Source organism: Oculina patagonica, chromosome 2 (assembly GCF_052425735.1).
Source record: "Oculina patagonica isolate OP01 chromosome 2, crgOcupat, whole genome shotgun sequence".
Classification (NCBI taxonomy): domain Eukaryota; kingdom Metazoa; phylum Cnidaria; class Anthozoa; order Scleractinia; family Oculinidae; genus Oculina; species Oculina patagonica.
This window is the reverse complement of record NC_135759.1, coordinates 8,937,698-9,009,786: the sequence shown is the minus strand read 5'-3', so window position 1 is coordinate 9,009,786 and position 72,089 is coordinate 8,937,698. Positions and strand designations below refer to the sequence as shown.

The following is a 72,089-nucleotide window of genomic DNA, read 5'->3' as shown; positions in this document are numbered from 1 at the left end:
CGAAGATAACACGAAGAAGAATCGCAAACAACACCATATTTGCCTGCAAAAAAAAAAATGTTACATGTTTTCACTTTGTTTTGTTTCTACACATTTGGTAGCTTAAGGTTATCTACTATAGAAATAATGGTTTCGAGACATCTTAAGGCCAGCATATGGTGGAAGGGTTTCAATGCATCAATCACCCGCTCTTGTACTGTCGTGATGGTATTACGTAATTGATGTAACTGTTCTAACCACATACCACAAGTATGACTAAGATAAGTCCCTTGTAAATCCACAAACTTCCGTTAATCCAGCATCTGTTAACGAGTAATAAGACCAATATGTTGCAGAATGCGGTTGTAATTATTATGATTATTATTATTATTATTATTATTATTATTATTAAAAAAAAAAAAAAAAAAAAAAAATTTTTTTTTTTTTTTTTCTCTATTTTAAATTTAAATTTAAAAAAAAATAAAAAAAAAAAAAAAAAAAAAAAAATTTTTATTTTATTTTAAAAATTATTATTATTATTATTATTATTATTATTATTATTATTATTATTATTATTATTATTATTACTTCAATAACACCATTAGTTGCAGTGTACACTAATTTAGACTTGCCCACCAGAAAAAAAAAAAAAGCTTAAGGTAAATGTCGTAATTCAATTTATGTTTCCTTGGGATTTCCAAGTGACATTAGTATCCCACTATTTTGTCTTTAGGGAAATTAAACACAACATGAATAAAATATTATATTAAAGTGCTACTACGATCAAATTTTGGGATACCTGTTTTTTTTTTCGTCCGATCGGTGGTTAACCTTATATGGAACATAAGTTTCAAAGCATATTCTCTTACGATGAAGAAAAGTGTACTTCTTCGACCTAGAAAGTCAATAAATTTTCGTCCGCCATTGAACGCTAATGGCTTTCTACACAGTGCAAAATTATTTCGCTATGTCTTAATAGAACGAAGGTAGGGGTTTGAGTTTTGCTTGTACGTCCGAATGTTTAAGTGGTCGTTGGTCCCTTTACCGACGGAGGTAATTGGATGCCGTAAGAGGTTTTGAGCTACGGATTTGCGTCAACTTGTATTCAGGCATTTAGTGGCCTAAGTAACGAGATGATTATAACATGTTGGTCGTAAGGGATGGTTTTCATGTACAGTGATAACTGCACCACTGATATTAAAAACTTTTTTCGTTTATGCTCTGAATCTATTGGGTCACCAATGACCATAGGGCGAAAGAAATCGCCAAAAAATGCCATAATTCTGATTTCCTCTAAATATGGAGCACAGTATGCTTATATGTTAACCCAAACACTGAGCGATTTTCAATTAAAACACCTGAATTTGGTCTATATGACGATTTTTAATTTTAACTTGAATCAAATTGAATGCAAGTAAAATTTGTTGATGGAGAAGAGGTTCCTAACATGATTTCAGGTGGCAAATAAAGGCCTGGTGGTATTCCAAGCGATGAAGTAAGCAAGTTTGTACTGCAGCTGGACAATTAGAGCGAAGAATCTTTAAACTTTCCAACATGAGTTTTTGCAACAGATCATGCAGTTGAGGACGTGTTCTTGAAATGCAAGGATTTGCACTTCAGGTTACCTTTGTAGGTCTGCATTCTGACTTATTTTTATTAAATATATATTTGAATGGAAGTGCACAGCTCAATGATTGAAGAGAAAAGATTATTTTTGAGCGATTTTAATTCGAGCCTGTACCGAACTGATGTTATGTTGCCATGGTGTAATGGGCAAACATGCTTGCATATAAAAAAATCATAATTAATTCTAGATTTGTTCATTTTCCTCCAAAGTTTCAGGAAAGTTGGCTGATATAATAAAAAAAATTTCTTTACAACGTTTATGTACAATAACAAAGCATTTTAGTAGAATTTACTTTTTACCACAAAGTACATGAATAAGTAATGCAAATTTATGCTAATTAACAATTTTTCACCGAAATATCATGGGATGCCATGATAAAATATATTTATTTCTGCAAAGCCCATTTTGTCTTCTTTCATTTGAGATATTTTAATCTATAGTCCTGTAAATATCTATCGAGATATTAAATAAAATGTCCATTGATGTCAATTTTGCATTTTTTGTTGCTGACAGGAAAGAGAATTTCATAAAACACGTGACGTTGATTAAACTGCTTAATAAAACCTGCGAATGAAAAGATAAAAGATTAATGACAGTCATACCTGTTTTGCTGTACTACAGCTGTGAGTTTTAATGAGCCACATGTGATGTCTTTATACTGAGTTTTTCCCATATCAAAGGTAGCCGGCTTTATAGCTGCTATTAAACCCAGAATGACTGTTGGAATCCCTGGATAAAATAACAATAACAATAAAAATAAAATAAAATAAAAAAGGAATAAAAAGAGCTTCCCCTAAGAGCTTACAATATTTTCAGCGATGCATATTTTGCTTGTCATTTTGGTTACCTAGTCTTCAAGCAGAGATTAATCTTATCGTCTTCCCAGATACTTTTTAACAAGGAAATTTTGATATGTCAACCATGTGACCATGATATTTGACGTTGCCATGGTAGCGTCACAATTACAAGCCGGTATGGCGAGAAATATTCATTTTAAACATTGTTCTTTTTTTATCCAGTTTTTTAAAGGAATTGTACGATTTGTTTATTTTTACATTCCATAAGCATTCTAGCATGAATATCCATCAATTTTCGTTATTTTCTGACTTTCTAAAAAGATGGTGAAATCCAAGATGGCGGATCCAAGATGGCGGCCCCTAATGACGTCATGTGACGTCATATGACGCCACAGCCAAAAACATTATGTTACCTTGTAGAGTACACTAAGGGCTTTCTACTCAGTCCAAATAAATTGGCTGTGCCTTAATAGAACGAAAACTCTAGGCATGGGTTCCATTTCCTCCCCCCACCCCCTTGTACGACGGTGGGGTTTGAGTTTGCTTGTACGTCCGAGGGTTTTCCAATGTTTATATCCCTGTTATATCAGTTGTTGAAGTCGTCGTCGAGGAATCGCGCATTCGCAATCAGCGACCCGATGTACGTACTTTTACTGCAACAAGGACTGAGATGTTATATGCTTGCAAAACTGTCCACGCTGAATTGCTATCTCTTTATTGCTGTAGTATAATCGCTGCCAAGTACGCGAGTGCAGAGAAACCCTCTAAAGTTGTGAAATATACTTACCCCATCCTAACGCTACGTATGTCCCATATAGCTTTTCCATTGAAAAAACTTTTACCAACTTGATATAGAGATTTATTCCTTCGACAAGCATCCACGTGAACAACGCCGTGTGGAAGAAAAATTGAATGACTGTCACTGCGGAGCAGAGGACCTGAAAACCCAAACACATAATTCGAATAAGTCAATATGGGAATATTTACACTTGAATTCGAAGGCTCTAAAAGAAATTTTGTGAAAGTAGCCTTTCTTCTGTGGATTAGAGCTCTAGTTTGCTATCGGAGAAGGAAAGACTGTTTTGGAAAATCCTTCGTTTAAGCATCCGTTGTGTTTTCCATTTTTTATTTTTATTTTTAACTTATCAAAGGTTATGACTTCAAGATGAAAAAAAAATACGGATTAAGGACTCGATGTAGTTTTCTTTTAACCCTAGGGTGGTCGTTTTGAAAATGAAAATCTAGGAAGCCAATGTTCGATTTTGTCAAAATACACATAATGATCAAACATGACCAAAGTTTATTTTTTACTGGTCACTTTGTCACAAAGGTTACCATAGCGACGATTGTCATTTTCTTTTGTTTTCAGACAAACTTGATTTTCTCGAAATCTAGATTGACTCTTGGTATTAATTTTTGGATATGTTAAAGAATACTGGACTGACTACCTGTAAAAAAAAAATAGAAAAATCTGTAAGAGCGGTTTAGAGTAAATCAAGAATCGGCAGTCGATATATTTTAACAAATAAAAGCAAAAACTGTCTCGCTTTTAGTTAATGGTCTTTGATGGCTTGAGTATTTATATTTCATTTTGAAAAACCTCGCCCAAAATACTACGAAAGAATTTGAAAGAGATTTCAAATTAAAACGTGATTTTAGACGCTCTTACAGATTTGCCTAAAATTTCTACTAGCCTTTAACCCTATTCAGACAGGGGGGGGAGGCTTTTGAGGCCCGCGCTGACTTTGAACTTTTATAAGTTTTTTTTTAAGATTTAACCAAACGCTGCCAAACTTTCGGAGTTTTCCTAAAATTTATCTGGAAACAATTTGGTAGGGTTGGATGATGCGTCAGGAACTTGACATCACCATGGCAACGGCATTTTGACATGCATGTTTTCCCAAATTTGTAATTTTGCATGTTTCTGTTAATAACAATCAACTTAAATGGAATTATTTTTACATTTTTACGGGTTTAAAGCACATTTTTATTTATTTTGAGTACTTTGCAGTGATTTTGGGTGGTTTTCTTTCATTTTGGAAAAATTTTGAAATCCAAGATGGCGGATCCAAGATGGCGGCTGTTTTGACATCATGATGTAACTGTCACGTGATGTGACCTCACCATCCCACGTGACGTATACCAAAAGAAAGAGTTTCGGACATATAAAACATCCTATTAGTTTCATGGTGATCGCTTAAATATCCTGGAAGTTACATGGGGGGGGGGGGGGGGGGTCGGGCGGTCTGAGAAGGTCCAAAAAAGCCCGGTCTGAATAGGGTTAATATAAAAAAATGAATACCAAGAGTCAATCTAGATTTTGAGAAAATTAGGCTTGTTTGAAAGCAAAAGAAAACGACAATTGTTGCTATGGTAACCTTTGTGACAAAGCGACCAGTAGAAAATTAAACTTTGGTCATTATTTATTTGATCATTATGGTGTGTTTTGGAAAAAATGGGACATTGCCTCACTTGATAATTTTCATTTTCAAAACAACCAGCCAAGGGATAAAGAAGTAACATCGAGCCTCCTTAAGTCCTGTCTCCGAGATTCTTTGATTACTTGCAGACTGGAGGCCAGAATTTCCTAACCTTAGGGGTAAAAAGTACATCTGTTCTTTTATCAGTGGAGAATGTTTGACATTCGCTCGGCTTTTTTCTTATAAAAATCTCAGTACGCTGTTCGTCTTCCTATAAAACTGAACACACCACCATTTTACACTGATATGCGCAATCTATTTTTTATCAAAAGTACCAACAGTGTTTTCTCTCTCTTTTTTCTTTTACTTTCACAAAACATAGTTCCAACTTTTGTACTCACCAGATGATTCTGCCTTGAGGCAAACGAGTTTTTGTCCAGAACATATACAAGATTTCCAAGACCAAGGGACAAGAGGAGATTCTTGTGTATGAAAAGCCTATTTGACCTTTTCAGCCTGTAGATAAAATCAAACACATTCTTACTTTGTGACACAATTTAAGGTACGGGATATGACAGTAAAAGGCAAATAAAGCTTTTGTTTTTTGTTTTTTTTTTAATTTTTACCTCAATGCTGTCAGTAGTATGAAAGTCAGAGTAACAGCAAAGATAGAAATACATATCAGCACAAGCTCCACATTGCTCTGAATTTTTTCGTGTTGTAGAAATTTCTTTGACACGTCCTGATTATAAAAGACAACTCCCTTTTCCTAAAAATAGAAGAAAAAATGTACAGAAGCATGCCATAAAATGCATTTAAAATTTGAATATCGTTAGCAACGAGAAAGAAAGTTTTTAAATTTTATGGCAAAATTATAAAGGAAAAGACGATAATAATTGTGAAGATGATGATGATGATTATGATGATGATGATGATGATGATGATTATGATGACGATAAGCCCTAAAGGGGCGCGGAAAATACGACCAATAAGAACAAATTCCGCTCGTATTATATGATAAACCACAGGAAAAGGGATCAATTATTCATCCATCATTATTTTCATTTCCTAGTGTAATTGGCTAATCGGTTTTGAGATACATCTTGCATCATATGAAATAGTATTTATCGCAGCATACCTGTGCGAATGACTACAACACAAACGAAACCTTAAGATGTTCTTTATTTGAACGTTACTACACATCAAAACCTCTAATAAAGTGTTAACCCTATCCAGACCCGGGGGAGGGGGGGGGGGGGTGGAAAGTGCTCGCTCTGACTTCAAACACTTATAACTTTTTCAAAATTCAACTAAACGCTGCCAAACTTTGCGAGTTTATCTAAAATTTATCTGAAAATAATTTGGTAGGATAGGTTGTTGTGTCAGGAACTTGACGTCGCCATGGTAGAAGCATTTTGACAGGCGTGTTTCCCAAATTTGTAATTTTCGTGTGTCAATTCACCTTTTTACAGTTTTTAAGCACATTTTTATTGATTTTGAGTAGTTTGCAGTAATTTTGGGCGGTGTTTCTGACGTTTTGGAAAAAAAAATGAAATTCAAGATGCAAATGTCACGTGTATTGACGTCATAGACGGAGAGAATAATCCCCCCCCCCCTCCCCCGCTCTGAAAAGATCCTAAAAGCCCGGTCTGATTGACAAATAGATTTAATTTTGCCCTGCGTCTGCTCAGTTATAGGTCACAAATGAAGTCAAAATGTGGTAAGAACAAACAAAGTGGCTAAGAATTAACCCTCGGACGTATATACAAGGAGGGATGCCACACCCCAAAAAGTTTTTTTTTCGTAATTTTGAAAAAAGGATTTACTTTACAATGCTGAAGCTTTCAATAGCTGTTCATTCGTCCCTTGCGAAATGATATGCCAATCATGTGTATATCACATTTGAATTTGCCATGGCAACGTCATAAATATAAACAGAATTGTAAGATTTGTTTATGTTTACATTCCATAAGCATTCTGGCATGATTTTACATCAAATTTTGTTATTTTCTGACTTTCCAAGATAGTGGATCCAAGATGGCAGCTTTAATGACGTCACGTGACGTCATATGACATCTTAGCCAACAATAAATTATGTCATCCTGTAGAGTAAGCTACCCTTTCCCCCTACCCCCTACCCCCTTGATACGATGGTAGGGGTTTAAGTTTGCTTGTACGTCCGAGGGAAAACAAGTTTGAAAACCCGTTACCTTATCAAACTTCACATCTGTGCAATTATTCGACGTCAGTGTGTCCTCTATTTGCTGATTGGTCAACTCGATGGTCTTGAAGAAAATGATATATGACGACAAATAAAAAAAATAATTATTTAATCGCTAGTTTGCCTTACACATTACTGCATCTGATAGACTGGTAAGGATGAGCAATTTTGTGAATTGGCGGTATACAATGATATGGATTATGTAGTCGACAGCTTTTTTTGGATGTGGTACGTATTGCATTTAGGCTTGATCCTAAAAACGTCCTTGCCAGAACTGATAAGGTACTGACGTGAGTTACGGTTAAACCTGTTTTGGAATGGGTTACTGTTAAATTGTCTAAGGGCTGCTGAAATTAAGTCATTCCTTAAGGAGGCATTAAAAATTTGATATTTTATAGACCGCATGCATACTGCCAATACTTTTATGCATCTGCCTGACTAACCTCGGTTTTGAGTTGATATTCGAAAGAATTTTGCTCTAGAGCGGGTAGTGGCTATTGCATACAAAAGAATTAAAGGCAGCCATTTAGCATTCGGTCTATATTTCAGCGAGCATGTTTGTTTTGTTTTGTTTTGTTTTGTTTTGTTTGGCCATGAACAAGGTTAAATGATGCAGGGCATTAGAACTGCTCTCGACTTACCTCGTTTCTACTTCTAGTTTCATTTTTGTTTGGGCTTGTTTCATTTTTTGTATTCTTGTTATTTCTGTTGGTAATAATTGGCGTCCGTTCATCTGCATTTGGCCATGGCGGTAGACGAAGAGCAGTATTTACTTGAAGAATCAGTTCCTTCCTTGCTATTGTGAATCGGTAGTGTATTGTTCTGATGTTTTCTACCAATACATCCGTCCTGTGTTATTCAAGAACATTATCCGTGTTACTGGTGATGTACATGTTCTTGTCTTTTTACTGTTGTAACTGTGTATACACTTTTATAAGTGAAAAGATGTATTACGATTTCTTACTCACGTCGGTTCTTCGCCGCGGTACAATAGTAGAGTGGGCCCAATATTGTACGCTGTGGTATTGTTTGGAGCCTGACGTAGAAATTCCAATGCTTTATCCAACAGGAAATTTCGGTCACTTTCCTAAGGAGGAAAGAATGCATTCATTTGAAGGTAGCCCTTACGATCGATACCAAAAGTGAAAATACTTACACGACATACGTAAATGGAGTACGGAACTACAAAGGTAAATGTCAAACGATTCGAAAATAGTGAAGAATATTATTCTACATGACACGAGCGTGGGACAAGAAATCTGGTCCCCGACGGGTCGCCCTGGCCTCCCAGTCCGGTTGGGCGCTCTAACCAACTGAGCTCTGGCTCGCGTGGCTGGCCATTCTGGGATAGTGCGCGTCCTGCATACTGCTGGATCAGCATGTCGAATCATCAATTTGTAGTTTGATGGTGATTTGCTCGGTGATAATAGTGACTATTTATCACTATTTCACCGGCTTAATTACCATCTTATATTTACTACGATACGAAGTATTTTTCCATGGTCTACACTTTTAAAGTGTTTAAAACTCGTGTAACTACGAGCCGAGAGGCGAGTGGTTCTATTTCAAAGTTTGGACATTTTATGACGTCATTTCTATTTAACAATTGATTCATGCTTTAGCGTGTACTGTCGAGTTACGGAGCACGCGGGAGGTTTGGAGAGCACGAAAGAAGTTTAAGCAACTCTAGCTCCTTGATTGCTCTCCAAACTTTCCAAGTGCTCCATAACTCGATAGCGCACAGCTGAAATCATGAGCCAATTGTTTTAACTGGGTTCATGAACGTGTGAAAAAAAAAACATAGAGAGCGCTTCATAATTTTACACGAATGGTGCAGTTTGTATCAAATGCGAATAAATGAACAGAAGAGTATTTGTTTATTTGGTTGCAGAGCGAAGAAAAAAAACATAACGAACAGCAAATGCAGCAAATTCTTCTGTTGATTCATAGGTTAGTTTTCGCTGAATTAATTTTTTTCTCCCGGGCGGTAGAAAATCAAAACAAAACATAAAGATAGCAGATTCGTTTAGGGTTAAAAGAGTCAAAAAGTTTGGTTTCGTGCTTAGTTTTAAATATTATCTGGACCGATTCCATTCGTGGTTACCTTGTAGAAGGGCTGAAAATAATTGTTTTTCTTTTGAAAACGGTCCTTCGCTGAATTATATTTTCGCCGAGCGGTCGAAATCACAACAGAGCCGTTGACGCTTTGGTGTACGGCTTAAAACGCGAAAATATTTGTTCGGTTGCTAGTTTTAATTCCATCCAACTGTTGTAATTTATGGTTGATCGATTCTTCCACGTCAGGGCCGTGAAATGCTTTTTTTTCGTCCTTCGAGACTCACGCGTTAAGGTGGATTTCCACTGACGCGTAAATATTTACGTACGTAAAACGTGAGTAGAAAAAGATACGTAGGCAAATTTCCACTGTCGCGTAAAAAGTAATAAAAAGCGTTTCCTTTTTACGCGCGTTGAACGTGCGTAAATGCCCGCCATACTGAATTATCAAGTTGGTGAATAGAGTGCGTGATTGTCGGCCATATTGGAGGAGTGAAACAATAAATTGTTTTTCCTTTGGGAAAAAATCATGAACATTTTTATGCAAATATCTTGTTGTTTGACTCTTCCAACATGGCTGCCATGAAACACTTTGTACCACACGCTAGAAAAAGAAATGCGTGAATATGACAAGAGGTATTTTATAATACTTCCGAAAGAACAGCAAGAGATTGGGGCGACTTTCCCGGATTCCCGGTTCAAAGCCTACGTGACCTGACGCCAGGCGTTTTCTTTCACTACTGCGTTTGTGTAATTTGGTTCTGTAGCCAGTTCTTAGATTATTTCTTGATGTTAAGACTTTCTCGTGAGAAGTGATTCTACATCTTAATGTTTTCCCAAGTAATCGATGGGCGATTAAAACAAAATGGTTTTTCACATGGTAAGTAGTGTCATGTGACGAAATCCATATGATTGGGTAAATCGTTACGTACCGCAGACGCCGCGAAAAAAGTTGAACTCGGTTCAACTTTTTTCAACCCCAAAATCGCTATGTGCGTAAACGGCGCGTCACGTGCGTAAATACCTGGAAAAAAAACGTGGCATTGGAAATTGGACAACGTAAATTCGACGCACGAAATCGCGCGCGTAAAATTTCATTTTACGTACGTTTATAATTTTTACGCGCGTTGACGTGCGTAAACAAAAACGCGACAGTGGAAATCCACCTTTAGTTTTTGTTGTTTGTCATTTTGAATGAAGAAAAGCAAACACACATTTCACAAGATTAACTAAGATTGACGACGAAATCGAATTTATTTTCCCTTTCGCTCTCCGTTTTTTATAGGAAACAGCTAACTTTGAAGCTCGTATCCCTGGAAAAAAATTAAAGGGATTCGCTTTCCATAAACCAAAGATAAGATTTCATCGCCTTCGCAAAACACAGCGTGTGAGCATTTCACTAGTAGCTACTAGTTGATTACGTCATCAGCATGCACTATCAACATTTTGAGCACGTCACCTTTTCAACCGCGCCCAGAAAGTGTACGTTAAGTTAAACTGTGAATGTAAAACAAACAAAAAAAATCAAGAAACTTATAGTTGAGTAAGAGATTCGGAATGCAACCTTTTGCACCGATTATTAACACACTGATACAGGAATCGTTTGAGGCTGTAAACTAAAGTAATGTAAAGCTGGGTACTAAATGGTTGTGTATTTTAGTGAAGTGCAAGTAGCTTACCAATTTAGGCTCACAAAACGGAGTGTCCTGTTCGTATATAGGATTGTTAAGTACCGTTTGGGTGAAGTGCTGAGAAATGAAAGAGAATACAGATGTCAGTCGACCAGAAATAGTTGTTGTTAGAAGAAGGGACGGAGGAGGCTTTCTGTCACTACCAATGTGTGTATCCAATTTATCGCCGGGACAAGGAAGGAAGGAAGGAAGGAAGGAAGAAAGGGAGGAAGGAAGGAGGAAGGAAGGAAGGAAGGAAGGAAGGAAGGAAGGAAGGAAGGAAGGAAGGAAGGAAGGAAGGAAGGAAGGAAGGAAGGAAGGAAGGAAGGAAGGAAGGAAGGAAGGGGGAAGGAGGGAGGGAGGGAGGGAGTAAGGGAAGAAGGAAGGAAGGAGGGAAGGGAGGGAGGGAGGAAGGGAGAAAGAAAAGAAGGAAGGGAGGGGGGAAGGAAGAAAGGAAGGAAGGGAGGAAGGAAGGAAAGAAGGAAGGAAGGAAGGGAAGGAGGGAGGGAGGGAGGGAGGGAGGGAGGGAGGGAGGGAGGAAGAGAAGAAGGAAGGAAGGAAGGAAGAAAGGAAGGAAGGAGGGAAGAGAGGGAGAAAGAAAAGAAGGAAGAAAGGAGGGAAGGAAGAAAGGAAGGGAGGAAGGAAGGGAAGAAGGAAGGAAGGGAAGGAGGAAGGCTGGGAGGGAGAAAGGGAAGAAGGAAGGAAGAAAGGAAGAAAGGAAGGAAGGAGAGAAGGAAGGAATGAAGGAAGGAAGGAAGGAAGGAAGGAAGGAAGGAAAGAAGGAAGGAAGAATGGGAGGGAGGGAGGGAGGGAGGGAGGGAGGGAGGGAGGGAGGGAGGGAGAAAGGAAGGAAGGAAGGAAGGAAGGAAGGAAGGAAGGAAAGAAGGAAGAATGGGAGGGAGGGAGGGAGGGAGGGAGGGAGGGAGGGAGGGAGGGAGGGAGGGAGAAAGGAAGGAAGGAAGGAAGGAAGGAAGGAAGGAAGGAAGGAAGGAAGGAAGGAAGGAAGGAAGGAAAGAAGGAAGGAAGGGAAGGAGGAAGGCTGGGAGGGAGAAAGGGAAGAAGGAAGGAAGAAAGGAAGAAAGGAAGGAAGGAGAGAAGGAAGGAATGAAGGAAGGAAGGAAGGAAGGAAGGAAGGAAGGAAGGAAGGAAGGAAGGAAGGAAGGAAGGAAGGAAAGAAGGAAGAATGGGAGGGAGAGAGGGAGGGAGGGAGGGAGGGAGAAAGGAAGGAAGGAAGGAAGGAAGGAAGGAAGGAAGGAAGGAAGGAAGGAAGGGAGGAAGGAAGGAAGGGAAGGAGGAAGGCTGGGAGGGAGAAAGGGAAGAAGGAAGGAAGAAAGGAAGAAAGGAAGGAAGGAGAGAAGGAAGGAATGAAGGAAGGAAGGAAGGAAGGAAGGAAGGAAGGAAGGAAGGAAGGAAGGAAGGAAGGAAGGAAGGAAGGAAGGAAGGAAGGAAGGAAGGAAGGAAGGAAGGAAGGAAAGAAGGAAGAATGGGAGGGAGGGAAGGTGAGTGAGTGAGTGAGTGATACTTTATTTAACCTCGGAATTCCATCAATTACATTGGTTTTCATGAAAGCCGAGTGAGATTTAAAAATTTAAATAGAGTTAAATAACACATAAATATTAGAGTGGGACAAGCTATCAATAAGAAGATAGTAACATATCAAAGTCAATATCTTCCAGTCCTCTTTTAAAGGCTGCAAGAGATTTAGCTGACTTAATTGAATTAGGCAAGGAATTCCACAATTTAGGACCAGCATAAAGAAAACTCTTTTTTAAAAAATCAGTTTTCGGTAATGGTAAATTAATATTTAATTCACTGTTCCTAATATTGTAAGGATTTCTTGCCTCGACTTTGCAAAATCTGTCAGTTAAATAGGATGGGGCTTCACCAGTAGAAATTTTAAACATTTGAGTGGCCTTATGCTTAGCTCTTCGGGTTTTTAGATCAGACCACCCAAGTTCCTTTAAAACATCCTTTGAGCTTACATCATAGGTAGCCCTTAAAATAACCCTACCAGCCCTATTCTGTAATTTTTGTAATCTGGTTGCTAGACCTTTAGATAAATTATCCCATACCAAATCACAATAGTCAAAAGATGGCTGGATAAGGGAATTATAAATAGTTATAAGAGTATCATCATTAACGAATTGCCTTATTTGTCTCAAGCCCCCGATTGCAGATGAGACCTTTTTTGCCACATGGTTAATATGAGTGGACCATGATAAACGATCATCAATTAAACACCAAGAGATTTAGCAGAGTAGACACGTTTTATACTTGTATCACCTAACCTGATCTCAGGAGAATAGCCAAGGTTGGCAAGATTGTAATTAGAGCCAATAATTAAAAATTCTGTTTTAGTGGTGTTTAAACTCAGTTTGTTTGCTAAGAGCCACTGTCTAATATTTTCCAAATCATGATTTGTACCATTCTGTAATTCAAAATAATTTTTACCAGAAATGGTTAAATTAGTGTCATCTGCAAACATTCTTGGGGCTGAGAAATTTAAGCAATTGGGTAAATCATTGATGTATAATAAAAACAACAGAGGGCCGAGGATAGATCCTTGAGGAACACTACAAGGGATATCTGAGAACTCTGATAGACAGCCATTTAAGTAGCATTTTTGCTTGCGATTAGAAAGATATGAATGAAACCATTGATGTGCTGTTCCAGAGATACCATACATCTCTAATTTGGCAAGCAAAATGCTGTGGTCAACTGTGTCAAATGCCTTGGCTAAATCAAGAAAGACAACAGAGTTTAAGAGACCATTGTCAATATTGAAGAACCATTCATTAGTAGCATCTAATAACGAAGTAAGAGTAGAATACAGGGAACGAAACCCAGACTGGCAATTTGATAAAAGGGAATTTACCTTAAGTTAGTCATATAGCTGATTATAGATGATTCTTTCAAAAAGCTTAGCAATAACAGAAATGACCGATATAGGTCTATAATTGTTGAGATCATCAGTGTTATCTTTCTTATGTATTGGGGAGACTTTAGCATACTTCCACTGATCAGGGAAGATACCACTCGTTATAGAAGCATTGAAAATTAAGCATAAAGAATGCGATATTACAGGAGCAGCCTCCTTTAATAATTTACTTGTTATGCCATCTAATTTGTTTATTAGGTCGAAAACGCACTTAGCTGTAATGGACTTTAATTTAAAATCACAGTCAACTGACTTTAGATAGTCAACAAAGCTATAATCAGAGTTGGACAACGATGAAGCAAGCTTAGTTCCAACAGAAGTGAAATGAGAGTTCATTAGCTCACAAATTTGTTGCGAGTCGGTGACTGCAACACTATCAATCTTAATGCTATTAATACCACTGCTTTTGGCATTACGACCCATTAATTCATTTAATGTTTTCCAGATTGCACGAGGGTTGCCAGAGTTTGAGTCAATATTGGTTTTATAATAATTAGCTTTAGTCTCCTTAATAATGCAATTTGTCTTATTTTTGACTTTCTTAAACTTAATCCAGTCATCTGGATTGCCAGTCTTTATTGAAGGAAGGAGGGAGGGAGGGAGGGAGAAAGGAAGGAAGGAAGGAAGGAAGGAAGGAAGGAAGGAAGGAAGGAAGGAAGGAAGGAAGGAAGGAAGGAAGGAAGGAAGGAAGGAAGGAAGGAAGGAAGGAAGGAAGGAAGGAAGGAAGGAAGGAAGGAAGGAAAGAAGAATGGGAGGGAGGGAGGGAGGGAGGGAGGGAGGGAGGGAGGGAGGGAGGGAGGGAGGGAGGAGAGGGAGAAAGGAAGGAAGGAAGAAAGGTAGGAAGGAAGGAACGGACGAAAGAACGTACGAACGAAGAAACGAAGGAAGGAAGGAAGGAAGGAATGAAGGAAGGAAGGAATAACGAAATAAAGGATTGCAAGATTGAAGGGGAGTGCTACTGCATGAGCTGTTGTGTCGGCAAAATCACATTTCTCGTGCTTTGGCTCTACTCCCGTTAAGTTTTGGTTTGAGTAACTCGCTTCTTAGTTCATCATTAGCAACTCGTTCTTAGAGGTCATACCTGATAGTACTGCAGTGCTGCATCGACATTTTGTAAAGTGAGTGGCGTTAGGATCCTTGTAACAATTTGAAAGAGATGTTTGAACATATCGTGAAAAGCTTTGGGATTGGTGAAATTTCCTGTTTGCGCTGAGGCAGCCATATCCTGTGATACGTTCATAAAGTTGGTTTGGTTTACTCCTGCAATCTTAGAAAAGAAAAGGATTGTCATCCATTACTGTTTTCGAAATTGCGTATAATTGATCATACATTGAAACAACTATTTAATTCAGGGTCAGAAAAGCTCTGTTATATTTGATTAAGATTGCATCATTTTTTTTTTTTGAACAATTAAAAATTGGTCATAGGCAAAATGCGTCTCCTGAGATTTGTGTTAATTCGAAGCGTTGCTTATCAAGGAAACAATTTTACTCTAAATACAATTTGAAAACGTATTCATGTACTTATCTGGGCGCAAAGTGTTTTAATTCAAGGGTAAAACATCTTATCCGTGTCTCGTGTAATTTTATTCGTGCCTCTTTGGAATTCTTTTTACAATTATAGTTGAACCTAATTTTATTCATTTTTGACTTGATAATAGCGTTAAGAGAAAGTCGAAACGTCGTTGCATTTAAAACTTTTTAACTAAAACATATTAAACTTACTTTTTTCTCAAAGTACTCCACCAACGTTTTCTTTTCGCAGTCACAGGTGTTCTTGTGGAGCCAGACGGTTTGGCGACGTCCAACAGTGCATTTACTACTGAACACTCCTAGGGAATTAAAACAATCAGTGTATATATAGATATAATAAACACATTTAACAGCTTATCATGACAATATATTGAAATGACTACCTTAAAGATGAATTCCAGTCCGTACTGCGCAATCTCGGCTGCAATGTTTATGTGAGCCCACACGAAGGGAATGTTTACAAGCAAAACTAAAAATTCCGCGACAAACTTACCTTTTTCTTCATTATTAACGCCAGATATCCTTGCAGAACAAATAATAACGAGTAGAAGAACCTTGACGCTATTTCAAACCGACGTTTTAGCTCATCGGAACTTCTTGAACGAAACGAACTGTAATGGCGGACTAAAAAACGTCATGTATGCTGTCACCGAAGTGTAACGTTTCAACGAATTCAAAACAAAAACGTAAACAAAGCCCGAGTCTGCGCAGTACGGACTGGAAATCATCTTTAAATATCACTTGTAAAAAAAGCTTTGTGATAGTCTTTTACCTGTCCATTTAGAGTTAATCAAAGAACATTGCATGATAATTTCTCCGTGTTCTCGCGTTCTTGTCCAAAGAAAACCGAGTGATTTTTCAGGAGCACAGTAATCTGATAAAAGAGTAATAAATGTTTAAAAATGAGACACAGTGAAATACAAATCACAATTTCATCTCGTTTTTTTATTATAATTATTTTCCTTTTTTACGGCGAAGAAAAAGGGAACATCATTTCTCATGCTCGGAGTTGGTTCAACAGATGCGAACGAACAAAATTAATCACTGTTTTTGACAAACAATCCTCTAGAGTAAATAAGAAGAGCTTTTAGGTTAGTCTTAATTGCCGTAAACAGCCTTTTTATTTCAAACCATAAACAGCACATATAGCAAAAAAAAACCAAAGGACATCTAAATGTGTCCAAATCGAAGAAAAAGATGGTTCCCTGAATAAATTACATTTTGCAATTTTGGTACACCATGGGTTTACACCAGCAGCCCTGCCAAATCAGAGCCAAATTTGGTGGTTATAGATTTAATCGTTTTAAAGTTACATATGTCGAAATTTGAAACGGGCATTAAATGCGCGCCTTTGCCATACCGATAATTCTTTATCGCGTTGCTTTAGTCTCTTACAAGAAATCAGATTTTGTCAAAATAATCAATGAGTTACTTTATTCGTTTTTTTAGAAAAATAAAGACAAAGTAAAGCTTGCAGCCTTGATAAATTATATTGACGAAGGCGGTTTGACAATGCCAGACGTTGCATTTGTGATTTCAACTCAGAGAATATTGTGAATTAAGAAATATATTGGACGCCTATCTAGTAGGCTGGAAATGTTTTCTTCTCCCTTATTTGAACAACGTTGGGGACAAGCTTTTGTTTCACTGTAACTTAATAAGAAATTACCAGTTGCTATTCCTGAGTTTTTTCAAGAATGTAACGCAACGTGGTCTTTAACTGAAATCAATCCTAGTACAACATAGGAAATAGTGAATCAGATCCTTTGGACAATAGATTTATTTGCATTGGCAACAAATCAGTATATAGTCGAAATATGAGTAGTATGGGTCTAAACAAGGTTGGAGATCTTTACGATAAAACAGGGATACTGGTGTTCAATATGAAGCCTCTGAGATATCTTCTATCTTTTAGTAACATATTTATTGATCAGCATGACACAATCCCCCTTGAAAAACTTAAGTCGAAATTTAACACCGATGAATATCAATTACATTGAAAAAAAAAATATCTAATACCCTTAGCTTTAGATCTACAGTAAGCACAAAATTGCGAGAGTTTCAGTACAAAATACTAAATATAATTTTATATTCAAATGACATGCTTTTTAATTTTTTTAAAAACAAATCGAATCTCCTATATGTTATCTCTGCAAAAATGATGTTTCCGAGAGTCCATTTTTTTTTGGAAAGAGGTTTGATCCAATTTTTGAGAAAACTTAGGTGGAGCAGACCTCTCCAAAGTAAAGATTTCTTGTTCGGCAAGCAAGACCTGCAAGTCTATAATTCCTTGAAAAATTGCATAATCCTGGAAAGCAAGTTTTTCTTTATCGCTGTAAACTAAACAAAACTTTTCTATCTGCCCTGCTATTAATATAGAACACTCTATTGCGAGAGCAAACAATAAAATTAGATATCATTATGAAAAGTGAGAACCTTTACTCCCACTTGTCTCATGGTATAGAATATTCGATTATTTATGTATATTACTTTTTGTAGCGACTAGTTGAACTGCTTTAAGCTGCAGTCAACTCCCGCCTTACGGAGACCTGGTTGTTACGGGACCCCGTTAATGCGGACAGGAGTTGAAATCCCAGCGAATAACACTTACGGAAAATAACTACCGCTATTACGGACTTTCGCTATTATGGACATCAAATTGTGGTCCCGAAGGTGTCCTTTATAGTGGGAGTTAACTGTATTTAGGATTCTTTTGGCTTTCGTACACTTTGTTTTTTTGTTACCCGTCGTCTTGTTATTTGTAAATCACATTTTTAGCGGAGCTCCCGCGCGTGTCGAATGCGCACGCGAGCAAAGCATCCATAAGTAGGCAAATGGTAATCTATCGAACCGAGAAATTTTGGGGGTCGCGTACGTACGTACGCCCGTATGCACGGATTAGGCCTGGGGACGAGGTTGCCCGCCCGTGGCTAACTAGTAAAATAAGGAAATTACAAACAGAAAATTAAAAGCTCACAGGTCAAGACAAAGGGCGCTTTCCATTAGACCAAAAATTCTGGTTTGAGTTTCCGGAAAATTCCAGTGGCGAAAGGAACAGCATTTTCCGACTCTTCCGGTTTATTATGCACGGAAGGCAAAACAAAATTTGCATATGGTAGTGCGTCGAATATGGAAATTTCTACGGTGAATTTAAATAATGCACTGTGGCAGGTTTGCTGCACATATAACTCGATATTTTTTTAAATAAAAAGCATTCCGAGCACTGAAAAAACCGCCAAGAATGACATCGTAGCCTCGAATACAGGGACCTTTCAAAAGGCACGCAAGCAACGAAAACGTCGCCAACCCAAAAAGTTCAATGAGCAATACAATGGCGTAGCCTGCACGTGCGTTATAAATATTTGTACATTTCTTTGCTGCCGCCTGCAAAACAACAACGAAAACAACCGAATTAACCTAAATTTTTTATTTGGAGTTTCAAGAACGCTTTCGTAACTTATGTAGCTGCTTTCAGCTGCCCAAATCGCTAAATTTTCTGCCGAAGGAACTTGGGCTGAGTGTAAAATGGTAGTTTTTTCCAAAATTTCCGGAAAAGAGGACAACCTCTCAAGGTAGACCCAAATTTTCGAAAACAATTTCCGGGAACTTTCAGTTCCATTTGATTTTGCTCCTGGAATTTCCGGGGTTTTCTTTTGAATGGTTCGCATTTCGGAAAGTCAACACCTTCTGGATTTTCTGGAACTTTCCCAGGAAATTTCTGTACCATTCGCGCTTGTTCCGAAATTTCCGGAATTTTTGGTCGAATGGAAAGCGCCCAAAATGTAGACAACATGTAAAATTTCACAGCGACACTACACAGCAAAACAACTGAGAGGTTTATTATCCAACTGCTCTATTTAGTTTGTCTTCTTTCATGCGTGAATGTATCGAAACCTCGATGCGCCTTTACGCCAAAAAAAATGTGGCTCTCGTTCAATTGCTACTCGGTTAAAATTTAATTTTATTGGGCTCTGATCGCACTTTTTCGTAAAACCGTAAAATAAATAATAATAAAAAGTATTTTTATAGCGCCAAAATCCACTAATTGCTCATGGCGCTTTACAATAAAAAAAATATTAATAAAATGATGTTAAAAAGTTAAAAACTCTAAAAATTTTAAAAACGGATATTTACAAATATAAGTTCAAATGTACCTAAAAAAAATAATTATAATTAAAAAGCCTGTTTAAAAAGGTACGTTTTTAAATGTCTCTTAAAAATGTCAATAGAAGGACTTAATCTAAGTTCAAGTGGGATTGTGTTCCACAGCCTTGGGGCTGCCACGGCAAACGCTCTCTCTCCATATGTTTTTAATTTTGCTTTGGGGGTCGCCAGAAGGTGCTGTGTAGATGATCTTAAAAATCTCCGAGAGGTGTGATAGTAAAGTAACTCTTGCATGTAGCAAGGCGCTGCCCCATGGAGAGCTTTGTAGACTAGTAAGAGAATTTTGTAACGTTACGTTACGAATTTTGTAACGTTTGTAACGTTATTTCTATCGACTGAATGACGTGGGCGTTTCAGTTTGACGTAAACGAAGTAATGTTATGAAAACGCGGGAATTTCATGATGTTTTTACTTTCTGAACGCTGTTTCGATAGATTCTGTGTCGGCAAGGTTTAGATCTTTCTGTAACTTATACTTTGCCCCTTTCAGTCACTTAAACTTTTTTAAGTAGTTCAAACAGTTATTTTTTGCTTTAGTGAAGCTCAATTTTACGCTGAATAACTACACTGCATAGAGATGATTTAGTGTACGTAAAAAATTGTTTAAACTGTGCACACGGCAAGAAATAAAAAATCACCACCGATTTATCCCAGATAAGTCTAAAATCTGCGTACGTGACTGAGCAACCCATTTCAGTGTACCGATGTTAAGACAAATACAGGCAAGAAAAGTAAGACGGGAATATTTGTCCACAAAATATAATGACGTCTCTTTTGTATAAAGCAAAACGATATTAGGATCGTAGAACTATTTTCTATTCTCAGAAAGTAGAGAATAAACTATGAGTTGTTCTGCCTCGAAATTATTGTTTTCGTTGTACCGTAAGACATTTATTTTAACCATGATGGATTTAAATTTGTCTTGCACCTATGGACCAGCGTTTACATGAAAGCTTTGACCGCATATTTATCAAAATGGAAACATTGTAACTCTAGTAAAAATAAATAAATTAAAGGAGAGCTCCGCTTTTAGGCTTGCCTAAATCTATATATTATTGTAAATTGTATGTTAACGAAACTATATTTTTTTGTAATTTCCCTTTTGTCTTTAAATTGTCTCATTTTATCTGTGTTTCTGCTTTTCTGTGTTCCCATAATGTAAAGCATGATAAAAACGAAAATAAACAAAATACAAAAAATCAAAAACGCAAAGGCCCGCCGGCCCCACCCAGTCTGAATACGGTTAATTTGTAATTGAAAGCTTCGAGTTCCACTTTTTCGAAAAGGTAACATATCTTGCGGCAAAAGCGCAAATATTTCATTTTTCTTCGTCGAACGACGTTTTGAAATTACTTACAGTGATCACAATTCCACTCGTCTGATTGATCGTCGCAGTTTGGACGAAGATTGCATCTGTCGCCAAGCGGTATAATCTCATCACCACTTTCACACAAGAAAAGGTCATCCTTTGATATTAAAGACAACTTCCTTATTCCTAAAACCAAGATAATATCAATATATTAACAAAACGCCGCGGGTAACATTGTGGAAAGTTTAAAGAAAACCCACCTTCAGTTTTCTTATGTATAAAAAAAGCCGTGGTATATAGCTCGTCCGTTAATTAACAGTCAAATCAGTTTTTACTCCAGATCTGATCTGGACAAAATCCACCCTGGCCAAATTTTATGGAACAACTCTAGTCTTAAAATATTCTTACACACAATCCAAAAACCGTGATTCACCATCTAAGCAACAACTGAACTTTACACTGGACGAAAAAATGGATTTACTTAAGTTTGAAAGTTGAGCAAATATGATGCAAATGTGGGCATCTATATTTGCACTAAATTTGCTCAAGTTGTAAAGTCGATGTAAACACAAACATTTGTACCTGATGAATTTTTGTGCAAACGTGACGCAAAGATGACATTTGCTCCTTATTTACCTTCATTTTGCTTGCAAGGCAAATTTTTAAATTTCATATTCATTTGTTAAACATTTGCCTTCTGTGAATAAATTACAAGTTTACTACTTAATGTAAATTGAAGTAAACACGGTGCAAAATATATTGTTTGCACTAGGTTTACATCACATTTGCGTGAGATACATATTAATACCTTTACGGTCAAGCAAACGTGTACATTTGTTATAGGTTTGCGCCTGTGTCAAAGAAATAATTTTGCCTCAATTACGCTCACATTTGCCAGGGAGCAAATATGTGAATTAACCAAATTTTTGCTACCGAGGCAAATGTTTAAATTCAGTTCACTTCAATTCTCTTTAATATTTGCTCTCTTTGGAAGAACAGTCTGTATCGATGTTTCGTATTTTCACTTCCCAAGCTAGCCTGCGAAAAGCGAAGTAGCGGGAACGATGAGTGGCGCCGTATTCGCAGGCTATTCCCCAAGCTCACTATGAAATTTTCAATGATTTATCACGTTGTAAATAATAAATATGGTAAATTTTAAGCTCGGTGATAAATAATAAAAATGAATTTTTTCAACAATGACACGAGCATGGCCTCCCAGATATCAAGCATATCAGCCTAGTAAATGGCCCAGCTTACAACGAGTCTCTCGTAGCTCCGTTGGTTAGAGCGTCCAACCGGTATCTGGGAGGCCATGGGTTCGATTCCCGTCGGGGACTCAGAATTTTTCTTTGTCCCATGCTCGTGTCATTGTTGAAAAAATTCGTTTTCATTTTTTATCACCGAGCTTAAAATTTACCATCTTTATTATTTACAACACACTTGATGATTTCAACATTGCTGATCCTAGCGGTATGCAGGACGCGTGTCACATATAAACCTAGTAAATGGCCTAGCTCACAATGAGTCTCTCGTAGCTCAGTTGGTTAGAGCGCCCAACCGGTATCTGGGAGGCCATGGGTTTGATTCCCGTCGGGGACTCAGTAATTTTCTTTGTCCCATGCTCGTGTCATTGTTGAAAAAAATCATTTTCACGATTTATCACGTAAAGATCAGACTTCGACCATAAAAAAAGGATCCTGGGGTAGGCTTGAAATCTTCATCCTCCAACCATGAAAACATGACGACCTAACTCCCTTGCGTTATGGCTCATATCCCACAAGCGGAAGAAAGTTATATATAGTATACTACAGTGGAAGCTCTCCAGGCAGACCCTAGCTAATACTATGATCCTTAAAACAAGAAAACTGTGGTTTACCGATATTATTTATCGTGGTGTAAGATAGAAAAGATGAACGTTTATTCGTTCTTCTCACGATGTTATCAATTTGAGGTCTCGATCGCGACTTTCGACTTCAATACTGCTAGTCATCAAATGATGACTTCGATTGTTTGCGTGTCGCTTTTTGTAGCACGTTGGTTCACTGCTATATGTGAGAATCAATCCTTATTATTATTCCGAGTATTAAGTTTGGTCCATCGTAGCTTCACTTTGTCATCGATCGGCTATTGTGCTATCTCTGACGACGTCCTTAGGATGACACCTTATTTAGACAGCCACTTTAACCCTTTGTATGTACCAGTATAGGTCTATCAAGTGAGAAAAGAATAAACGTCTTCTTTCGAATCCCTGTCAGCTATCTTTGTTCAGTAACAAACTAAACAAATAGCAATACTCACAACGACAATAAGGACAACAACAACAGCAGCAGCAACGGAAGGAACGCAACATGTACTTCAATATCCATTGGAAGGGCGATTTATATCACGTTATACAAACACACTGACCTTGTACAGCACCAGTGCACGTCACTTGATTGTTCTCAACATAGCAGCCAGGTCTGACTTTTTGATTGGAGCTGCTGCAGTAAAAATCGACGCCATTTTCCTTCCAGTGATCGCCGTCGTAATACAGTCTACTGTTCCATCTACAAGCTTGATAATACAAAAAATTGTCCTTTAATATTCGATAACTAGACGTTCTTGGGGGAATGCATCAAAAGCGGCATATATTCTTAAAATCAAGGACAGTTCCAATTGAGTAGGGAGTATTGAAGTGCACCCTTACACCATATACAAGATGTTCAGCTGATTTTGCAACCCTATACTAGACTAAATTAAAACACCGAAAATCCCTTCCCTATCCCAGATTTGCTTTTCATACAAATGTATCACTGTTATTGTTTTCAATGGAAAACCTTTGTTCAGCAACATTGCTGTGATGACTATTCTATTCCTTTTTAGTGTCTCAACAAATACTGCTCTATTCTAAACCAAAACACTCTGATTTCTATACTCCTTCTCAGACTGAACTCTTTAAAACCCACCTTACACAGTGACACATACCAGAGAGAAACCATCATCCCAGGAGCCTATATACCTTAGTAAGTGCTTAAGATGTTCACCACGCAAAGAAACTATCCTCTACAGCCACGCGCATATAGCATGCTCAACGTTTCATTTTTAAATTTGAAATCACGAGTAACAACATCAAGCGATCTTAAAACTGACGAAGGTTTAAGAGTTGGCCGAAACGTATTACTGCCATCGACAAACTGTGACGCAGTGATCAAGATTAACCTTTATCCAACGCCGCCGTTCGGAAGTTCATTTTGGTGGGTCTGTAACATGCCTCATAAGCTAGCAGAAAAACTTACCATGGCACACACCATAGCTTATCTTCATAAAGGTTGCCACGTTACAGTCACTTTGATTGCAATGTTCGGTGAACGTAATTTTACTGCCAATTTGAGTCTTGGTAGTAAACAGCAAAAAGGAAGCCAATACAATCTTTCTTGAGCAGTAAATTTTGCCTTTGTTACAGCTGCACTGCATACATTTACCAACAGACCACGTTGCTCCCTCAAAGTACTGGATCGAGTCCTCATCCTGACACGTGACCTCTGGCAAAGGAAAAAACATATACTCCAAAAGGTCAGATAAAACATATCGCAATTTAAAAATATCGCTAACATTCCGTCTAAAGATCACGATATTTTCTCGTTTTTTTTTTATCATATCTACTCTATTTTGTCTCTGTACCCGAAACTACACTCAGGGGATGTTTTTTTTTTTTCGAATATTGCAGAAAAGACTCCTCCTGGACCTTTTTAAAAGAAGACAAAAAAAACGGGCAACAACAACAAACACGTTACCTGATGAACAATTCTGAATGTAAAAGTTTTTCAAGCAATGGCTAGAATTCCTGCAATGTGAGACTTCTGATACTAACTGACGGCCAATGGGACAGAACGTGAGGCTTCCTCGCAGTTGATTTGCAATCTGCTTTAAACCTGAGAAAAAAAAAACGAATCAAACAGTTGCGGCAGTATCGTTACAGGAACAATACTAAACTTATTGGGGACAATTTATTTCACTTATAATGCATTGTGTCGGAGATATTAACTGGAAGCTTGCATGTGCAGTTGATGTATTTTAAACGTATAGAGCTACAGATGACTCTCGATTTCATATTGAAACAACCAGCTTTTCTGTACAGCTGATTATTTTTAGCTTTGTTCGTGGCTGTGGTGAATTCTGCAGTTTTTATGATCCCCTGCATTATTTCGAAGATTGTCGTGTGCCTCTCTGTAAATTGTTCCATTTAGACATTTGAAATCCATGCACTTACTTAAGAGAATATTTGATAAATACGTGGAAGCAATACCTGGACACTCAGAAGCACAGCAGATCGCTCCATTGTAAACATAACAAACAGGTCTTATCATTGGTGGACATACGTTCTGTTGCTCATAGGCTCCAGGGAAGTAAAAATCACATCCTGCAAATTTCCATGTTTGGTCTTTGAGGTAAATTCCGTCTTCTTTGATAAATTCGACGCCTAGGTAAAAAAGAAACTTCATTACTTAATGTATGATCTTGATTCATACCTGTTAACTTTAAATGTAGTTCTTTTACAGAAAAAATAATAACCAATAAAACGAAACTTTCATAGGACCTGCTAACGATTTATCAACGAGAATCCGTACGGTGTCAAATGATTTCTTTTCTCTTTGAGTCTAGTCACTTTAAAGCTTCTTGAAGCTGCATTTTATTATTCGACAAGAAATACTTTTTTTTTACAAATCTGTCCACAATGCTTTGGATCGCTTCCCCTGTTTTCCCTCCGTTGGAAAGTATTAGCTTATGTCAACTAATATAAGGCGACTTGTTACCTTCACAATGATCTCTCCTTTCTCTTAAGAACTTTGCAACGTTGCATTGCGGTTGTTCACAATTCTCTTTATGAACATAGATGCCGGTATAATAGCCTGGGAAGTTAATACTCAGTGTCTTGTGGCATGATAACAGGCCCTTTTTGCAGTGGCAATTCATACACTGGGAGACTTGCCAACCGTTATCGTCTTTTATAAGGAATGAGTTTCCTTCATCGTCCTTGCAAACGACTAAAATAGAATTAAAAATAACAGTCAACATAACTAAGAAATCATGTTAAATCAATCAGTCCATCAATCAATCAATCAATCAAGCAAGCAAGCAAGCAAGCAATCAAAAAATCAATCAATTCAAACCCATCGGTAAGTAAGTCGTCAGTTTGTCAGTCAGTCATTCAGTCAGTCAGTCAGTCAGTCAGTCAGTCAGTCAGTCAGTCAGTCAGTCAGTCAGTCAGTCAGTAAACGTTTGCATTGTATTTCAATTGTTTGTTATTAAGTAATTTGTTAGCATAGTTGCTATAACACCTTTATTGTAACTAGACCAATACCTCCCTTTGGAGTGTAAGGTACAATAAAGATTTACTATTACTATTATTACTATAGTCAGTCAGTCAGTCAGTCAGTCAGTCAGTCAGTCGATCGATCATCCTAAAGTAAAAATCCTTCGGCACAATCTGAAGAGATAGGCCAGGAGTAAGGGGGGGGGGGGGGGACGTTTATCTGCATTTTAAAAATCGAGAGAGATGGACGGGGAAAATGACAACATGGAATATTTTTACTTGTTAGAATGATGTTTTTAGTTGTATGCATTTGTACTATATTGACCATTAACATAGAAAACAAAAGCACTTTTCAATATTGAAAGCGTACCACTGTCGCAGCCTTTTTCGTCTGATCCATCCGGGCAGTCCCGGATACCGTTACACCGGTGAAGATCCCGGATATACAATCTGTCGCTTGCGCACTTTAGTAGCTTTTCATTTTCGGAGAGTTCCCGATAGACTGCAGTAAAATAAAACACCCTTTTCATGAACTATATTGATGCTTTTCATGTTAGTATAAATTAAAACAGCTCCGGATAGCTAAATAATAAGTTAGTCACGGACATGTATAGCGAAAAAATAAAACGTTAATATATATATAACTTCGTATCGGAAATTTTAATAATCAAACGAATCACACGAGACCATGACAGAATGTTTCGCTACATGGTATTTTAGCCCAACTACATTCTTACAGAACTGGTCTTCCATTGCTTCAAGGACAAAAGTCTTACGGCAGGTCAAAGAAGACTGTGCATGATGGAACACTGTGTATACACGCTAACCAAACGAAGGGTAGAGGGCATAACTAATATTAATTTCGTGAAATATCTCAAACACTGCACCACAAACTCGTGTATTATATAATTACTTTTTAAAAGTTATTTGACGACACTACGCTCACAATATTAGCCTAAATGAACTTTTAACACATCTTTTTAAACAATGTTTTACAGAAAATCAGTTTTAGTTGAATAGAAATTATTTCCTAATTGCAAATGTAGTATCACTAGACGCAATACTATTGATACGAAGTGGTTGGTGAATATTTTAATGGTGGAGTATTCATAGCAGTGCTCCCTTAACTTTCTGTCGCTATTTATACCTAATCGAACCTTTCTGGTACGCTTCAGTGGCATATCAGGCGAGTTTGGTCGAGCCATGGTTTGTATTTGGCGAGTTTGATCGAGCTAAAATACCCATGGCGGGACCAAACGAGCCTGATATGCAGCCGAAGCGTACCAAAAAGGTACGATTAGATATTTACCGTACCCAAATTCAGCCAAAAATCCGGTTATATTTATCGCTCTGTTGAAGCCATGTTTGCCGCAAGGTAGGTACTGCAAATTGTGTTGACTTGGTCTTCAACACTTTTACCAAGTTCCTCTTCTGAATTTTTTTGCACTCGTTTGTTTAGAGTTTCATTCTCTAAATTTGTGAAAAGTGAAAACTTTAAAAATTCCGTCTTAATTTTTTCCGTCTGAATGTCTCAGTACTCATCGGCAAACATCGCGCAATTGGCGAGCGCGATCAAGTTTAGTTTTTGCGGGAAAGTATTTCTCTTTTTACGACCGGTAATCACCTCTAAATTTAGATTACGAGGTTCTGGTCTTTTGGTAAAACCTCTTTTCAATCCATCGTACAGTAGCACTACTTTACTTCAAAGTGACTGTGATATGGTGGCATATCAGGTCAGTGACTTGATATCGTAGGATATCAGGACAGTAGATCGCGCTTCTACTTGTGAATTTGGGTACGGTAATTCAAAATATCATCCACTTAAAAATCGCATTGATCTAGCCTAAACTGGGTGTAACAATTTGAACAACTTAGGACATGTAAAAGCACGTGATCATTAGTCTGCACTGTGACGTGGAAATAGCTGGAAAAAAGGTTAAGCTTACCTTTGCAAGTATGAAGGTTCTCTGCGCTCAACAGAATATGACACTTTTCACAGGTAGGAAACAATTCGACATTAAACAATCCATAAGTGATGTTGACATTATATCCGGTACAGTTAATACTTCCATTGATACACGAACAATCCACGCATGAGCTGTTCATCCACGTCTCCCCATTCTTACGCAAGTTCCCGCTGATATCCATACATACAGGCTCCTTCAGTAATTCGCAAATTACGAGATTTGGATCAATGCAGGTACAGTTAGTTGTCTGGTTTTTGAGCCATCGGTCGCCGGGCTGTCTTTGGTTTCCATGGTGATCAAGGCACGCCATAGCCCCTAAAGCGTATTTAATAGAAGAGGGAGCAGCGCAAATAAAAACAAAATGTTACAATCAATTAATTATAATGAAATAAAATTATCAATGAAGCCTTAGCTATGGTGGTTTGGGGGATGCATATGGAAGTTGAGGTTTGGGCTTAAAATAAGAAGAAAAGGGAAAAGACATGTAACGTTCACAATTATTCATCAAATTCAAAATTAATACAACTTCGTAAATACTCGATTTACCGCCTGGAGTGCTTTCCAAAAAGCGGTTAAAAACAAGGCACTCATTAAAGGGACTGTGTGAAGGTCTAGTTTAGTTCATTTTGTAAAATTTTGCCCGATCCTTAGTTAGAAAAGAAATTGATTTTATGGAAATTAATAACAAAGCCATAACTTTAGTGCATCAAATATGTCTCCTAGGCGTTAACTCCAATTTACTAATGAACTAGAAAACTGTTCAGTCTAAGAATTTTTCAAAACCGATAACGCAATCAGTTCCAATCTTCTTCAATTTTGGTCTATCCGTACCTTCTTTTGTATTTGCTGTGTTATTAAATGTACGTTATTAGATGTACCTTTGGAATCACTGTTTCAAGTGGCTATTTAATATTTCACGTATTTCACAAAATGCACGTAGTTCAATCACAGGAAGATAAGTCGAGACACTTACAAGACCAGTTCTTTCTAAGAATGATATGATCTAAAAGTATTCTGAAGCCCCTGTTATTGAATTATAACATAAATTGTAGCTCTGTTACTCGCGACAGTTTGTGACAGCTCATGTTCCCACAGCTTTTTTCGTTCTCCCAGACTTCAACTCGTGTTTCTATAACTCGATAGAAACACGGAATATGTTTCCTATTTTTTTTTTTAAATACTGCATATTATAAATTTTGGATCAACAACCTCGAATGCCTAGAAAATTTGGGGCACATTGTTAACCCTATGGAAAATAATGGAACTCACCTTGCACTCCGCAATTTCAAGTGAAGCAGACAATAACTCGAAACAAAAGTATTTTTTATTTTTTATATTATTATTTGTTTCTACTTCACTCTTTTTTACCGTATAGTTTCATTATTTGTCAAAGATTACAGACTTGCATCGAAAGCTCACAATTTTGAACGTTTTAACCAGGGGACGTTTTTAAATTTGATATTAAGGTAAAGGAAATCTTACCAGATACATCTAAATTTAAAACAGCTTTAGCTACAATCTTTCCGGTGTTACTCTCCCTAAGATTTGAATTTCACATGTGCCACCAGAGCAAGAAACATTAACCCTTACTTTTGGGTTTGTATTTCGAGGTTCCATAAGGCTTTGCATCTTCACTTCCCCCTTCCTCCACCCTCCCTTCGCCTCCCTTCCTGATGATAAGAGCAGCTGAAACGTTGGATAAACAGAACAAACCTTCTCCCTTCTGTGCAAAATTGCGAATAAATCTCCATACAAGTAGGGGCGGCTTCACCCCTCCCTCCCCCTATGCGTCCAAAAGTAAAGGTAAAGAATCGACGTTTGAAATGAGTTACCTTTCGTGTAGACAAACAGCGCGATTGTCACGAAACCAAAAATCTGAATTGCCTTTTTACCCATTACTTTCACGGTACAGAAATTATCTGTTAAAACAAATAATAATCATAATTATAAAAATATGCCGATTAACAATCAATCTTAATCAAAAAACTAAGGGAATTTTACAGGTCTGTGCTTGGGTGATCATCTATACTAAAACGATTCAAAGATTTCAAAAAGAGCAGTCGAAAAAGGGAGTCATCCAATTCAAACCTCATGCACATAAAATGCGTCTATAGAAAGTACGTGCTAGAAGTCTGCCCTTCGTGAAAGTCGGTCGCTAGCAAGATTAAACATTTAATCCGATGACCGACTACAGGTAAATCTGTAGTCTGCTTATTTTGGGACATTAACACGTCTTTAGTGTTTGGTCGATAAAACATCGCAATAATGTCTACTGTATTTAATTTATGCGAAATGAGGCTTGCATAATTAGTTTATGTGGTTGAGTTTATTTGGTTGAATTAGTTATAATTCCACAGCACTGTAACGAAAAATAGATAATGACATCATTGATCTAAAATAACGAAAACAAGTCAAACCGGTTATGCCCATAATTTATATAAAACCACCGCATATTGTTCATGAGCCTATGACGTCATCGGCGTTAATTTATTCCACCCCACGCTAATAAGATTCCTCCCCAAAAAAGCGGAGCAACCGGTGCTTCTCTACTACTTTTGTAAGATATCACCCACGGTCATTGTAATTTTCGATAAAAATTTCGGTGAAAATGTTTACCGACACATTCCTTTGTGGCTTATAAATAATACTTCACATGTTTGAAGTAATCAATGTATACACTGCAGTGTATAATTAATAAAGACGGTCACAACCATAACTTTGATAAAAATAATACACTTGAAACATATGAATAGAAAAACGTATCAAGGAATGGTTTCGTTTCGTTTTACTATAGAAGAAATTCTACAGGTTTTATAATTAGTATTTTTAAAACTGTTTTTATTGACCTTTTTACTTTTCTTAAGGCACATCTGTAAGAACCGCTGATTCAACTACGACTAGATTTTAATAAAAATAAGCAGTCACAGAAAAGGTTAAGGTTTTTTTTTTACCAGTTGAGGACGTTCTGAACGTTATTTTAATGTGGGTAAATGACGCCGAGGCAACGTGTGCCTCAACATTTTGTTTATAATTTGCTGTAAATAAAAATTTTCGCTAATTTTTCGTCTGTTCCAATAAATTAAAATGCCACTGGAAATGTTAGCTGCATGACATTGGCCGTTTGGCAGCATAATACTGGTAGAAATTTCAAACGATATTGGCTTTCTTTGAAAATTTTCAGCGACATTTTCCGACTGGAAGTGAAATGTCGCTGGAAATTTTCACCGACATTTTTGCGTCTGGAAGCAGAATGTCGGTAGAAAATTTTTACCGACATTTACCATCTGCCAGTAAAATGTCGATGGAAAATTCTGCCAACATATTGAGTTTGTAGGCGGTGGAAATTTCCACCGACATTTTTCATTTGGCAGTAAATAACACTGTAAATTCTAATGTCAAATTCTAATAAAGCATCCTGAAAATGATTTGACCAATCATATTCAATTCGTACCCTAAAAATTTATTTATTTTTGACAAAAATCAGCGATTGAAGATTGTTTTCTCCCAGAAGAATATTAAATATTTATATTTATATCTTGGTCAAAAAAATCGCAAAGTGTTTAATTTATGTTAAAACGATGTGGCAAAGTTAGAACCTTTTGAGGCCAGTTTTTATATACGGCATTAACAAAACAATTTTAGCCCTTACGTTTAGCTATCTGGCCTGGTGGATTGCCAAAATCCAATCCATTTTGAGTAAAAAGACCATTTTTTTGCTAATAAGTGGCATTGTATAAATCACATATAGTTTTAGAACGTGTTACAAGCTCTGAAAGATAACCAGCGAATGTATTATGATATTGATCTCGATTGATCGCCCCGGCTCTAACTTCCTTGTGGCGGGATAAAGTTTCAGAGCGCCTTTAGGTGGATAATGAAAGTGCTGTTTTTCCTTGCACTGAAACTTCAGTTCGAATATAGATATACAGATATACACAATCTTACTAATCCTGGTCTTGGGGCTCTAACCCTTGGACTAAAATTGCTTGTACGGCTGAAAATTTGGCGAACAACTTTTAAAGTAAGACGCGTCATTGCCCCCGCTCGTTCAACGTTTTTCGTTTTAAATTGTGTGGACCTTAAAAGATTGACACGTATTTATAGTTTGAGCTGTGATGAAAATTTGCCACAGAGAAAATAAGGCAGACATGAAAGGTATAGTTTATACAAAATATCCGCCAACGGTCTGGCAAAATTTCAACAGCAAAACCTATCTTGTTACCATTTTAATTATAAAGGTAAAAACGGTTATCCATGCATTTAGGGATTATTTGAAAGAATAAGAAATAGACCCAAGAACCCCTAAATACATGAAAAAGATATAACTAAAAACACATATGCTTACATATGCTTACCAATTGAAGTGTATGGTTTCGTACAATTACTGCTGAGGAAGTTAAAACGTCGACCACACCGTTATGTTGAATATCGCTTTGTAGAAAACAAAATATAATTAATTAAAATAGGATATCGTGGCATTCGATCATTGGTTGGTATATAATTATTTCTCCGAGTTACGATTTATGACGCTGATAATAGCTTATTACTTCTTAGAGCACTGAATATCGTGCAATATTAGTTTTAAGTTAATGGAAAGCTAAGTTGGATAAATGAGAGTTGGATACAGGCTAAGTTGGATACAAAAAAAAGTTATTATGACATTCGATCATTGGTTGGCATATGGTTATTTCTCCGAGTTACAATTTATGACGTTGATAATAGCTAATTACTTCTTAGAGCACTGGATATCGTGCAATATTACTTTTATTAAGGTTAATGGAAAGCTAAGTTGGATAAAAAGGGGCATATTCAACCGTTTTTGTGTGTTTTACTTTTAGACGGCTTGTCTAATGATCGTAGAGGAAGAATTCTTTATTATGAATGGATGTAAAGGAAACATGCCGAGAGTCATACGTCTGGACTTAAACTGTCGTGTAACTTACTGCTATAAAATCAATTACAAACTGTGGATGAAATTTGAAGCCACAATACAACCTAATATCAAAAGTGACAGCGGCTAATATTAATGTGGGCTGAGCTTAACCTTTCAGGTCCACCTGCTCTGAGATAAATTCATTCGACAAGTTAAACAGGTTCCATAAGGGACATTGATGTGGTACAACAGTCAATTTTTTAGATACAGCAGCCATGGTGATTCTGCTAGGCCATCCTATAAAATTTAACAAAATTATTTATATTTTTCATAATATTTATTGCAAAGTTATCACAATACAAGAATAAGTCATGGAATAATCTAGGCAGTGTACGCAATCTAATAACCGGTTACTCTTTATTATAAATGACCTGTGGGCAAAATCGATATCGTCGCCGTATTCGCAAAAGGACTATGAATGATTCTGTTCCTTACTCGCAAAAATGCAGATCGATAAAAAAATGTTTAGCAAGGCACGTTAGATCGTCAGAATTGGCAGATATTTATTCCATTAATTTTTGGTGCAGTTTTTATTTTAAGGTTTTGACGAGTACAAAACACGTATAAATATATAGTTATTTTTTTTATTTTTTTATAGGAAGTTATGCAGTACAGATCTTCTTTTTGTAAAAAAAAATAAAAAATAAAAATATATATATATATATTTATTAGAATCGTACCTGCTTAAGTTATTTATAAAAGGAAAACGCAAACAGTTCATGAACGCGAAATTAAACGCGTTAAAACTTTACGTTCTAACTTCTCGCAATGAATAAAATTGGGTTGCTGAAGTTCTACTCGATTCTACTGCAAACACGAATTGTAATTTTACGTATTGTACGTATTATATGTGTATTTGAAAATATCCAGCCGTAGAATTATTTAATCGTACTTAATTATTTAATTTTACACAGCAATGTATGGGCCCGTTGAACAGAATTGCTAATTTCTCGGCTCTCGAAAGATTTTCATCAAAAACAAAAACCTATGGTTTTAAAGAGTCAAACAGATATACTTCATGCTAAATTTTGGATTGAAAGGTGTAATATTCAAGACGTAGAATTATTTAATGATACTTATTTAATTATTTATTAAATTATCTAGGGGCAACCGCACAAACAAGATAATGACAATCATTTTTTCGATTTTCGTGGTCGGTTATAACATTAAAACTTTATTTCACTGTTATCGACTCTCCGAGATCATCCGTTTACATGAAGTTAAAAAACACCATGAACGCCGCATCCATGAAAGAGGAAGAGTAGAGCAGTACTACTTCTTCGAGGAGTGTCAAGCACATTAGACCCTCGCCCTGACTGACACATTAATTGCAGAGAATACGCTACCCTAATACCAAACTCTGTAGTAGCTCGATCATGGAGACAATACGGAGCGGGATATCCTCTTTGACCATGTCAATGAGAGGTGTACCCGTGTAAATGTCATATTTTGAAAGAAACATCTTCAAACTGATAATGGATACAGAGTGTCCGAAACAAGTCTTTGAAATTTAAAAGTATGTTTTTTTTCAAATTTTTAATTTCGCCAATACTTTTAAGAAATCTCGCTAATATTTTGAAAGGTACGATTTTCTTTAACTTTCTAAACATGCACGACAGTGGCCCTACACCACTTATATATCAAACAACGTAACTCCTAGCTTCCTAGTCACGCAAAGGAATTGTATTGTGTAGAATTTTTGCTGGACGCACACAGTTGGCTTTTTTCCCAGCAAACTGATTAAGATAAAGATATACGAACGAGAATTTCGCTCGCATAGCGACCCCTTACTCCCTCAAAAGAAACAACTCAATGTAAACAATAAAAGTAAGTTAAATTTTTGATGCATTTAACCAACAATTTAAGCAATGAGATGTGCCCGCACACACTCAAGATTAATAAATTGAACTCTTGCCAATTAAAAAAACTGTTAGCAAGTTTTAAGAAAATATATAAGCAAGACGTTTGCTCGTACACGCTCGAGATAATTTAAAGGTTTTTTTTCGCCCAAAAGAGCAAGCGAGACTTTTACTCGTAATGAAAAAAAAAAGGAAAAAGAAAAAAATGGTTCCGTCCAGATTTGAACCAACGACCGGGACGTACAGCATAACTACTGTGGAACTACTCTCTTCCAACTGAGCCATTGTAACTCTGTACGGTACAGAATATTTTTTTGATTATTTATATATTATATTTGGACACGCTTTACAAAATCGTTTATTGTTCAGCTATGAGTAAACAAATTGCTTTAAACGAATGCCTCTATTTTAGCCAGTCATACAGAAATAATGTCTACCAATTTTCGTTAATATTGAAGGGGAGCGAATGATTTATATATATGCAAAAAATTAGTTTCACTTGGGGCATAACAGCTTGATTTCTCGGTGGTGTTTTTTCTACACTACAAGCGTTCCAATTATATTGACCTCAGCGGTTGAAGTCGCACTGAAATAGCCGGCGTTCGATCTCAACATACTGAAATATCAAAATTTACTGTTGCATTTGTTCAACCTTTAAATTTTAAATAAAACGGCACACTGACTTTAAAAAAAACTGAGAAAAAAGAATAATTATAGCTTCCGTTTGGATTTGAACCAACGACCAAGGCATAAACAACTTCTGTAGAAGTGTTCTCTACCAACTGAGCTATCGTAACTTTGTATGGTACATAGTATTTTTTTTGTATATTTTAATATTATATTTGGACGCGCTTTAAAAAAAAATGTTTAATTGCTCGGTTATGAGTAGGCAAAACCCTAAAAAATCGCTTTGTTTTAGCTGGTCGTACAGAGATAATTTCCACCAAATTTCTGCTCTGCATGTCGCGATAATATTCAAGCGTAGCGAATGATTTAAATATATGCAGTTACAGAGCAATGAATGGGCACGTTGCACAGAATTGCTAATTTCTTGACTCTTGAAATATCCACACCAAAAACAAACATGTAGGGTTATTAAGAGTCATACATTCATTCGAGCGATAATTATTTAATCACAGAGATAATTTACATAATTACAGAGCAATGTATAGGTACATCACAGAGTCGCAAATTTCTCAATTCTTGAAATATTTTTATCAAAAACTAAAACGTAGGGTTATTAAGAGTCAAACAGACATACTTCATGCCAAATTTTAGACTGAAAGGTGTAATATTCAAGCCGTAGAATTATTTAATGGTACTTATTTCATTATTAATTACAGAGCCATGTATGGGCACGTTACACAGAATTGCAAATTTCTCGGCACTTGAAAGATTTTCATCAAAGATAAAAACGTAGGGTTATTGAAAGTCAAACAAAAATACTTCATGCCAAATTTTAGACTGAAAGGTGCAATATTCGAGCCGTAGAATTATTTAATGGCATTTATTTAATTATTTATTTAATTTTTTACAGAGCAATGTATGGGCACGTTGCACTGAATTGCAAATTTCTCGGCTCATAAAAGATTTTCATCAAAACCAAAAATGTAGGGTTATAAAGAGTCCGACAGAGATACTTGATGCCAAATTTTAGACTGAAAGGTGCAATATTCGAGCCGTAGAAATATTTAATGGCATTTATTTAATTTTTACAGAGCAATGTATGGGCACGTTTCACTGAATTGCAAATGTCTCGGCTCATGAAAGATTTTCATCAAAACCAAAAATGTAGGGTTATAAAGAGTCAGACAGAGATACTTCATGCCAAATTTTAGACTGAAAGGTGTAATATTCGAGCCGTAGAATTATTTAATCCTACTTAATTATTTAATTTTATTTATTTTATATCTTGTTTGTGTAATAATTACAGAGCAATGTATGGGCACGTTGCACAGAATTGCAAGTTTCTCGGCTATTGAAAGATTTTCATTAAAAACAAAAACGTAGGGTTTTTAAGAGTCAAACAGAGATACTTCAGGCGAAATTTGGGATTGAAAGGTGTGATATTCAAGCCGTAGAATTATTTAATGGTACTTATTTAATTATTTATTAAATTATTTACATCGCAATGTATGGGCACGTTGCACAGAATTGCAAATCTCTCGGCTCTTGAAAGATTTTCATCAAAAACAAAAATGTTGGGTTATGAAGCGTCAATGAGAGATACTTCATGACAAATTTTATACAGAAAGGTGTAATATTCAAGACGTAGAATTATTTAATGGTACTTATTTAATTATTTATTTAATTTTATTTAGTTTATATCTTGTTTATGTAACTTTTTATTTATTTATAACAACTTTATTGCAATAAAAGGAGAAAATAATAGTAATAATAATAATAATAATAATAATAATAATAACAATAATAAGAATAAGAATAATAATAAGAATAATAAGAAAAATTAACAAAGCAGTGGGAGGACAAAGCTCTCCATAGGAGATACCCAAAAAGAATAAAGGAAGCAGATGTCGACCACCACAAAACCAACCAGTGGCTGAAAAGCAGTGGACTGAAGGCAGAAACAGAAGGATTCATAATCGCAGCCCAAGACCAAAGCCTAGCTACCAGATCATACCACGCCAAAATTATCAAAGACGGTACTAGCCCCCTATGCCGGATGTGTAACAACTACGACGAAACAATCTGGCTGCCCTGATTTTGCGAAAACAGAATATATCCACCGACACGATAAAGCAGCCGCGTATATACATTGGAAAGTCTGTCACAACTATAATATAGAAATATCAGAAAAGTATGACCATGAACCGGAAACAGTTACAGAAAATGAGGATGTCACGAAGATAACTACAGAAGATAACCTTGCTGGGTACAGCGCATATTTTGAGGAGGGTGTTGTCAACCTAAAAACTGGCTACCCTTTAGTGCCCCAGGACCATGGTTTGGTCTCGGCGCTAAGGACTTTAAGCAAACATTACGTAAAGAACATAATAATAATAATAATAATAATAATAATAATAATAATAATAATAATAATAATAATAATAATAATAATAATAATAATAAAATAATAATAATAATAATAATAATAATAATAATAATAATAATAATAATAATGGGTGTCGGCAGGGAGAAACCCAATCCACATATAGAGCCGACCCTCTAAAGTGAAGATTATCTGGCCCTAGCGATATACTGCCACCACGTAGATTAAGCCTTATTTTCACTCCAGATCCATAACAAACTGCTCGTTTGTAACTTAAAATAAACATTTTGGGCGATTTGGGGGGAATATGCCACCACTCCAGGTCCAAAAGAATGAAATGAGTTCCTGCACATAGGGAACTTATGAGGCTGTGTCTCTAATACCGGTTTGGTCGATCTGGCTTAAGGTGATTCCACTGAAATATAAGGATTATTAAAAATTTTCTGAAACTTGGTCCAGGTTACAATTATGTTATGAGCATTAAAAAAATGAAATAAAAAATGGGGGTCACCGCGCTAGTTTTTGTGTAAAATTGATGGGCATTATAGTAAATATACGACCCGCGAGGTAGATATTAGGAACCCTAGTAATTCGAATGGGGAACTATTGTTTCTAGAAAAAAATCATTTTTGCATTAAAGAATTAGTCTATTTCAACAAAATAGACTTTGATCTTATATTAAAAACTATTCTTATTGTACAGGAATTAAAATAACGAAATAAATTAAAGATTTTGCTTTGTGCGCACGTTAACGGCACTACCTAAAAACGTATTTTTTACGGCATTAAAATTAAAATAACTCAATGTAGAATTTTAAACTTTTCTTTAAATCGCGTTATATTGTAGACAACCGTATGATATTTAAATTAATGCATTAAAAAATGGGGGTCACCGTGCTCGTTTAAGAGAAAACGACCATTTCTTTCCCTACCGAGCGTAGGCTGAAGGGAATCTCGTAGTGTTCTGAGTGCGCGCGCGCTCGTGCGCGCGCTAATTGACGCAAAAACGTATGCGCAGCAAGGATGCGCAATGCAATTCCGTGGAATCACCTTAAAAGATAGATTTCGCTCATTCGTTGCGTGTTACAAGACTTTCATAAAATTATACTTATACCACATTTCGCTTGATCGGATCATTCATTTTTGTTGAGTTTTAAGGATTTTTGATTAACCCGAACGGGCGCTTATATCGACCACTGACAAGGGTTGAATTTACCACAACCTAAAAAATTAATTAGAAAAGAACCAACAACTTCTGTACCAAAAAAAAACACAGGCAGTTAGTTATTTTATGTCTTTTTAATTGATCACATCGACGGTCATAAACACTGAGCTCGAATCAAGCCACTGCAATAACATTACATGGGAACGTTGTGCCTACGTTACATTGTACTTTGCTTTCATGACGTCAATATTTGATAAAAAAAAAAAAAAGCTTCGTATACATCGCTTAAAAGAAAAGCGCTACCTTGCATCAGTTGCCACCTTCATATAATAATAAAAGGATCCTTTTCTTTAATAAAGTAATCTTAACGGAAATGGAGTTTAAGACCTCCAGTACTAGTGAACCCCGTTTATTGTTACAAGCGCTACCGACAGCGGCCTAATTACAATATGTACTTACGTACCATTAAGCTTTTGACTTTCACATTACATCTTTGCACATTACGTCTAAGCAAAGCGAGTTTGTTTGTTTGTTTATCCGAGGCAGGTGAAGTGTCGTGGATAAAGCACTAAGGTCCGATCAAATATGACCCTCTGATTTAGCAGCCTTTACCCGTCGCTACTTTCGGAGAATTTTTCCAGGGGCGAACCAACGTAACAGAATAATGAGGTTTTAATATAGTGCACGTAAAAGGAGCTCTTCTTCAAACGATATCACATCACATCAAACAGACTACACTGTCGAACCAATATAATACAGACACTTCTACATTAAGGCCAATGAACTATGTCCCAAAGAGACCAAAATCATATAACTCTACCTCTGTAATGTAGATACCTTCATTTTATCGACACTTTTTAAGTCCCTTCAGTGTAAGTTTTAAGAAGTTTGATTTTAATATATTTTGTTTAGAACCCTGGTCGTCTTTTGAAAGCTCGCTACTTTATTTTCTTGTGTTTGTTACATCCTGGGGAGGGAGGGTCTTTACGGTATGCTATTCGATTCACATAACTGAGCATTTGTTGAGCAAACGATTTCATTTTGTATATCATGATTACCAACTTCTCCGACTAATGCTTCTTCATTTTCAAAGACATCATTGCTTTTGTAAGCGTGCAGTAAGGTCTACAATCAATGTAATTGTTTGAGTTGATGTCGTATTTCAACCTTTCTAAGGTATTTGTTCGACATACTATAAAGTATCCAGTCGTTAATTGTCTATTTTTATATATTATATATTACGTATTTCATTCTATAATGAAGACTCAGTATGCTGAGTGCCATTTTTTATCGTCGCATTAGTCGTCTCCTTTTCAACTTCTGTAAGGAGTGAAAACATACGAAAAATTTTTTATTACAACTTCTATTATTCTATATATTTAAGAATATAAATCAATCTGGTATTTAAGTAGGTAAATCTATAGCAGAAATTTACTGCAGAGCATTACGCATACAGCAATCCAGACAGTATATAAGCCAGCAAGCAAACGATTGATCGATCGAGTGATACCTCTCTATCCCTCTCTCTCCGTCCGTCCGTCCGTCCGCCCCCCCCCCCCCCTCCCCCTACATACACCACAAACATTTTCATTTTCCCGACTGTATCACTGTTCCTTTATTATCATGTATTTTTCCTTCAAGGGTTTCAAAAAAACTGAGTTAAATTGCAATTTGATAATGGGAGATTCAATTATGTTATCTTGGCTTCTTGCAATTGCGCTTAATTTTTAAAATTATTTATGGGTTGACCTCGGTTTAAGAACTTGTGAAATTTGTTCTTTGTTTTCAAGCTATTGTCTACATCATGCTCTACATTTTTCTTAGCCTGTGTACAGCCGTCTGTTTTTTGCTGCCTTGCACATTCTTTTTTTTCGACACTGTTGAATTTTACAAGTTCTTACACCGACGATGAGTTTTGTTCAGAGTAATGAAGCTGAAGGAAATATGCCTTTATGAAATTTCCACACGTACCAGAAATCTGATATATGTTAACTCTTGAGTTCCTTTCCATGATAGGTGTCGTATTCGGATTAGATGCTGGTGTCGCTCTTGTCCTAGAACCTGCTTGTTTTTTGACAAACAATTTCCGAACAGCCTCTTGAACCTAATTACAAATACAAGTATATCGTGAATTAAAACTGCTGGAGCGATCTGTAGTCATAGCTTAAAAAATAAAAATGTTTAAAACAGATCTAAAAATAAAAAACGATACTCTAAATTTTCGATCGCCTTCTGCGGTCTTCGTCAGAGACCGCAGAAGAGTATCGTTTTATATTTTTAGATCTGTTTTAAACATTTTTATATTTTAATATCGTGAATTGTTGTTTTATATTTCGCGCGTAGTTTGGAGAAGCCTTGATTCATTTTGGAACTATAGGTTGACAGTTATTCTTAAGAGTATCAAATGAAATAGATACATTTAAATAAGTTCAAAGTGGAAGATCCAGGATGGCGTCTACTCCATGATTCGTAATTATTGTTGCTAATAATAATCACACACAAAACCTTAAAAGCCACGTTGTGTTTTGGGTTTGTAGTTTTACATTCACTCATGTTGGAAATATTCATGAAATACTTTTTCTGCCAATAAAATCAAACAAATGACGTTGCAAATGACAAAGTATTTCGAAATAATGACAACAAGGCATCTATACTTTACAGGATTGGTTTGTGAATTTGGCAACCACAGATTCAACGGTTTTGAGTTACAGAGGGAGGCTTCTGAAGCCGACACAGAAGGTTTAAAAAGGCCCGGTGTGAATAGGGTTTAACGCGTTTTTGATTGCAATTATAGAAAAGATGATTTCCTTGATATTTTTACCTGGTCATCGAGAACACAGTGAAAGATGAAAAACACGATTCCCTGCAAAAATGAAAAAAACAAAAAAATAAAAAAATAAAAACAAAACCAGCAAGTTAGTAAAGTAAGTGTTTACATGAATGAGAAATGTTGTTTATATTTAACAATTATTCCATGAGCCCGCGTTGGATACGAGGTGGTAAATAGCCAACGAGGCGCGAAGCGCCGAGTTGGCTATAACGACTCGTATCCAACAAGGGCGAATGGAATAATTGTTTTATTAAATTCTTCTCAAGTTTAAATCGACTGGACATTTCATTTTGATGTAAACGAAGTGATAGTATGAGGAGGCGCGAAAATTTCTGGCGCGCTGTTCACTTCTTGAGTTGAATGAAACATACGAGGAAAGCGAGCCAGAGAGTTTTCTTTCCAAGATTTTCCTCGAACAATCCCCTCTAAAGTCGTCTAAATATCCTGGAAATTGTGACAACAGTTAAGATTTACGAGAAGATCCGAAGCAAAAGCTTTTCTGGAAACTACAAGTCTTGTGCAAGTCGAACGAAGCAAGTGTTTACATTGTACTTCTTTACGGCTCCACGGCTGTCATCAAGACTGCTATATTATTTGAAGCGAAATTCAGCTTAAAGTGGAACAGGTTTGTTGAAGTATAAAAGGACAAAACCAAGATTGAAAGGTAACAAACTTTACGGAAGTGCTGAGCCTAGTTTTATGACGTACACTGAATGAAACTGTGTCAGTTTGCCGTTCTTTCGTAAATTATTTGCTGCTTTTCTACTTTATTGACTCGCTCTTGTTGTGTGTTTACAAGTGTTATTAATTAAACTTTTCGCATCAATCCTTTTGTTTTGCGTAGTTAATTTTACTATGGCATTTCTGTGGTTGTGGTAGGCACCGCTGATTATTTCTTGTTCATAAAGTTCGCCAAATTTGCTGGTTTTCAACCATTTTTCCGATGGAACTGTCGCTTCCCGTAGAAAAATTTTAGCTTGGCAAAAGTAACGCAATCATTTTCCAAATAAGGTCAAACTAAGGTATACGAGCTGACAACCGGGATTGAGTGAACCAATCAGAATGCTAGAAATGCAATATCCGTGGCTGCAAATTTAATAATGGTATATATTGTTTTCAGGTATCTCAAGTTCATTACCAAACATATACTATACAGCCATGCGTATATTAACACGTGCGCGTTTAAATTTTGATGAAACAAGGACAACATTTGCAATACCCTTTAAACTATCTTTTAGTCATTAAGTTTTAATGAATCTAAAGTAAATTGCTATTTATTCGTTGCTTTTTTTAATTGTTATTTCTATAACCAGTAAATGAAAACTCTACTGCGACCTTTTTATTTTTATTTTATTTTTAGGATGTGGGGTTTTCCTTACTTATGTGTGCTCAGATGATCCTACATAACCGATACACTACCCTACAGTGAAATGTATGTTTGAGTCGGATTTATAAATCGTGTTTAAAGATATAAGTGGCACATATCCAGTTTACCGAGAATCTATTTTGATCAAACTACAAACCTGTGTAGAGTTTAGCAAAATAAACACATATCCCACAACAATATGAAACTCGATGAAAAATCCCACCAACCACGTGACACCCAGCAAGGGAAGAAGGGCGACAATGCTCCTCAGGCCTTTCCTGAAAAGTGTAAAAATACAAGAGGCCGTCTTTCTACTTTATAGAGCATTAAAATTAACCAAATGCATTTCAAACCATAATTAAAATCTCGGGTCCTCTGTGATCTTCGCAAACTAACAGGGGCAACAGAAAAGTCATCTTTAAACCATTAAAACCAGCGTATGCGGCCGGTGTAATAACAAGTTTGAATTTCGAAACAAAAAATGTATACGCTACATATTCCTTACATGTTGAAATTCCTTACAAATTATTATGAATGAGTGTTATTTTATAAATGTCCTGTCATACCCTAACATACGTTAATAGTTTGAGAATTTTTAAGGATGCTATAAAACGTCGCGCTTGGAAGAATTTTATTGAAACATAGAACCCTTTTAAACGAAACCCTTTTTAATATTTAGAATGATTTTATTTTTTAGCTGTACATTTTTAACATTTTATTGTAATTTGCCCTGAAAAACCATTTTGGGAGAGGTAAATAAAATCTTATCTTATCTTTTCTTATATTATGAAGCAATAGATAAAGTTTGAAACAAAGGAACACAACAGTCAATCAAGTCAGTCGACGGTCTTTACTTGAAATTTCTCATTTAATTGTAGTTATTCATCTAAGACTCTAATATCTTTGTGCCGCGTTAGATTATGTTAAAAATTTTAAAACCTGACAACCTTCCTTACTTCGAGATTTTCACGTGATCTTTGCCGTACTTGGAAGATATTTTTCCGAAGATAACGCGAAGAAGAATCGTAAACAACACCAGATTTGCCTGGGAAGAAAAGATTTTAAATGTGTTACTTTTGTTTTGCTGATACATATTGAAAAACAATTTAATGTTTTAGAGATGGCTCAAGGTTATGCACATGTACTGTAAGAATATGGTTTTGACGTATCTTGTAGGAAAATCCATAGAAGAGGGAGCTCAATACATTAATTAGCCGCTCTTGTACGGTGCTGTATGTATTGCTTTATTTTGATGTACGTCGAAACAACTAGAGTTTTCAACATATTTTCAGAAAACCGAGAAGAGAGTTGAAAATACGCTCAATGGAGTATTTTTTACGAACTTCACGGTTCTGTTTTCGTTTGTCTTAGCTTGATGAATTGTAAATGAGTTTGATAAAGGCAGTTTACAAACTGTTCAGACCACATACCACAAGTATGACTAAGATGGGCCCTTTGTATATCCACAAACTTCCGTTAATCCAGCATCTATCAAAGAACAAGAAGACCAGTGTCATGCACCATGCCGTTACAATTACTAGTAACTTGATTGACACTATGATTGTGATTACGCATTGTATCTATTAAATTTCTTTTGTCCTTGGATTTTTACTTCACTAGCATTTTTAGGGGTACTAGGGTACAAAGGTTCCAAACTCAAAACGGTGGTCGTTGTTCTGGTTATGAAGAAACAAAATCAGTCATACCTGTTTCGCTGTACTTCAGCCGTGAGTTTTAATGAACCACATGTGATGTCTTTGTACTGAGTTTTTCCCATATCAAACGTAGACGGTTTTATAGCTGCTATTAAACCCACTATGACTGTTGGAATTCCTACGGAAAGAGGAACGCAGAAAGAGCGCGAGACTGTAAATTTCTCACATATTCTTTGCCGCCTGGTTAGCTCAGTTGGTAGAGCGCCGGACTGCTATGCGGGAGGTCGTGGGTTCGAACCCCAGACCGGACCAACACTCAGGGTCTTAAAATAACTGAGGAGAATGTGCTGCCTTTGTAATTACATCTGCAAATGGTTAGACATTCTAGTCCTCTCGGAAAAAGACGATAAACCGTAGGTCCCGTCTTCTTATCACAGGGGACGTTAAAGAACCCGCACACTATTCGCAAAGAGTAGGGCACGAAGCTCCCGGTGTTGTGGTCTGGCATTGTGTAGTAAATTACAGTATGTGTACAGCGCATTTGAACATATATATATATATATATATATATATATATGAAAAATGCGCTATATAAATTCATTATCATTAAGGCAAAACACGTTCTAACAGAAACAGTTACCATATTTCCAGGTTCGTTTTAGGCCTAACAAAACTGATCAAACTACACACGTTTTCCAAGCAGAAGACAGATACACGTGAAAAGTTTTACCTCACGAGACATGAACTTTATTCGTACCTGTCCTATTTTAGATAAGCAATGATATGTTTTCAATGGTTTCAACAGTTATTTAAGTTATTTTTATGGGATCGCACATTAGCAGCCAGGAAAACGTAGTTTTACTGCTAGAAGGAGACTTGAAATGTCCTCTACTTGCAAAACCGTATTTGCTGAATTTTTTTTATTGCGGGAGTGTTGTCGCTGTCTGGTACGCGGAGGCAGAGATAAAAAAAAATCAACTTTGTTTTACGAGGATTGCACGTAACAGTCTTCGACTGATAAACCTGTGGCCCTCGGATTCCCGATCGAATTGGAATTTAGAAGTGTTGGTTTATGTGAAGGGAGGAAAACCGGAGAACCCGGAGAAAAACCCTCGGAGCAAGGACGAGAACCAACAACAAACTCGACCCACATATGGTACCAGGCCGGAATCCAACCCGGACCACATTGGTGGGAGACGAGCGCTCTCACCACTGCGCCATCCCTGCTCCCTGCTCCAGTAGCAACGATTCGATCTATACTTACCCCATCCTATCGCCACATATGTCACATATTGCTTTTTCACCGAGAAAACTTTAACCAACTTGATGTAGAGATTTATTCCTTCGACAAGCATCCATGTGAACAAGGCCGTTTGGAAGAAAAACTGAACGACTGTCACAGCGAAGCAGAGGGCCTGAAAACTCAAACGTATAATACGAGCAAGTCAATAAGGAAGAACTGATGTACACTAGTAGACGAAATTACTTAAAGAAGAATTTACGATTCTTTTTTTTTGTCTTTTGAGTCATTACATCTCCCGTTTGCTATCGGAGTATAACGGATCGTTTTTTAAAATCCTCCGTTAAAACATCAGTTAAGTTACCATTTTTTGCATTAAAACGCAGGTACAGAAAGTTGTAATGCCAACATGGCGCGATCAGCTGTTAAGCAACATCGAAATGCTACCAAAAAAATACATCAAATACAGGTTAAGCATGGCCTTGGAGATTCCCCGATTGTTTGTAGACAGGAAGTCAAGGTTTTCTAACCTTGTTATGCCGGGGCAAAATAGTACATTTATTTTGTGCTTTAGTCAGTGGTGAAATTTTGACATTCGAAGAGCCTTATTCTAAAAAAAAACTTAATATACTTAAGCTCTTCGACCAATAGCATGAAGCCATATTATAGCTTCATGCTCTTTCATTAAATACTGATCTGGACAAGCCTAATTTTAATCAAAAGTGCTAACATGTTATTTGTTCACACAAACAATTTAACAACTTTTGTACTCACCACATTATTCTGTCTTGAACCAAACAACTTTTTGTCCAGAACAAATACAAGATTTCCAATACAAAGGGACAAGAGAAGGCTCTTGTGTATAAACAGTCTCTCTGACCTTTTAAGCCTGTAGATGAAATCAAACACATTTTGACCTTGTGACTCAATTTTATATTACAGAATGTGAGTATAATTATAAGGCAAAGTGAAGATTTTGCTGTATGCTTTGCTATGTGTTTTGCTGTGAAAAATTTGCTTCTTTTTTTACCTCAATGCTGTCAGTAGTATGAGAGCCAGAATAACTGCTGATATAGAAATACAAATCAGCACAAGCTCCATGTTGCTTTGGATTTCCTCGTGCTTTAAAGATTCCTTTGACATTTCCTGACTGTAAACAATGACACCCTTTTCCTAAAAATAGAAGAGAAAAATGTACATTGTACGAAAGCATACCATGGCATTGAAATAAATTTAAACTTTAAACATAGTTGGCACTAGCATATAAGTGGCAAAAATTTAACTTTAATCGGAAGCACGCTACAAACAAAAGTAATGATCGAGCAGCAATTTATCTAATATAAAATCCAGCTCTGACAAACAAAATGACAGGCAAAAGTTAGACAAGATTCAAACTATCATAAAGAGTTTTTAATGTAAAGAAGCACAAAAGAATCACATTATCGAAAACGTGTGAAAAAAAAATAACAAACACAAATTTACTTCAAATCTCACTCAAAATCATGTGATTACATATACTAAAACAAATTAAAATATAATTGGATACACTCGTAGTTATTTTTTTATTTTTTTTTTCTAACACACGAATTCTCGAAAAAGACTACAGCTTAGTAGTAGAAAGTTGTGAAATCTCGTTACCTCATCAAACTGCACTTTTGTGCAGTTGTTCGCCCTCAGCGCGTCCCTTATTTGCTGATTGGTCAGCTCGTTGGTCTTGAAAAAAAAATCGTGTGTCAAGAAATAAGAATCATAAAATTTAATCGTTCGTTTAATTTCTACAGTACAGCACTTGATTTACTGATGAAGATCAGCAATTCAATGAATTGGCGGTTCAAATTTTGGTAAATCATCGAAATGATAACTTTTTGATTTCATTGAGGTGTACAGGTGTCTGCATTTGGCTTGAATCCTAGTCCTCCTTGCGAACACTGGTAGGGTACTTGCTTAAAAACGTGAATCACAGTTATACATGTTTTTGGGACGGTTATTATAAAGTCATCTAAGGCCTGCTAATAGAGGGCATTGCTTAAAGAGCTACTTTATTGATATTGCATATTTCATCCGGCCTGTGATTTAAGTTGAAATAATGCAGGGCATCAGAATTACCTCGACTTACCATGTTTCTACCTGTAGTTTCATTCTTGGTTGAGCTCGTCTCATTTTTTGTAGTCTCGTTATTCTTACTTTTGGTGATAATTGGCGTTGGTAAATTCACATTTGTCGGTAGACGTGGAGCCGTATTTAGCTGAAGAATCAGTTGTTCCCTCGCTATGGTAAATGTTGGGGCAACTGGTTTGAAGTTGTCTTTAACGCTGGTGTCCGTTCTGTGAAATTCATGAACACTGGTATCAACCTGTCAATGTTCTCCTCTCTTTATTGTTTTTATTTTTTGTTTGTTTTGGTGTTGTTATTGTTATTGTTATTGTTGTGCGGGGAACGAACCCTTTTACAATTTCTTATACTCTCCCGAAACCTCCCTTCCACAACCATCTCGGCTGTGACCCAAGCAGTGGTAGGAACCATTGATGCAACTATAATCACTAACCTATAATCCCTTACAGGGGGAAATTGTAGATTCGCACCAATATTGTACGCTGTGGTATTTTTTGGAGCCTGACGTAGAAATTCCAATGCTTTACCCACCAGGAAATTCCGATTGCCTGCCTAAGGAATGAAAATTGCATTCACTTGTTAGGGGTCTTTGCGATACCAAAGATCGAAATTTGAAATATAAATAAACACGACTAAATTTTGAAGGTTTTACAAAATCGCACGAGCCCGTACAGTGAGTACAAGTGAAAAATATAAATATTCATTCTAAATTGTGCGAGAAATGACATGAGTTGAGATTGCTAGTGCAGTTGAAAAATAGAGTGAGTAACGTTCACGGTAAAAACATATGTAAATAACAGGCCTTCCCTTCAAAAAATCGGCGAAACATCTTCGTCACATTGTACATTTATAATAAATAATTATTTATAATAAAAAATCATCAAGAAAATAACAGTTAAGTAAGATATATATCGCAAATGTAATGCTTCAGATTGCTCATGCACATACAGTTAACCCTTGAACTGACTGAGGGGTTGGGGTGTGTGGTGGTGTGGGGTGGATGCCACCTCCGCCACACAATGAGGTTTCCTCGAAATTTTTGAAAAACATATTTACTCTACAATGCTGAAAAATTCAGCAGCTGTCCATTCATCCCTTGCAGAAATTTTGATATGTCAACTACGTCTGGCCAAAGATAGTCATTTTCAACATTTTCCAGTTTTTTGAAACAAAATTTAACGATTTCTTTATTTATACATTCCATATAAGCATTCTAAGAAAATGGTTTAGTCCACGATGGCGGATCCAAGATGGCAGCTGTAATGACGCAACGTGGCGTCATATGACGTCACAGCCAACAAAAACATCCAGCAGCTGTTCATTCATCCCTTGCAAAGTTTTGAAAGTCAGCCAGGTCTGGCCAAAAATCGTCATTTTTTAGAATTTTTTTTCCAGATTTGTAAAACAAGATTGTACGATTTGTTTATTTTACATTAAAAAAAAAACATTTTAAGGAAATGGCGAAATCCAAGATGGCGGGTCCAATATAGCGGCTTTAATGCCGTCACATCCAGCAATAATTATGTCATCATGTAGAGTAAGTTCCAGTTTTCTACACAGTGCAAAATAATTTCGCTCTGCCTTAACAGAATGGAAACCCTGGCTAGAGGTTCCATCCCCCTCCCCTTGTACGACAGTGGGGCTATGGATTTGTTTGTACGTGCAAGGGTTAAAAAGCAAAATGAATTTGTGGACTAAAGAAATGTACAACCGGACACCTAAAGGTTTGTGTATTCTAGTAAAGTGTAAAGTGCAAATAGCTTACCAATTCAGGCTTACAAAACGGAGTCTTCTGACCGTATATAGGATTGTAAAGTAACGTTTGGATGAAGTGCTGAGAAGAGAAAGGAAAAGCAGATGTTAGTTGATTAGAAATATCTTTTAAGGAGAAGGCACGGACGGAGGCTTTCTGTCACGCAATGTGTCTCCAATTCAGCAGTGCCTCGGAATTATGGCACGCTAGAAAGAGCGTAAGTGTAATACAGGGAATAAGAGCGGCTTTCACTTGAGTGTTCAAAATAATTTGCTTTTACTTTGGTTTTACGTTACTACGCTCATCGATTCGCTAAAATATATCGCGCCACTTTCTCAGCCAATTAGAAGAACGTTTTCGCGCGCTTAGTGACGACTGCATGTAATTACTTCGAGTTCTGATTAGTTTTCTGAATGGCAAGTGTTCCTTGTCATTGGCAAGATTTATTTCTTACGGTTTGGTTTTAAGACACTCAACTGAAACCTGCTCTAATACAAATAAACAGTAGAAAAATACAGTCAAAACTCTCCTTTCGACCACTCTCGTAATCAATTAGCTCCAGTAACTATCACCATTGTAACCATTTTAAACCCAGTTTAAAATATCACTCAAAATCTGCAACTAAAAGCTTTCCAAACAACCATTATTGTAAGCAACCTTTGTAACACTCAATCTTGCGTTCCAGCGTGTTTTGCTTGTTTACCAGAGATTACTCACATTAACCGACCATTTTTATTTACCGTAGTAGTCGCTTAGTTGAATAACTATAAACAATTCTTGAATTCGAAACTTTAACATAGTGTATGGATCAAGAAATAAAGGAATAAATGATTGAAAAGGAGTTATCCTAAATGAGCTGTTGTATAAAAAAAAATCAGTAGTTCCCGAGCTAGGCCCTCAGCCCATTAAAGGAAAAGTTAAATAAATAAAATGTTTCTTTTTTTCTTCACGTCAACGAAAAGGTAATTCCAAGATATGTTAGTAGCCAAAAGGTCAGCTTCCAAAGAATATTCAAACCCTATGAAATCCTTGTTTGAAGTAGTCCAAAAATCGAGAACCGGCCGCCGCCATCTTGGAGTAAATAACAGCCTGGCGATGTATGTGTGACGTCAAAGAGCTCAACCTGAAGTTCGGCAGGAATTTTTAACATTGTTTAAATACTGGACACTCCCTTTTAATTTTGTATTGGAATTTTTTTTCGATATGCCTGATTGTACAGCATCATTTTGCACAAACCTAACTCAAAGTTGAGCTCATGGACTTCACGCATACATTGCCAGGTTGCTAAGTTACTCCTAGATGGCGGAGGTTGGTTCTCAATTTTTGGACTTCCTCGTACAACGATTTCATAGATTCCGAATACTCTTCGGAAGCTGAAACTTTCGTCGGCGCGAAGAAAAAAAGTGCCATTTCGAAATGAACTCCACTTTTGAGTTTTAAAAGAGTTTCTTGTTCTAACAGATCGTACCTTACAGTACTGCAGTGCTGAATCGGCATTTTGTAGAGTGAGTGGCGTTAGGATCCTTGTTACGATGTGAAAGAGATCTTTGAACATATCGTGAAAAGCTTTGGGATTGGTGAAATTTCCTGCCCTGGCTGAGGTAGCCATATCTTGTGATACATTCATAAAATTGGTTTTGTTTACCCCTGCAATCTTAAATAAAAGGAGATTGTCAAATATGCGCGTTTTAAAAATAAGGGATCGCTACATAAATATAGTTGATTATAGCCTGGGACGCAATTTAATGTAGGACCTGAGAAGCTCTTTGGGTATTTAATTGTGATTGCGTCGTATGAAAATTTACATTGAAAATGGGATTTGTCGTAAATTCAAGGCGTTGGCAGTCAAGGCTGCAATTTCACTTCCAAATATAGTTTGGAATCATATTTTGGTTACATTTTTAGCTGGCGCATATGTATGGTGTTTCAATTGTGAGGGGTGGGGGTGGGGATCAAAAACTTACTTTTTTCTTAAAGTACTCTACCAACGTTTTCTTTTCGCAATCACAGGTATTCTTGTGGAGCCAGACGGTGCGGTATCGTTCAGCAGTGCATTTACTACCAAACACTCCTACGGAAAGAAAAATCAAGCATATATATTTGAAGAAAATAAATACATTAACCATTTTATGATGACTAGACACATTAAAATTACATTCGTAGATCTGCTGCTTATTATAATTACATACTACTTATTAACCGAGAGTGAGGTCATTACATGGGAATCTCAGACCGAGGCCTTGATGTATTTACCGAGCGATAGCGAGGTCAATATATCAAGGCCGAGGTCTGAGATTGCCCTGTAATGACCGAACGGACGAGGTTAATAAGGTATTTATTATATGGCCTTTTAGCGCTATTCTAAACTGAAATATCTAAAAACACCGAGGTGAAACTCGCTCTCGCTCTCTGTGGCTCTCTTCGTCGCTCATACTAAAGAAGTATCGGTATGCTAATATTTTTCTTTCAGTTGTTGAAAAGATAGTTACATTTTGTCGGTATTTATTGTCGTTCTCACAATTGCGCTAGTAGCTTTTACTCACAACTCAAACGAGCGGTCCGAACGGACAGTGTAGTGTTTGAGAGAGTTGTCACGTGACTGTCACCAGTCGAGCTTGTACGTATGTCTGGAATTGTCAGACGAGACACGTCTGTCATGTTATTTGAGAAATGATCTGTCTAAAGAAGAATTTCACCCAACACGTTAACAGCGGTTTTTCATATCTTGCAGTAAATAAGGGAGGTAGTTAATGGCATCACTTATCAAACTATTGATTTTGTTAAAAAAAACGTAAGCACATCACCTCATGAAGGTAGCTTACTTACTGAAAATAATTCGAGTCATCCTGCCACGTTCTTTAATAACGTGATCTGTCTAAGAGAATTTCCCCCAACACATTGAAAACGGTTTATCAGATCTTGCAGTGACTTAAGGAGGTAGCTAGTTAAATAGCATCACTTAGCAAATATAAATTTTGTTAAAAAAAAAAACTTAAGCACATCACCTCAGTGACTAAAGAAGGTAGCTTTTGTATGGAAAATAATTAGAGTCAGCCTTGTGACATTCTCAATAATTATGTCCGTATGAACTTGCTACCAGGCTGACGTCTCAGCAAGCTCAAATTTTAATCACTCACTGCTAGCTAGCTCTCTCCTCCGCAGAGGCTTCTTTAGTGGGGGAAGGGGAAAACACAGTGTCCCCCGCGCGCTTTCGTTTCGTTTCTCTCCAGGCTCCGCGCGCTTACTTTTCACCTCTCCCCATTTCCCAGCCCGTACGAAACACGAAAGAGGCCTCTGCGGAGGAGAGAGGCTAGCTAGTGTGACGTTTATCCTTTACAAGTTTTAAATGTCCTCTCATTTTACTTCCGGTATCTCCGGAATCCATTCTGCTTGCGCGATTACTCACGTGAATCTGTTGCCATCTCACAGAGTTGGGAACTGGCTATAAGTTTTTTTATCAGTTTATTTTGGTGCAGTACATTTATCTGATGTTGCGATGACCTTTTTCCCTATTAATTGCCCAGAGCTCAAATATTAATCTCTTACTGCTAGCTTGCGTGACGTGTATCCTTTATAAGTTTTAAATGTCCTCTCATTTTACTGCCGGTATCTCCGGAATCCACTTAGAAGTCTTACATCAAGTATTTTGTTTGCGTTATTACTCGCGTAAATCTGTTACCATCTTACGGAGTTGTACACTGGCTGTAAGTCTTTTATCATTTATTTTGGTGAAGTACATTTAACTTATGTTGCGAGTACCTTTTTTCTCTCAATTAATTGCCCAGAGCGCGTTCGAGCCTTGTCGCGAATTTTTTAACCCATTGCTCTAGAACATTCGTGGACAATAACAAGCCAGTTCCAGTCTAATTTGCATATGTATGTCTACGTGCTTGTTCCACTTGACCGCGCAATTAACTGTTTACGTCTGGCCTAGCGGAATTCGCTTCCCCACTAAACTAACTCCATTAGTGTAGTGTATAAACACTACACTAAAAACCATATAAAAACCGCCGAGCCGAGAAAATTTTTCATAATGCCCGGTCATTACAAGAAAATAATGCCCGCTCAGCAGCCAATCAGAGCGCGCGTACTATTGTAGCCATATAATAAAACTCGTTAAAAGGCTTTATTGATTGTCTGGTACCTGTCCATTTAGAGTCAATTAGAGAACACTGTTTTATAATTTCCTCGTCCACTCGCGTTCTTGTCCAAAGAAAACCTAGTGACTTTTCAGGAGCACAGTTATCTGCCAATAGAAATAAAAAAAAATCATACGAGTGAGACGGAGTGATCTAAGAGTTACATATCAGCTTTTTATTGTCTTGCCATAGGTATTTTGACTCTAGTGTGATGCTTAGCTCCAACAAAATCGACCGATACCCCCTTCACCAAAAGCCTAGCAAATTTACACAAGTATGCCTTATCCTTCATACTATGCTGCTATAACCTTTCTATTTCAATCTGTATTTGAAAGACGGAAGTTCCATCTTAATCAATGGAAAACGCATTCGGGGATAACTATATCTTTACTTTTTCATTTTGAAGGAGTTGATATAACTTACAGTGATCACAATTCCTTTCATCCGATTGATCGTCGCAGTCCGGACGAACATTGCATACGTCGCCAAGCGATATGATCTCATCTCCACTTTCACACAAGAAAAGATCATCATTTGATATTAATGACAACTCCCTTATTCCTAAAAAACCAAGATAAGTAAAAATAATAAAAATAAATTAACTGAAAACCATGGGTAACACACACTCTTTCTGATGGATAAATTAAGAAAGCCGTGGTCTAAACTGGTCCGTTAATTCAACCGTCAGGCCAGATCTCGCCAGGCCAAATCCGATCTAGGTATTATTTTGAAAACGCCAGTCTCAATTGTATTTTTTCAACACAAGCCGCTGAATCGAAGAAACTTGATGTGTTTAGGTCAAAATAATCAACAGCAATAAAATAACTAACATTTTGCACCGGGTTAAACAATAACGAAACAATCGTTGCTCAAAACGAGAACTATACTTGTGATACAAAATGAGGTTTATCAATATTGTCTTGATTTAAGAAAGAATGAGCGCGTATTTATTTATTTCCTGATGTAGTCACTTCATGGTATCGATCGCAACGTGAGGCCATTAATATTTTTAGTCTTTAATGGGCGACTAGATGGACTGTGTGCATGTAATGTTATACATTTTAATTTGGATAGCTCCTTTTAACCTACGTGTGCGTGAACTAGTGAGAATCTATCGTGAGAACAAGGAATAAAGTTTTTATTTCCTAACTTCATTTTTTTAGTAACAGCATTGAGATGTTCAGCGTCAAAAAGCTTACAACGATAATACAGACAACATTAGCAATGGAAGAAACACAACGTGTACTTCAATATTCATTGGAAGACGTTTTACCGAATTCACCAACCTTGTATCGCACCAGTACACGTCACTTGACCGTTCTCAACATAGCAGCCAGGTCTGACTTTTTGATTGGAGCTGCTGCAGTAAAAATCGACGCCATTTTCTTTCCAGTGATCGCCGTCGTAATACAGCTTACTGTTCCATCTACAAGCTTGTTAAAACAAAAAGTTGTCCTTTAATATTCGATATCTGGGCGTTCTTAGGGGAAAGCACCAAAATCGGAAATTATTCTTAAAATCATAAACTGTTGGGAAGAAAGTATTTAAGTAGACCATGAAACACAAGCGGAAGCGTCTCATTGTATCCCCATGCACCGAGAACAGAGTTGAAAATAGGACACACAGATAGTATTTTAAGGAAACGTGATGTTAAATGTTTTTCTATATAACAGTGCCTTGTGATTCACTTTATCGGATAGAGTAAGGACAAATATGGAATTAGCCGACAGAAGTTTGTAAAATATTCCAAATTAGGAAAGTTAAAGAGAAAACATCAATTTTCGCGTCCTTTAAACTACATGTATATTTAAAGCAGACATTATAAACTTCCAAAGGACTCGCTGCTATATAAAAATTAGAACAAACTACCGTTTCATTTGCTGATGTTTTTTTTAGTTGAAACACTGCAAACAATCTGTTCTGCAGATATCTGTTGCAGAATTTTCATCCTGCTTTTATTAAACCAGTGTCTGGAGATTAATGATGCTAAGAACCAATCTCATCTAATGTTACCAAATTGCCTTGAGCCGATCATCTCTGAGATAGTTTTGACGTTGCATAAAATTTCTACCTTTTTTCTAAAGGCCTAATCAGGCTCACCAACCAGAGTTGAAATAAATTTGGAATTCGGTCAGTGTGTGGTTTGTAACATGCCCTTTAAGCCTTTTTGCCTTCAAGTACCAAAACTTACCATGGCACACTCCATTGTTTCTTTTCATAAAGTTTGCCACGTTACATTCCCCTTGAATGCAATGTTGGGTGAGCGTGATGTCACTAACAAATTGAATCTTGTCGGTAAAAACCAAAAATGAAGCCATTGTAAGTTTTCTTGAGCAGTGAATCTTGCCTTGGCTACAGCTACACTGCATACATTTACCAACAGACCACTTGGCTCCATCAAAGTACTGGATCGAGTCCTCATCCTGACACGTGACCTCTGGCAAGGTAAGAAACATAATTATTGCTACATAGTTAAAGAATTGAGATAAACTTCTGGAAATTTTTAAAATTCTGTGAAACGATCTCGATATTTTGTCGATTAAAAAATAAGAAATGGGTCCCACTTGGTCGAGTGGTAATATGTTGTTCAGTACCACTTGAAAAAACGGGGGGGGGGGAGGTTAAAAATGACGGGAAGATCATAGTTCCAGTCTCTGTTTAACGTTGGGCGATGGCGTCTGATGTGGATCGTTTCTTTGATTTCCCTTTTGATTTCCACGGACTCTTTTCATGTTTCAGTTTTACAAAACACTTACCTGATGAACAATTCTTGATGTAAAAATCTTTCAAGCAATGGTTAGAGTTTCTGCAATGCGAGAATTCTGATGCTAACTGACGGCCATAAAGACAGACTGTAAGATTTCCTCGCAGTTGATTTGCAATCTGTGTCAAGCCTGGGAAATGAATAATACAAACAATTGCAGCGGTAGTAATTACAGGTACGATTTTAAACTTTTTTGGGAAAATTTATTTTGCTAGGTGAAAAACGTCATGTATATAGGACATATTAACTAGACGCTTGCATGTTTTGTGCAAATCTCTTTCAACGCAAAGAAGCACAGATGGCTCGCAATATTGAAAAAACCGGCTTAACTGTACAGCTGCTTATTTTAGGCTTACGTAGCTGTGATACGTTCTGCAGTTTTTATGACCCACTGAATAGTATGTAGGTTATACCCTTGCATAAGCAACAACAACCCGCCGATTGCCTTTCATACAAATGGGCAGAGAGGGGCAATTGACATGTTCAATGTCCTACTATAACTCGCTTTCAGTTCACTCTAATGCTAGATTTCCACTGACACGTAATTTGTTACGTGCGTTTAATTTTTTACGTGCGTGAAAAATTTAGACGAAATGTATGAACGACTTCCGTTAACATGTACGCAAGCCGTTATTACATTGTCTCTAAATTTTTTACGCACGTAAACGCACGTAACAAATACGCGTCAGTTGAAATCCACCTCAAATACAACACTAACTTTAAGATTGCCGTGCCTCCCCCTGATTTTTTTTAGACAGACATCGAAATTCGAAATCAATGCACTAATTGTAGGAAATCTTTAGTAAATACGTGGAACCAATACCTGGACATTCCGAGGCGCAGCAGATCGCTCCATTGTAAACATAACATACAGGTCTTATCATTGGAGGACATATGTTCTGTTGCTCATAGGCTCCAGGGAAGTAAAAATCACATCCTGCAAATTCCCATATTTGGTCTTTGAGGTAAATTCCATTATCTTTGATAAATTCGACGCCTAGGTTAAAGAAATTAACGCAATTATTAAATGTACAATTTTCTTTTATTCCTATTAACATTTCATGTGCCCATTTTATAGTGAAAATATTAACTAGTTAGACGAAATATTTCATGGCCTCTTCTTGATTTTGATTTAAGGTGGCTCAACTGGATATTTAATATTTAATGCACATGAATTTTTTTGCAGAAGTCGTGCACGTGGATATGAAACTTGAAAACAATACCCGTAAATAATGAGGACACTCGCTTGTAAACACGAAATCTGCGAGAAAAAATCAGTACATTGGAGGCCCAATTTTACTGCTTTAAATGTTTTCAATGAGCTTGAAACTTGCAAGCTATGTCAATTGATGACAAACCTCAAGGTTGCCAAATTTTTAAAAAAATTCATCGAGCTGTTTTAAATTAATTATCACTTTTGTAGGCATGGAACAAATTATAAACAAAAATGGCAACAAGAGCAACGGAACGCACGCTTATCAAATTCTTTTTTCTCGCAATCGACCAAAGCAATCCCCACCACTGTTTCACACACGATTTTAAATGGAATCAAACTACTATAAGATGAAATTGCAATGTCACAGGTGCGTCGTTTTCTTTAGATATTACCCCATTTTCTCGTTAGTTTGTTTTTGACTGTATTTATAGGCCCGAAAACTTCATCCGAAAATATTTCGAGAACGCTCTCATAGAATTTGTTCAAACTTTGCCAACATCGAGGCAGCCATGTGTGGTACAAGCTCCTTTGAGCGATTTTCGACAAAATCTCTTGATGCCGAGTAATACGAGCGAAAGTAAAAAACGCAATGACGTCATTTCGCCGCTATGGCAACTCTGATGTCAATATAACACTGATCAGAAAAAAAAAATCATCTTTATCTAATACAACTGTGGTGATCGTTTTTCGATAGCATTATTATTGGCGACGTAGTTAATTCTCAAACTTGAGGGTGTTACCCCTTGAAAATCCAGTTGAGCCACCTTAAATGTGATCTACTGTAAGGTGGTTCATAACACAATGCCTGATGCCGGGGATAAAAACATTTTGTAAGAACTTGTGAAGCAATTATAAATGAAAAGAAAAACAAATCCCTATGTCGTCAAACCTCGTTGTCATGATAACTTCATAAGGACGTCAAATATTTCCTATTATAAATATAATAACTTTAAAGCTTCTCGAAGAGAATTTTTAATTGTTCGACAAAACAGACAGCTTTTTTTCTGTTAAATTAAGACCACGAGACTGAACAGCTTCCTGATATTTTAAATTCTTAAACTGATTGTTTTTTTTAAGATTATAGACGAAAACATTCCAAAATAATCTTGTTATAATTTACTTTAAGTTTTTTGTGGCAAAGTATGGCCCATGACAACTAAGTTTGAAGTTTTGTCAATACATTTTCTTAGGAAAAATTGCAAGTTATTAATATAATTGATTACAGAATCGACTTTAACTCCGTAGGAAATTAATATACAGAGTCATCTAATGTAGGGCGGCTTGTTACCTTCACAATGATCTTTCTTTTCTCTTAAGAACTTTGCAACGTTGCATTGCGGTTGTTCACAATTCTCGTTATGAACATAGATGCCTTTGAAATAGCCTGGGAAGTTAATACCCAATGACCTACGGCATGTCAACAGGCCATTTTTGCAGTGACAATTCATACACTGGGAAACTTGCCAACCTTTATTATCTGTTATAAGAAATGAGTTTCCTTCTTCGTCCCTGCAAAGGACTAAAATAAACAGAATTAAGATAAAAATATATAAAAAACATATACTAATAAATCAATCAATCAATCAACCTTATGTTAATCAATTAGTCAGTTAGTCGGTCCGTCAGTCAGTCGGTTCGACAGTACTGTCAGTCAGTCAGTCAGTACGTCCGTCCGTTCTAGTCAGTCAGTCAGTCAGTCAGTCAGGCAGACAGACAGGCAGGCAGGCAGGCAGGCAGGCAGGCAATCAATCAATCAATCAATCAATCAATCGATTTATCTGTCGATCAAACGATAAAGCCCTCTGACTGCTGAAGAGTTGTTATAAGTCGTTGTATTCACCACGGAAGCATCCTAGCGTGAAATCTCTCTGTATAATTGGACAAATCCTCGATGGGGGTGGGGAAAACAGATAAAGGGGTGCTATTAATGCGGCGAGACCATAATTTAATTTTCAAACCTGCTCGACTACAATATATTCATACTTGTTATAAAAATTCGTATCATATGGACTATTTCGTATAGGTTTTCTTTCTTTCTCGTGCAATTTTTTCAAAGGCTAACGAAATTACACTCGCCCTACGTACGGGCTTGTGCGATTTAGGCGCCTTTAAATTTTGTATATTAACCAATAAAAACATTCTGTTTGTCTCCTTTTTGCACTGAATTGCACTAAATTCACTCATTTCTGCATCGAATTTACTAAAACTATATTTCTCTAAGCCCATCAGATTCGAGAAATTCTTTTGATGTAATTATTAGATAGAAAAAAAAGTACTAGAAGCGCTTTAAAACATCGAAAGCATACCACTGTCACAGCCTCGTTCGTCAGATCCATCCGGGCAGTCCCTGATTCCGTTACACTGGTGAATATCCCGGATATACAATCCGTCACTTGCATACTCTAGCAGCTTTCCAGTTTTGGTGAGTTCCCGATAGACTGCAGTAAAACAAAAACACCCTTCATTCCTGCATTTCATTTTTGCTTTCCATGTGAGGATGAACTGAATAATCACGATGACTTTTTTTACTGGCTTATTGGCGTAAATAATTTTTTTTAAAACATTAGGCTGAATAAATCTTTTTCGCGTCTTTTAAAACAATCATACAAATAGACAATTAAATCTGGATAGCAATTATTTGCAAATGTATTACTACAGGAACAAAGAGTTGGTAGAAATTTAACTGGCCGGACCAATATGTATTGCAGTGCTTTCTTTACTTTTTGTCACTTTACCAAAATATCATCTTCTAAAATTTTCTTTGATTTAACCTTAGCTAAGGGCAGCCTTCTTCAACTTCAAGTGATTTAAGGTCATTGCCCCGAAATAGAACTGAACATAGATTTTCAACCAAACTTTGCCTACTGGTTGATTACCTTAAGGAATCCTAAGGGGACTTAAATTTTGAAATAAAAAAGTGGCGTCCCCATATTCGTTTAGGAGCAGGAAGACCTTGTATAAACCACATAATTCCTTACTAATTCCCTTGCGAGTACTGGCAAAGTACACATTTTCAGTGATAAATTATTTTTCAAACATAGGAATTGATCTGTTTTCGTTTTACAGAAAGAACTTGATCCCTTCACCTAAAATATGAGAAAAAAATTTATAGGTCACCATACACGTTTACAAGAAAGAGACGATTTATTTTTCCCGCGGACTAAGCCGCATAGAAATAAGCCGCCATTTTGTTTACGTGCGTGCGCTAATTAAGCGTAAAATTCTGCGCAGTAAGGATGAGCAACGCAATACAGGGCAATGACCATTAAGGCACGTGATCAGTTTGAGCCGTGACGAATGTAAAACTGGTAAAGAAAGGTTTGCTTACCTTTGCAAGTGTTTAGGTTCCCTAGTGCGTTCGATGGAATATCACACTTTTCACAGGTAGGAAACAACTCGACACTATACAATCCGTGGGTGATGTTGACATTATATCCGGAACAGTTAATACCGGAATTGTTACACGAACAATATACACAGGAACTGTTCATCCACGTCTCCCCATACTGACGCAAGCTCCCGCTGATATCCATACATACGGGCTCTTTTAGTATTTGGCAAATTACGAAATTTCCGTCAGTGCAAGTACAGAGATTTGTCGGGTTTGCGAGCCACCGATCCCCGGGCTGTCTTTGGTTTTGCTGGTGATCAAGGCACACCATAATTATAGAGCATTGGATGGCAGATGGGCCAGCGCATTTGCACACGGAGAATTGATTTGGCTTCCACTCGTCACCCACGTTGTAAATTTTCCCATCTGACTCACAGTATTGTGAAAGAGCTGACATAAGAAACATAAACAAAAGAGGTCACTGTCAATCAGTAATGGCACTAATTCAGGTTACCGCAATTGTATTGGAATCAGATTAGAATGAAGACTTACCTATAGCCTTACCTATAGGGGGTAGAGGGATGAAAGTTGAGTTTTGGGCTAGAAGGAAAATGAAAGAAATGTAACGTTTAGAATACCAAAAAAATATAAAATAATATAATACTACAATGGCTCGGTTAACCGTCTAGAGGTTTGTGGGTTGAGTTTGCACCAAAGCAAGAAATATTTACCCTAGCAACCCCTGCTTTGTTTTATGTCCACTTTGTATAATCCCGGAACGGCATTGTATATTATCCCATCCTCTATACATCCAAGACTAAAGCTTAAGAATGGACGTTTGAAATAAGTTACCTTTCGTGTAGATAACCAGGACGAAAGTGACGAATAGAAATGTCTGAATTTCCTCTTTACCCATAGCCGTTTCTTATTCCTGCGGTTCAGCAAAAGTCTGTTCAAAAGAAGAAGGAAACAATCAGTCATAAGTTTAGGCTAAGAGTTAAGGTACAAGACCAGGATCAATAGAATAAGTGTGTCGACAAATCGCACTTTCTTTTTTTTCCACATAACATTTTGAAAGGTTATTTGACTACAGGAAAATAAGAGCCCGGGCGATTAAATGTTGCTGAATGAATTATAACGAGTGAATACATAATAATTACCTTCAGTGCTTGGATAGTTGGTCGTCAATCCGATCCTACGGTAATTGGATTTTACGATGATAAGATGGTAATATTCTTATGCTTTGTTTTGTTTTTCTTTTCGATTACAGCATGTCGTAATGTTCATGTATTAACTGATTGTTAAACAATTTTTTCCATTCTAAGCACGTATTAGGCGTTAGTTTTTTGTTTGGCCTTTTTATCAACGTTTTGAAATAACACTAAAATTTTAGTGCGTAATCCTCGAGGTTTTATCCTCTCCTAGGACCTTTTATTGCCCATAAATAAATGAGCAGACTACAGATTCGCCAGTGGTCTTTCACTGCGTTTAATGCGAAATTCTGCTAGCTTGTTTGACTTAATAGAGTGCGGAATTGCACGTACTTTCCATGTATGCATTTTAATTGTATGGATGACATATAAATTTCTCTTCGATTGCTCTTCTTGAAAATCGTCAAAGTATAAGCGAAAGGCCAAGCACCAGCCTGTACTATCCGCTTAGCCTTTAAATAACAATTACATCTTTAGAGATCGACACACGTAGTTGTCAATACATTTGAGTTGAGCTGAAAATTTGCGATAGTAACAGTAATACAATCAAAGAGCTCTTCGAGCCACGACTGAATTTTTTTGCCAAGTTTAAAAGTTTAGTGTTCATTCCTTGAAAATTTATGAGCAGCAGGTGATTCAAACATTCCTTTGATGCACATGATAACAGATAAACGGCGGAATGTCAATTACATTGATATAAGATATTTTCGTCTCACGTGACTAAGTGCGCATAAGTAGCGCAGTCGGGTAGGCATCTGACTGCGGATCGAGAGGTCGCGAGTGATGTCGCGATGAGCAGCAGGTGATTCAAACATTCCTTTGATGCACATGATAACAGATAAACGGCGGAATGTCAATAGACCTTTTTAGCTAGCTGGTCACGTGGTTTGAAATGGGTAAACAAAACATTCAAAATGGCGGATTCGGTTGTTGTGTTCGAGTCGCACTGGCCAAAATAATTAAAAAACGTCCCTAAAGTATCTTCAATTACTATTGCAAAGCAACCTAACAGGCTGTGGAGAAAAGGAGACTGCGGAAAAAAGGCTATAAATGCTTTACAGAAAATTACATACACAATGTTTTTGTGAAAGAAAACAATCATGGATCGTGTTTCGTAAAGGTCTGCTGTTTCCGGAGCCAAAAGAAAAGCCGAGATTTCCTCTCAATAAATTTTAAATTGAAAAGTGACAAGAGAAGAGGAACTGTTACAGAAGCAAAATGTTCTTAATTTTGTTAAGCTGGGTAAGTTCTTACAACCACGCGCGCTAACTGCCTTGTATTTCATGCCTGGAATAATAAACTGGCTACAGAAAAACCTGTTTGTGTTATGTGGTCTATTCATCTGTATTGCTAACTTTTACAATCATTTGGTGGTGAATTTTTTTTTAATTTGTATACTCTCTTGTCGTAGGAGTGGAGGGCACTTCAATCATGTTTTGGGTCTTTTGTATTTGCTGAACCACTGGTGTTTTTTTAAGGATCAAGTACATTCCAGTAAATAAAAACCTGCACTAGTGTTCCTCACGAATGGCATAATATAAACAAAGAGGGGATAGCATTAACCCAGAGCCAGCCATGAAATCTGTATTAAGAAAAGCTTCATTTGACATGGCTCACACACTTAAATTACATCCTGTCACTTGCAAACTTTATGATGCCTGAGGAAAGGACCCTACTGCCTAAATTAACATGACATGACAACAACAATAACAACCATTTTATTTTGCCAAAATAAACAGAAATAATTATAGCATAAAATAAATTAACTAAAATAGGCAAAAACCTACACAGAATAGAAATACACTAATCAAGCTGAGTAGTTACAAGGTTGTACATGACAGTCAGGCAGATTCCCCCCCCCCCCCCCAAAAAAAAAAAACAAACAAACAAACAATAGTTTTGTTCCTCAAAAGACGGAACAATGAGGCAAATTTTTACTTGTAAATATTCTTAAAGTAGAAATGTTACACACACATGGTTCCTGAACAGCTGTTACACTCATCAGTTAAATTGGGATGAATGAGGTTTGAAAGTAAGCAACAAACTGTCCAGACTTTATTGATGGTACCCAATGAAATTATTGGTCGTACTAGTCGGGTATTAAAAATAAAGGGAAGGGAGGGACGTTCAGTTGAATTTCAACTTTCTTTACTCTTCTTCAATATCAAAGCCTTAATCTGCCACGATACTCTCACAAGCATTAAGCTTGGATACTTCTTTATTTCCTGAAAGTACCTCAAGAAATCCACTCCTTGTGAGAATTTGTTTATCAGATATTTAAACTCAGGGTTTGTACGGGTCCTGGAAGACAACTGGTCCTGGAATGTTTTGAAAATCTGTTTAACTCAAGTAACAACTGAATTCTTAGAACTTGCATCATAAGAAATGTATGGATTGAGTATGGAAGACAGTAAGAAGAAATAATACAGTGGAACCCCGATATAACGATATGCCAAGGGGGCAGTAAAATTATATCGTTATATCGAGGAATCGTTATATCGGGGTTCCGTCCCATACATTTTACTATTGTCGGGACATAACATAATTATTCATCGTTATATCGGGAATATCGTTATATCGAAGATCGTTATATCGGGGTTCCACTGTATTGAGATCTTGGGAGTGAAAGGTTAATGTGAATTTTAGAGTCCTGGACAGATCAATCTGAGTCCTGGAAAAGTCCTAGAAAATTGTTTGTGAAAAAGGTTATGAACCCTGTAAATCTGTGTTCAGCTGTAAACAAACATAATACCTCCCTTTAAATCAACTCCCACAAGAGATTTCAAAGTATTCAGTGATGGATTTGTAATTTGAGTAACTTTGTGATTGAAGTATACAAGTCAATGGGCACTGGATTTTTATTTTAGTGCAATCTAATGTTATAATATTATAATACCGGTACAAAGAAAACACTTTTAGAAAATCTGTGCTCGCAGATTTTCTTGAGTAGCTCTCGAAAAGCAGTTAGATCGAATTAGCCTTCACACTCTGAAGCCGTTTCAGTTAGCTTTACGTCAAGGACAGCATTTAACTCTTCTATCTGTTTTTTCTTCTCTGAAAGCAACCGCTCAGGAGCTATTTTCGTTCAGCTGCAAACTGATGGGCAAGCGAATTGGTTTCAGTCCTCTTGAACTTGTGTCAAAGCACACAAAATTCTCTTGTTGGAATTAATGCTCCAAACAAACTTTGGTATAAGCTAATACCTTGAAATCGTTCTTAGGATCTCTTCTAATTCTTGAAATCCATACATTAAAGCGACAATGTAACAAGCTCGAGTCTAGTAAATGAATGTTTCAAGTTCATCAATAATATTGCCGTAAATTGTAGGCAAAGCGTAGTTGGGATCGCATTTTAGCGATTAAATTTCTCTTACCTTGACGAGTTTTTTATCGCTGGGAAAACTATGGAAAGATATCTCTTCGTTAGTAGAGATAGTAAAGCAGTTATACACACGGGAGTATAAATACTCCACATCGAAATCCACGCACAATACTTCACTTCGGGGAAACGCGTGTTTGTTTACCCATTTCAGACCACGTGATCAATGTATGACCTATCAAGCTAAAAAGGTCTATTACATTGATATACGATATTTTCGTCTCACGTGACAAAGTGCGCATAAGTAGCGCAGTCGGGTAGGCATCTCACTGCGGATCGAGAGGTCGCGAGTTCGAATCCCAGAGGAGAGAGTTTTTTTTTTTCCTTTTTTTTTTTCTTTTTTTTAACCCGTAGCACTAAAATGGTTTGTTTATTATATCGCTCCGTAGGTATGCATTGCAGAATAATTTGCATGTAGGCTGTTAAGTAATAACGCTGTAAAAAAAATATAATAGACTGATTCAGGTACAAATGTAATATTGCGCTGTTTCATCTGAAAAGCTTTTCCTTTTCTTGGGAACAAGCAGCTACGCACTCGATTTTAGCCAACGCTCTGGTTTCTAGATAGATCCATCGCTTATGAAGCTTATGTGAAACCCGATTTAGTTTTCGAATGCTACTACATTCGACTACATGTACTACGCTAGCTCGAAAGATAGACACGAAAGTCATCGATCGATTAATGCAGATTACTGGCTCTCAATGTTCACTTTTTTGGCGGTCGATTACTTAATTCTTCACGTAATTGTCAGCCATATTTTGTTTCTTTGCTTCTGGTTTTTCTTGTAAACCCCTTTAAATTTAAAAGACCGCCTTTATACGGCCGCTTTTATACGGCCGCCTTGCTACACTCTTTCTACAAGTATATCTGCTGGTCAGCGGAGTTGCAATGAGAAGTTTACAGATGATGGACCAACCGAAAACCGACCAACCAAGGCTACCCACAATACTCCTGAATAAATTCAGTCGTAAATCAAAGAACTCTTCGAGCCACGACTGAATTTTTTTGCCAAGTTTAAAAGTTTAGTTTTCATTCCTTGAAAATCAAACATTCCTTTGATGCACATGATAACAGATAAACGGCGGAATGTCAATTACATTGATATAAGATATTTTCGTCTCACGTGACTAAGTGCGCATAAGTAGCGCAGTCGGGTAGGCATCTGACTGCGGATCGAGAGGTCGCGAGTTCGAATCCCAGAGGGGGGAGTTTTTTTCTTTTTTTAACCCATAGCACTAAAATGGTTTGTTTATTATATCGCTCCGTAGGTATGCATTGCAGAATAATTTACATGTAGGCTGTTAAGTAATTACGCTGTAAAAAAAATATATTAGACTGATTCAGGTACAAATGTAATATTGTGCTGTTTAATCTGAAAAGCTTTTCCTTTTCTTGGGAACAAGCAGCCACGCACTCGATTTTAGCCAACGCTCTGGTTTCTAGATAGATCCATCGCTTATGAAGTTTATGTGAAACCCGATTTAGTTTTCGAATGCTCCTACATTCGACTACATGTACTATGCTAGCTCGAAAGATAGACACGAAAGTCATCGCCGGATCGATTAATGCAGATTACTGGCTCTCAATGTTCACTTTTTTGGCGGTCGATTACTTAATTCTTCACGTAATTGTCAGCCATATTTTGTTTCTTTGCTTCTGGTTTTTCTTGTAAACCCCTTTCAATTTACAAGACCGCCTTTATACGGCCGCTTTTATACGGCCGCCTTGCTACACTCTTTCTGCAAGTATATCTGCTGGTCAGCGGAGTTGCAATGAGAAGTTTACAGATGATGGACCAACCGAAAACCGACCAACCAAGGCTACCCACAATACTCCTGAATAAATTCAGTCGTAAAAAGGATTCAAAATATGTCTCTAAAATGTGCACACAAGCTCCTGGCACAAAATTTTAGTTTTTACAATTCCAAATTCAAGCAAAAAAATTATCTCATTCCCTTTTGAATTCAACTGTAAAAACGACTATCCGTGCATGGATTGCTGTTTTTTTAATTATTTTGATTTAAAAGAACAAGAAATAGGCCAGAGGACACATAAGTAAATTAAAAAGGCATTACTCAAATTCTCACCTTTGCTTGCCAATTGGCGTGATCGTTTCGAACGATTACTGCTGGGGAAACAAAAATGTCAACAAGACCGTAATGATTTATTCGTGTTATAGAAAACAAAATATAATCAATACAAGTTTACATGACATTCGATCATTTAATGGCATATTACTATTTCTCAAATTACGATTTATGACGCTGTTAATTGCAAATGAATTCTTAGAGCCCTTAAAATCGTGCAATATTTGTTTTTTAGTTAATGGAACCTAAATTTGATAATTTGATAGGTCTATTCAACTCTTTGGCGGTTTGTCTTATAAGATCGTAGAGATGAAATATGAAGCCATAAATACAATCTAATCTTAGATTTGACATAAGCTAATATTAATGTGGACTGACCGAAACGTTTGTCCACCTACTCAGAGATTAACTCGTTTGACAAGCTAAACAGTTCCATGATGGACAGCAATATAGTACAATGAATAATACTCTACCCTTAGTTGTTAAATTCATTTGAAAAAAAAAGAAATAAAAACTTGGTCAATCGCTTTTGCTCGGAATGTTCAAAGAGTACGTAGTTATTACTTTTTTTGGCGCAGGTGTAATTTTATGGTTTTAACGAATACGAAACATGTGTGGATATATCGTCATATATCGTCATTTTTGTAATGAATTTTGTAATACCGATCTTTCTGTAAAAGATCAATTTATTAAAATCGAATCAAGCCTAGGAGAGTTTCGCCTTGAATTTGCCATTCGGTCCATTTGAAGGGAACAAATAATAAACAGCAAGAATACCATCTGGCGACATCCTATTGTTTCCCAATCACAATTAATATTTCCTGACCCTGTAAGTTATTGTTAACGCTTAGACCTGACATTCGTGCAATATCTGCTGAAGTTACTCATCAAGGAAAAACGCAAGGTCAACAGTTCATGAACACGAAATTAAACACAAAATAACTTTACAGTTTCCTTTTTTCGCGGGTTTCTTGAGGTTAAGGTTCTACTACAAACAAAAGCGGTCATGATAATTTTACGTGTTATAGGCCGTTCCCTTGCGTATTTGAAGTCCCATCATTTGCAGTTTTAAATAAAATATTGACTTCTTTTGCATAATATATTTGAAACACGTTTATTGACTTAAAAAAAGTAGAATAAAGATTTGCACTTTTTTCCTCTTTACATCAGTAAGAAATATATCTCACAAAAATGGTGAATGATGGTTAAAATACGCCGTTGTTTCTGGCTAAGTAGTAATATAGGAGAATTGTAAATAGTAGACATGATCACGACATCAGACATTGATAAGGCACCTGTGTTAACATTATATTTTCTTCATCTTCTTCGAGTATTTTTGAATTGTGGACGTATTGCAATCAATTTCCAATTCCCTTCCTTCAATTGCCCTTCCTTATGTCCAAGCTGAAATGGAACATCGTTTCCACGCACATTGTACTTATTGGAAAAAAAATCATTTCTTTACGAAACGTATAGAAATAATGCTTTGTATTTAGAATTCAAATGTTAAAAGCGACATTCACGCAAAGCAAAATGTCAAGGACCTTTAAGACGAACATGAGAACAATGAAAAATGCCAACGCGCGGCTGAGTAAATTTGCCATGGGCGAATTTTAAGGATCATTCTGTATTAGAAGTTCTTGTCCTTTTCAACGCATCGGTGACAAATAAATTTTGGACTGAACGAAACGAAGAAGATTAGCAACTAGCCATGCAAATGAATAACTGTGCGTTAATAAATGTGAAACAAAAACACGGATATTGTATATACAGTAGTAATCGTTCAAAATTAAAATGATCTTTACGGCAAAATTGTTACCTTAGTTTGAGTGCACGAAGACCTTCTTCAGCGGGTATTCGTTCAGGGGCAATTAACCGACCGTTGCGACGAGGCGCTATTTTGTGGGCTGCAGTATAACACCTTAAATTACCGTTGCTAATACGTGACAGAACCTACTTATCGGTGATCATGTTGCGAATGTAAATTAATTAACATGTTCACCCTTGCTATTACATGTATATACAAGATCATTGTCTCCATAGGTGATAGAAAGGCTAAGACTAAGAATATTAAATTTTGAGAACAACATTTTAAACTAAATTCAACTGCAAGAAACCCTCGACTATGTGATAAAAAAGACGGCTAACGATGAACACGCTGAAATTGGAAATAAAACAAAAAGTTAAAAAAAAATAAGCTAAAAAAATAAATGTGTCAGCCTTATTCATGAATGGAGAGTTAAATTGATGTGAAAGGCAAAATGTCGCTATTAAATGTTTAATATTTGTACATTACATAGCTTTAATAAAAGATCTTCAAAAATAAAAATACTTATCAAACAAATATGTGAAAAGTTGCACGTAGCCAAAAATTTTTAACCCACCGTTTGTTGGTTACTTGGAGCCCAGATAACAGTTTGCTAGCTTTGAACATTATTTTGGTGAATGTTTGAGACGGAGCCTGCAGCTATTTTTTGGCGAGGCTGTCGTCTTGTAGCCCTGTGGGACCTTGTGCTTCCATTCTCCGCAATAACTTATAATTAAAGATTATTTGCATGGAGAAAGCGGCTGTTTTGTACAGCCTTGGAGTGGTGTTTCACCCCTGGTCCAATTAGCGCTAACATCCCTTGCACACAGCTAAAGATTACCAAATACATTTTTATCGAATTTGTAACTCGCGGTGCTGGTTTGAATCCAGCCGATGTGCTTTCGAATCGGCGAGTTTTTGTTTCTGTCGAAACTAAAAGGAAAAAGATTACTAAAACAACAGCTTGTGGTAATAAATGTTGGTCCTTCTAAGCGAAACTGAACTGCCAATAATGGCAGAGACATTATTTTTTTGACTATAACTGCCCATTGTGATTTAGCTAGAATCAATAGCAAAACACGCGATATGTGGTTCATGTTTCAAACTGTCGCAGAATTTTCGATCTGCAATCGGTCTGAACTTTAAAGTTGAATATTTCTTCAGTATTGGGCTTCGACGTACGGCTTCAGTACCGTAAATATTCTTTGGATAAAACTAATTAATAATATATATTGAAAAAATAATGAATACCCGTGGATAATCGGGCAGTAATTGAACCGTAGATAAATTATTACTTTTTAATATACGATTACGTTTGTAATCAGTATGATCGACTTTCTCTAATTATAGCGACTTCAGCACGTTTCACTTAAGCGAATAATTTAAGTCTTCGTCAGAGGACAGCAAATTTGTACTACGGGCCAGTACATAAGCTCTTGTACGTACTTACTTAGCGCGCTTGTTGTGTCGTGACGTTATTTTTACAAAGAATTTCGCCTACATAATAAACATGCAAAAGGTTTGAATGAATCTAGCTAGAAAGCTAAACTTTCAACAACAATGTACAAAGTTTGTGCTTTAGAATTTAACAAAGAAGGCAAAGTCAAAACTTGAAGCTCATCGTTTGTTAACAGTAAAGCACAAGCAAAAAAATACCTTACGGCGTGGTAAATATTCCTCTGGGTACAGCTGAAGCACCGAACTCAATGACAAATGGTACACATTAAAACGTGACTAAAGAAGACAAAGAAGTAGGAAACTGACAAGGAACACGTACGGCAATTTAAATAAAGCATTCATCAAATAAGTAAATCAAGTCAAAGCGAGAACGATAATTTACCTTGGGTTGCCAGACATAAAATCAAGTGAAGCCTTGAGATACGAGCGAATCAAAACAAAACAAGCTTATCCGCCCGTCATCGCTCTTGTTGAAGTTTTTTGTATTGAACCTATACGCAAGACTGACTGCTGTTGTTTAATTTTGTTGCGTGAGCAAACGATATTGATCTTATATTTGTTTTTTATTATTTGCCTAATAAGCGTCGAAAAATAAGCGTTGAAAAAATAACATCAAAAACACAGTCAGCGACAAACCTTCAACAAACTATGTCTTCCCCTGACTACAATTACACTATTTTCAAAGCGTCGTTATAGTTTCAAAACCAAAACAGTGCCCACTCAAATGGAAGAAGACAGGTCATTCGTCCGGAACACTGTTTGTTTACGTAATCATTCTGCTATTATGTTCTACGAGGATCGATA

The 72,089-nt window shown here is 36.7% G+C and overlaps 2 protein-coding genes and 1 non-coding gene across 3 annotated transcripts in view; 1 reads left to right on the top strand and 2 right to left on the bottom strand.

Annotated features, from left to right (window-relative positions):
- The window catches only part of LOC144642897 (uncharacterized), a 112,333-nt gene extending 84,159 nt beyond the window's left edge, over positions 1 to 28,174 (bottom strand). The window contains exons 1-21 of the mRNA XM_078501999.1: positions 27,951 to 28,174; positions 26,375 to 26,506; positions 25,505 to 25,735; positions 24,997 to 25,170; positions 24,485 to 24,622; positions 23,987 to 24,232; positions 23,118 to 23,264; positions 20,760 to 20,897; positions 16,012 to 16,113; positions 15,432 to 15,538; positions 14,789 to 14,974; positions 10,779 to 10,847; positions 8,013 to 8,131; positions 7,686 to 7,893; positions 7,034 to 7,108; positions 5,450 to 5,592; positions 5,225 to 5,339; positions 3,191 to 3,341; positions 2,209 to 2,335; positions 245 to 302; positions 1 to 43 (exon numbers count right to left, since the gene is read on the bottom strand). The exon at positions 1 to 43 is cut by the window's left edge and continues 46 nt beyond it. Of these exons, the coding sequence (XP_078358125.1) occupies positions 1 to 43; positions 245 to 302; positions 2,209 to 2,335; positions 3,191 to 3,341; positions 5,225 to 5,339; positions 5,450 to 5,592; positions 7,034 to 7,108; positions 7,686 to 7,893; positions 8,013 to 8,131; positions 10,779 to 10,847; positions 14,789 to 14,974; positions 15,432 to 15,538; positions 16,012 to 16,113; positions 20,760 to 20,897; positions 23,118 to 23,264; positions 23,987 to 24,232; positions 24,485 to 24,622; positions 24,997 to 25,170; positions 25,505 to 25,735; positions 26,375 to 26,506; positions 27,951 to 28,152 (2,911 nt within the window). The 5' untranslated portion in view covers positions 28,153 to 28,174. The remainder of the gene's footprint in view (positions 44 to 244; positions 303 to 2,208; positions 2,336 to 3,190; positions 3,342 to 5,224; positions 5,340 to 5,449; positions 5,593 to 7,033; positions 7,109 to 7,685; positions 7,894 to 8,012; positions 8,132 to 10,778; positions 10,848 to 14,788; positions 14,975 to 15,431; positions 15,539 to 16,011; positions 16,114 to 20,759; positions 20,898 to 23,117; positions 23,265 to 23,986; positions 24,233 to 24,484; positions 24,623 to 24,996; positions 25,171 to 25,504; positions 25,736 to 26,374; positions 26,507 to 27,950) is intronic.
- An 11,593-nt stretch (positions 28,175 to 39,767) lies between these two features.
- Positions 39,768 to 71,820, bottom strand: LOC144642889 (uncharacterized). The gene is made up of 30 exons (XM_078501990.1): positions 71,668 to 71,820; positions 71,484 to 71,561; positions 68,021 to 68,061; positions 62,196 to 62,292; positions 61,896 to 61,943; positions 61,341 to 61,793; positions 60,319 to 60,450; positions 59,301 to 59,531; positions 57,620 to 57,793; positions 56,789 to 56,926; positions 56,224 to 56,469; positions 55,319 to 55,465; positions 54,456 to 54,593; positions 54,038 to 54,139; positions 51,858 to 51,964; positions 51,362 to 51,547; positions 49,906 to 49,974; positions 48,574 to 48,692; positions 48,145 to 48,352; positions 47,667 to 47,741; positions 47,059 to 47,201; positions 46,803 to 46,917; positions 46,053 to 46,203; positions 44,840 to 44,966; positions 44,564 to 44,621; positions 44,090 to 44,178; positions 43,291 to 43,411; positions 41,759 to 41,800; positions 40,909 to 41,041; positions 39,768 to 40,257 (listed from the first exon to the last, which is right to left on the bottom strand). The coding sequence occupies exons 4-30, from the start codon at positions 62,257 to 62,259 to the stop codon at positions 40,190 to 40,192; spliced, it is 3,684 nt and encodes a 1,227-aa protein (XP_078358116.1). The 5' UTR covers positions 62,260 to 62,292; positions 68,021 to 68,061; positions 71,484 to 71,561; positions 71,668 to 71,820; the 3' UTR covers positions 39,768 to 40,189.
- On the top strand, positions 45,027 to 45,099 carry Trnas-gcu (transfer RNA serine (anticodon GCU)). Its single transcript has one exon. It is a non-coding gene; the product is annotated as a tRNA-Ser (tRNA).
- Positions 71,821 to 72,089: the final 269 nt, after the last annotated feature.

What these genes read in the sequence shown, in the direction of transcription:
- LOC144642889 (XM_078501990.1), bottom strand. Translation starts at nt 62,259, where the DNA reads ATGGGTAAAGAGGAAATTCAGACATTTCTATTCGTCACTTTCGTCCTG. An exon ending in AAAGAAAGATCATTGTGAAG is followed by an intron (nt 57,794 to 59,300) that starts GTAACAAGCCGC and finishes TCTTTAACCTAG; the next exon opens with GCGTCGAATTTATCAAAGAT. An exon ending in AAACTACAGGTAGAAACATG is followed by an intron (nt 47,742 to 48,144) that starts GTAAGTCGAGGT and finishes TTTTTTTTCAAG; the next exon opens with ACCAACGAGCTGACCAATCA.